Below are 66,084 nucleotides of genomic sequence, written 5' to 3'. Positions count from 1 at the left end.
ACAAGTTTTGGTGTATACATTGTTTCCACCTATTGCTTTTCTTTCAATGCAATCATTATTTCAAGTTCTTAACAAGCATTCAACAATCTATATTTTTTTTTATTTTTAAGTTTGTAATTATTTCTTTTAGATCATGTTTTGGGTCTTGTCTTTAGCTTACCAAGTGACAATTGGTTAAATGAGATCTAAGCCTACATTGCTTTTTCAATATTTTGTTTATTTAGATTTGCAATGAAACCTAAGTTTTTATCTATTTAGATATAGGATTGTAAGATCTTGCCATTGGTACTTGAATAACAACCCAACATTTACAACCTATAATCCATTGAGAGATGATACTAAAATACTTCCATTATTATTTACTTGATCTGTACACTTGTAGGCTATATGAAAAGCAATAATCAAGTTTTTTGCACCGTTGCTGGGGAATTATTGGTGTTCTCAACATCAATAAGGATTTCTTAAACTCTTATAATCTAAACCTTTTTTCTTTATTTACTTTTATGTTTCTATTTTTATTTGTATGCGAATATCCAAAAGTGTTGACTTATCTTCAATTGATCTAGAAATTGAAAGAACCATAGAAGAAGAATAAAAGAGTAATCAACACCACTTGTACCAACACCAATGGCTAATGTAAATAATGAGGGGCAAAAAACCTTAAGAGACTATGTAATTCCTAATTTAGATGGTTTTCAACCATTCATTAAAGGCCAGCTATTCAAACAATTAACTTTGAGATCAAGCTTTCAATAATACAAATGGTCCAAACTTTTGTGCAGTTTGGAAGGCTACCAAGCAATAATCCTAATCTTTAACTTTCTAATTTTCTTGAATTATATGATACTTTTTGCTATAATGGTGTTTTTGACAAAGCTATTAGACTAAGACTTTTTTTTTCTCTTAGGGATAAGACAAAAAGTTGGTTAACATCATTACCACTTGACTCAATCACAACATGGGATGATTTGGTGCAAAAGTTTTTGGCAAAGTTTTTCCCACTAGCTAAAACAACAAAGCTAAGGAATGAGATCACCACATTTCTCTAAGCAGATGGTGAAACACTATATGATGCATGGGGAAGATTCAAAGATTTATTAAGGAAGTACCCATATCATGAATTACCTTAAAGATTGCAAATGCAAATTTTTTATAATGGTTTCAGACCACCCATGAGAACCACTTTAGACTCATCTATTAGAGGGGTAATTATGAGCAAAACTTCTGAGGAAGCAAATGATCTAATCGAAGAGATGGATGCCAATAACTACCAGTGGGGCATGGAGAAAAAAGTAAGTAAAAAGTCTATTGGTTTATTTAAGATAGATGTTATCACCTCCATTAATTCCCAGTTAACCACCCTAACCAAAAAGATGCAGCTTTAGGAGCCCAACCCCAAACCAACCGTGTGAATGCAATCCAAAACCCTTTTGTGTCATGTGATATATGTGAAGGACCCCATTTTAATGGAAAATGTTAGCTTGAGAAAGCAACTATTCAATTTGTTCAACATCATAAGTTACCCATCCTTGAGACCCTAGTGCACCAACAATCTACCTTACAAGATCAAGGCAAATCCATTAAAAACATTGAATTTCAAGTTACCACACTGGCTAAAGATCTCTTCAAGCAACAAGATAAGGTAATAGCTATAACTTTGAGGAGTGGAAAAACTCTACCCGATGAAGCACCTACTCAAAAAGTGACCCCCAAGTTGCCAAAAGTAAGTGTAAAAAGTATCAAACATTTTTCAAAAGCTCCCTCAAGGTTGAAGGATTCAAAAATTCCATTTCTTCAAAGATTCCAGTGGCAAAAAAAGGAAAGACAATTTTTAAGTTTTGCTAAACTCTTTAAAAACTTGCAAGTCACCATTCATTTTACTGAAGCCATAGAATACATGCCTAAATATGCAAGTTCTTAAAGGCAATTTTGTCCGAGAAACGAAGATGGGATGATCATGAAATAGTGGCAATTGCTCAAGAATGCAATACCATCATACAATAGAGGATACCACCGAAACTAAAAGATCCAAGGAATATTACTATTTCTAATATTATTGGTATTCAGTATTTTGATAAAGAATTATGTGACATTGATGCAAGTATTAATGTAATGCCTTTACTATTTTTAGTACACTGAGAAAAAGAAAACTCAAACCAACAATTACAATAATATAGTTGGCTGACAAATCTATCAAACATCCTGAAGGTGTGGTTGAGAACTTAATGGTATGAATCAAGGCTGATGCTCCCAATAGATTTTATGGTCCTAAAAATTGACAAAGAGGTCAAAGTTTCAGTCACATTAGTGAAACCTTTCTTAAGAATGGGAAAAGCCATAATTGATATGCAAAATAGGGAACTAACAATGAGCATGCATAATGAAAAAGGAGATCTTTCACATTAAGGTATATAAAATGTTCGAACAAATTAAGAGGCAGTTGGAGTCATAATAACAAGTGCAGAAACAGAACGTAAGGTGAAAACAACAATCAAACTATCTATTAGAAGCCACTAGTTGTGGAATTAAAGCCCTTTCCATCTAACTTAAGGTATGCATTCCTTGGTGAAGCATCCACTTTCACAATTGTTATCTCTTCAACTTTGAGCCAACAGCAATAGGTAAAGGTGCTAGAAGTACTAAAAAAGCATAAAAAGCTATTTGCTTGATCAGTAGCAAACATCAAAGGTATAAGCTTGACTATATGCTTGCATAAGATCCTGCCAAAAAATGAGCACAAGGCAACAATTAAACAGCAAAGGCATTTAAATTTTGCCATGAAAGAGGTGGTCAAGAAAAAAGTCATTAAATCACTGAAAGCTGGAATTATTTATCCTATTTCAAATAGTTCATTGTAAGCCTAGTTTAGTGTGTACCAAAGAAAGAAGGCATGATAATGGTGACCAATTAGAATAATGACCTGATCCTTACATGAACTATAACTAGATAGAGGGTTTGTATGGATTATAAAAAATTAAATAAAGCCACTTGCAAGGATCATTTTCCCTTTCCATTTGTAGACTAGATGCTTTATAGATTGGTAGGACATGAGTATTACTGCTTACTCGATGGGCATTCTAGTTATAATCAAGTACCTATAGCCTCTTCAAATCAAAATAAAACCACTTTCACTTGTCTATATGGCACTTTCACTTTCAGAAGAATGCCTTCTGGGTTGTGCAATGCTCCTGCAACATTCTAACAATGTATGATGGCAATCTTCTCAAACATGGTAGAAGAAATCCTGAGGTATTTATGGATGATTTTTCAATTTTTGATGATAACTTTGAACTATGTTTGGCTAATTTGTCTATGGTACTCAAAAGATATGAAGAAACCAACCTAGTACTAAACTAGGAGAAATGTCATTTAATGGTGCAAGAAAGGATTATACTTAGGCATAAAGTATCTGTAAAAAATAATAGCAAATGATTGACCAAAAATAGATGTGATTGAAAGATTACCTTCATCAATATCAGTTACAGAGATTTGAAGTTTCTTAGGACATGTTCGTTTATATAGGAGATTCATTCATGATTTCTCTAAGATCTCTAAACCGTTATGCCAACTATTGGAAAAAGATGCCAAGTTTAAGTTCATTTTGTGTAAAAGTGTTTCAAACTTTAAAAGATAAGTTGATTACTACACCTATTCTCTCATGACCTAATTGGAAACAACCTTTTGAATTAATATGCGATGTAAGTGATTTCACAATAGGGGTTGTGTTAGGCAATGAAAAGACAAGGTCTTTCACCTTATCCACTATGCAAGTAAGACTCTCAATGATGCCCAGCTCAATTATGCTACTATAAAAAAAGAATTACTTGTCATGCTCTTCATTTTTGAAAAGTTCAAACCCTATTTGATGGGAACAAAAGTGGTTGTATAAATAGATCATGTAGCTATATAGTACTTGATTACAAAAAAAGATACAAAACCATGTTTGATAGATAGGTGTTATTATTACAAGAGTTTGATCTAGAAATGAAAGAGGAAAAAGTTACAAAAACCATGTAACGGATCACTTGTCAAAGATCAAAAGAGAAGGCAATGATGAGGAGTCTATTCAAGAGTTATTTCTTGATGAACAACTCTTAGCCATTCAAAGACCACTATGGTATGTTGACTTGGTAAATTATCTTGCAAGTAATGTTCTCCCACCTAATTTAACTTATTAACAAAAGAAAAAATTCTTACATTATGTTAAGTATTGCATTTAGGATGACTCATTCCTATTTAAGTAATGTAAAGACTAGGTATTACAAAGGTGTGTTTTTTAGGATGAGGTAAAAAACATTTTGCAACAATGCCATGCTTCAAAATATATAGGGCACTATAGAGGGGAAAGAATAGCAGCTAAGGTATTACAATGAGGTTTTCATTGGCCTACCTTGTTTAAAGATTCATATAGATTTACTACTTAGTGTAATAGATGTCAAAAGGTTGGAAACTTGACCAAATGTCCCTCAATAGTATCCTAGAAGTTGAAATCTTTAACATTTAAGGGATAAACTTCATGGGGCCATTCGTGTCATCTTAAGGAAATTTGTATATCCTACTAGTTATGGATTATGTCTCAAATGGGTTAAAGTAATTGCTTCACCTTCCAATGATGCTAAGGTAGTACTTTGATTTTTGAAGAAGAACATTTTTTCAAGGTTTGGTACACCTAGGGCCATTATAAATGAAAAAGGTACTCATTTTTGCAATAAGATCTTTGAGAAACTACTAGCTAGATATGGAGTGACCCATAAGATTGCCACTGCATACCATCTTCAAACAAATGGGTAAGTTGAGGTCTCTAATAGAGAGATAAAAAGGATTTTTAAAAAGATAGTCAATCTTTCTAGGAAAGATTGGGCAACCAAATTGAATGATTCATTGTGGGCTTACAAGATGGCATACAAGACCCCTTCAACAATGTTTTCTTATCAATTAGTCTATAAGAAAGACTGTCATCTACCTATAGAGTTGAAGCATAAAGCTTATTAGGCCATCCAAAATTTAAACCTTGATCAAACTTTAGTTGGTGAAAGAAAGCTACTAAAATTGAATGAATTGGATGAATTTTGATTGCAAGCCTATGAATATACCAAGCTATACAAAGAAAAAATGAAATAAAGACATGACAAAAAGGTAATGGAAAAAGAATTTCGAGTTTGGACAAAACGTGTTGCACTTCAACTCAAGGTTAAAACTATTCCTTAGAAAACTAAAGTCGAGATGGAGTGGACCCTTTATTATGACCCAAGTTTTTCCTTATGAAGTAGTAAAAATTATGGATAGAGAAGAAAAGTAACCTTTTAAGGTTAATGGGCATCAACTAAAAGTATATCAAGGAGGGACCATAAGATAAGTGGAGGAAGTTGTGTGTTTAACTGAGACATAGATTTAAGGATGTCAAGCTTAACCAAAACTGACATTGTTTTGGAGGCAACCTAAATCTTGTTTTTATGGTTCATGTTTTCATTATTTTTGGGATAGGTATGTTTTTAACATTTTTGTTTAAGTTGTTTTTCTTTTATTTGTAGGGATGAAATGAAGCAAGGATAATGCCTCATACAAATGGAAATTTGACCTTAAGTAAATTTGGGGAGTATTTCTTTTTCCCTTGTTTTCTACATTGTTAAATTTAAGTGTAGAGGAAAATAAAGCTTTTTGAACTTAAATGTTTTAAAAATTATGATCCCATGTTTGCTTTCAAACCAAATTGACATACTGGATCTCATTATTATGCACACTTAATTGATTTTGCATATATTTTCCAAGATTGACAAAAGTACGATATGAAGTTTAATTATGGTTATAGTGGAACTTGAAAGGAATTCTTAAACTTGTTTCTCTTTGGACATGATTTTTATATATATGTTTCTATTCTTTTTTAATGAAATGCTATGATTTTTGTGAAAGTTCGTAAGATGTGAATTTGCATGAAATTTGAGAATATGAAATAGTGCTCTAGAATTCACCTACTCAACCCTTAAGGTAAAATCTTCAACTATATTTAACTCAAGAGATGATCTAGGCAGTTTTTTAGACTATTTAAGCCTTTTCAAGCCCAGTTTTAATGATGCATCCCTAGTACCTTTATTTTGAGCCTATTATATTATTCCCTTTTCTTTGTTTATTTAGCCACATAATAAGCCAATAAGCTTTTTCTTTGATTATTATTATTTTTTGTTTATCGAACCCAATTGTTCTTACTTGTATTATGGACATGATTATAATTTTGAGAGGAAGGGAGGTGCAAGGAATGAAAGCAAGAAAATGTCAAAAACAAAGGCAAAGCCTGATAAAGCCAAAACTGGTTATTATTTTCCCAAAAAAGGAAAAGAAAAAAAAAAGATATCTTGAAGTATAAATTATGCCTCAAAAGTTAAAGTTTCAAAAAGAGCTCTCAACTTTTCAAAGTCCAAGAAATTTCAAAGAAAGTAAGCTTAGGGTTTTGAGCCAAAATTTTCATTTTCCTACCTTGACCCAAGTCTTATATTACAAGCCTAAAAGACTTTTTCATCTTAAGTCAAGTATGTGAGTCTAAAATTAATAGAGAAGGAAGGAGAAAGTAAACATATGAAATCTATTCTATCTTTGAATTGAATTATGTTGAATTGTTTTGCATTCTTTTTACTTGAGTTATATGTATGAAATAAAGTAATAGCGCCAAAATATATGGAGTTTTTAATGTCAAAATAGTGCTGAAATTTAAATTTTTAAATGATTTTTAGTGCTTTTCATGTTATTTTCATGGCTTTAGGTTTTTTAAGCTCAAGATTTCATTTTCTTGCAAGCATGTAGGAAGCGTATTCAACCTAATAATGGAACCTCAATGTTGATCATCTTGATCCATATTCATGCAATTTCAAGCTCACTTAGATTCCACCATATTCAATCAAGATATTAGAATTTTGAGACAAGCATGCTTTCTTTGTTTAGTCATGAAGAGAATGAATTGCACAAGGACTCTATCATATTTGGCCATGCAAGGGAGAATAAGAAGTTGCAAGACCATGGACTCTACAAGCTCAATCCATTCAACCAAAGAAAATTTTATCCAATAATGACTTTTATACTTAGCATTGAAGAATTTCAAGACACCAAGAACTCTTTTTTATTTGGCCAAGAGTGGTTGTGCTCATGATGGACTCTTTGCTGATCTAATGAAGAATTTTGGTAAAATAAGAAGTCTGTAAAGTAATTATCAAGATAATTGATGAAAAATCAAATTATTCTTGAAATCTCAAGCCTTAGCCAAATCCAATAGTGGATATTTGATCAGGATTGCTTCAAGACATGATGAAAGACCAAGACTACACCATCAAGACCCCATTCGACCAAGCATGCTTAAGCTTGAAGAAGTCTTATTTGGCTATGACTCTTGAGAAAATGAAGATAAGCTTATCACCTAAAGTATGAATTTGAAAATACAACTTGTAATTCCCACCCTTTTGGTTGAATCCCACCTTATAGATAAGAGGCCATTCACCTCATTCCATCAAGCCACTCTTCACTTCTCTTCTCTCTTTTAGTTCTTAGTTCTTAGTTATTTTATTTCTTTAGATAAGTTATTAGCTTAGGAGATAGATTTACCAAAAATAAATCTTTGCTCTTTAAATTCTTTTTTAATTAAGAAGTATTTCATTCATGATCTTTCTTTTCTTATTTTTAATATTCAAATCCTGCTCTTGTTTATTTTAAATTCAGCAAAAGCAATTTTTATTTTTCAAGAGACAAGTTCTTTTATTTTCCTTGCAAGATTTGGACATCACTCTTTTCTTTATTGTTCTTTAAGTTGTTTTCATGCAATCCCCAATTTTTTTAAAAGCATTTGGCTATTACTTTATTTTCTTGTTTTGTAATCTTTTAATTATTATTTTATTAAATTTAGTTTTTAGCATTACTCTTTTACTATCCTAGTGACAATAGGTGAAGTTAAGAACCCTACTACCACATTGCCTTTTATCTTGATCCCTATAACCTTAAAACCTTAATTTTTCATCTATTTAGATATAAGCTATTAGACTTTCACTTTTGGTAATTGTGAGCAACCCAACATTCTATTCCATAATCCCTGAGGAGATGATATTGGAATACTCCACTTTATTACTTGATCTATGCACTTGCAGGCTCTCTACGAAAGAAGCAATCAAGTTTTTGGCATCATTGCCAGGGATTATAGCAATGTTCACAATATCAAGAAGAATTCCTAAGCTCTTATAATCTAAACTTTTTTTTGTTTATTTATTTTTATTTTTCTTTTGTTTGATCTTTTTTTGTTTGCATGCATAGATCCAAATGTATTAACTTAGCTTTAGTTGATTAAGAAATTGAAAGAACCTTTAAAAGAAGAAGAAAATAGCAATCAACACCACTACACCTACTTTAATGGTGAATGCAAATAACGAAGGGCAAAGAACTTTGAGGGACTATGTAGTTCTTAATACAGATGGTTTTTAACCATCTATTAAAAGGCTAGCTATTCAAGCCAACAACTTTGAGATAAAGCTTGTAATTATACAAATGGTCCAAACTTCCATACAATTTGGAGGATTATCAAGCGATGATCTAAATCTCCACCTTTCTAATTTTCTTGAATTATGTGACACTTTTCACTATAATGGTGTTTCTAATGAAGCAATAAGACTAAGATTGTTTCTTTTTTCTCTTAAAGACAAGGCAAAAAGTTAGTTATCTTCTTTACCACCTGGTTCAATTACAACTTGGGATGATTTGGTCCAAAAGTTCTTAGCAAAATTTTTTCCACCAATAAAGATTGCAAAGCTAAGGGATGGGATTACCACTTTTCTGTAAGTTGATGATGAAACTCTATATCATGGATGGGAAAGATTTAAAGAATTGCTAAGAAAATGCCCACATCATAGACTACCCTAATGGTTCAAGATTTAGATCTTTTACAATGGTCTCACACCACCTATGAGGACCACCTTAGGTTTAGCTATTGGATTGAAGAAGTAAATAAGCTTATAGAAGAAATGGCTACTAATAATTACCAGTGGGGCAAGGAAAGAAAGGTTAGTAAAAAAGTCTACTAGTTTACTTAAGGTTGCTATTACTTCTATTAACTTCCATTTAGCTGCTTCACCTAGAAAATTGAAGGCCTAGGAAACAATCCTAAGCCAACCCTATAAATGCTATATAAAACCCTTTTGTATCCTATGACATGTGTGAAGCAACCTATTCTTTAGAAAGATGCCAATTTAGGGTAGAACCAGTCCAATACATCCAACAAGCCAAACCAAATTGCAATCCCTATAGTAATACCTACAATCTTGGATGGCAAAATCACTCAAACTTCTCTTGAAACTAACCAAACCACCAAACCACTACCAACCAAAATAACAACTATCACCTTAATCTGCCAAACTATCACCCACCCCAAGAAAAAAAACCTACATTTGAGGATATGTTGACTCAATTAAGGCAAGCCAACAATGCCAACATATAAAGTCAAACTACATCAATCAAAAACCTAGAAAACCAAATTGGTCAACTTAACTAAGCCACAGCTAATTGCCTAGTAGGTACCTTACCTAGTAACACTAAAACTAAACTAAAAAGGTAAGGCAAGGAGGGATGTAATGCAATCTATTATTTAGGAGGTGTTAGTTGGATAATTCTGATGAAGAAGATGGTAAACCTATAATAGTAAACATAACTAGCTTTGTAAGACAACCTGAAGTAAATTTCATTGGAAAAAGAGGATTTTTTAAAAGATGATGAGATTTTAAGACTAGGTTGAGAAATTTTAGAAGGTTTTGACCCCATGGAATTGAAGGCCCTTGAAGACATAGAAACTTATAAGGAAAACCTTATGGAAGCAAATGTTGAGATGGATTATAAAGAGGATCTAGAAGAGAATATTGAAGGGACTCCTAAAGAAGGACAAATGCTACTACAAGTAGGGAAAGCACTACTATAAAGTATTTAGCTTGAATCTAAAAGCATAGTCCAAGGTAAGCCTATTTAAAATGACTAAGAAGAAAAGGTAACACAAGAAAAGATCATGAAAAAGAAAAAAAAAAGGTCTAAAAGGAAGTTTAACCAGGCCCTAGGATTACTATTAGAATGCATCGATAGTATTTCAACATAGAAACACTTACCCCAAGGCCTATTCGAAAAAAGATACTCAAGGATTTAAAAGAAGCCACATTCATAGAAGATTGCAACCCTAAACTTTAACAACTCCTACCTAAAAAGCATAAAGATATAAGGAGTTTTACTATACCTTGTAAAATTGGAAAATTAAAATTCTTTGATGCTTTTTATGATCTTGGTTCAAGTATAAATCTAATATGCCTATGAATGTTTTCATACAGCTAAGTTATGGAGAGCAAAAGCCTTCCTAGTTCAATAGTAAATTTGCTAATCAATCTGTTAAGTTACCACAAGGAATGTTGAATAATGTTTTAGTGAAAGTTAGAAAATATGTATTCCTTGTGGATTTTGCAGTATTAAACATAGAGGATGATGAGGCTTTATTACTTTTAGGAAGACCTTTCCTATTTACTACCAAAGCCCTAATAGATGTTTATAATGCTAGCCTTACCTTTAGATTTAGAAATAATTTGTAACTATAGGGTATAGTGTATTAAGAGATGAAGAAAGTGTTAGTGCAATCAAAGTCAAAGAAACCCTGAAAAAGTCTAACCTATTAGATAAGCCCTTGACCCTTTAAAACACTTAGCAGACCTTAGCTCCAATCATGTCAAACTTTTTAAAAATTCAAGCTTAGTTTATGTGATCCCTACTAGGAGAGTTAATCCACCTCTTTAAATAAAGTCTATTTATGTTATACCACAAAGAAGAAGGCAACAAGTAAGCTCCCTCCAAAGGGGTAAGATGATTTTGTATAGATTTAGGGGTGGCCAAGCTTGACCAAAACTAGGCAACCTAAGTTTTACTTTAATGATTATGATTTTTTATTTCTTTTATCTTTTGTTTTAGTGTTTTTGTTTTTAAGGATAAAAAGAAGTAAGAATGATGCCTCATGATGTTAGGCTTTAAGAAATTTAGAGAGTATTTCTTTTTCCTTTGAGCTTTTTGATACATGATTCTATTTAAGTATGGGGGTAAAAGAAAACTTTTTTATTTTTTGGAAATTGTAACTCATCTTTGCTTTTAAACCAAATGGACATGCTAAATCTCACTATGATGTTCACTTAGTTGAAAGTTGCACATATTCTTTTAAAATGACTAAAGTATGATATACAATTTAAGTGTAGATATAGTAGAACTTGAAAAGAATTCTTAAGCATGTTTTTTTTTAGATATGACTTTTAAGCATGCATCTTTATTCTCTTTATATAAAATGCTATGATTTTTGTGAAAGATTGTAAGATATGGATTTGCATGAGATTTAAAATATGAGTAAGTGCTCTAGCATTCACCTGCTCAACCCTTAAGGAAAAATCCTAGACTATATTTGAATCAAGAGATGATTTAGGCAGTTCTTTGGACTATTTGAACCTTTTTCAAGCCTACCTTGTGATAGTGCATCCTTAGTACCTATACTTTGAGCCTAATACATTATCCCTTTTCTTTGTTTATTTTAGCCACATTACAGCCTAATAAGCTTTTTCTTTGATTATTGTTATCCTTCCTTTTGTTGACTTAACCTATTATGCTTACTTGTGTATTATGGACATATTCTTGTATTTGGAAAGAAAAGAAGTGCAAAGAGAGAGTGAAAGAAAGAAAATGGCAAAAGTATGAAAAGCAAAGCCTAATAAAGCCAAAAATAGCTAAGTTCAAAAAAAAAAAGAGAAAAATGCCAAAAATACAAAAAAGAATAAAGTGATGCCTCACAAGTCAAGTTTCAAAAAGAGCTCTATTTGTTCAAAGTCTAAGAAGTTCAAAAACAAAATAAGCTTAGGGATTTTAAGCCTAAAAATTCCCTTTTCCCTACCTTTACCCAAGCCTTACATTACAAGCCTAAATGACCTTTTAATTTTGAATTGAATATGTAGGTTTAACATTAGTGGAGAGGGATAAGGAAAGTAAACATATGAAGTCTATTATATCTTTAATTGAAATGTGATGAAGTGTTTTAGATTCTATTTACTTGAGTTATATGCATGAATTAAAGATGGAGTATATTTCTATGTATAAATAGCATAGGATATTGAAAGCTTGCTTTTGAAGAAAATTCTTATGACTCTATGTTTATTCTTAACTTTGCATTATGCAATAGTAAATGATAAGAGTTTTGTATAATTTTTTTACTTTAAGGATGTTTATAGTGTTCTTCAATTTTGTTTATTTATGGTTGTGCTTGAGGACAAGCAAAAATTCAAGTGTGGGGTTGTGATAGCACCAAAATATATAAAGTTTTTATGGGTCAAAATGGTGCTAAAATTTAAGTTTTTGGATGATTTTTAGAGCCTTTTATGTTGTTTTCATGGCTTTAGGTTTTTAAGTTCAAGACTTCATTTCAATGCAAGCCATGTATGCAAGCATGCAAGGAACATATTCAACCTAATAATGGAAGCTCCATGCCACCATCTTGATCTATATTCATGCAATTTCAAGCTCACTTGGACTCCAGCACATTTAGCCAAGACAAAATTTTAAGACAAGCATGCTTTCTTTGCTTAGCCATGAAGAGAATGAATTGCACAAAGACTCTATCACATTTGGCCAAGCAAGGGAGAAAGAGAAGCTACATGACCATGGACTCTACAAGCTCAATCTATTTAGCCAAAAAAGATTATATCAAAGAAGGATTTTTTTACTTAGCATTAAAAAACTCTATGACACCAAGAACTCTCATCTGTTTGGCCAAGAGTGGTTTTGCTCATGATAGACTCTTTCACTCATCCAATGAAGAATTTTGATGAAACAATAGATGTGTTACATAATTAACAAGATAACTAATGAAAAATCAAATTATTCTTGGAATCCCCTTAGCCAAATCCAAGAGTGGAAATTTGATCAAGATTGCTTCAAGACAAAATAAAGGGCCAAGATTGTACCATCAAGACCCCATTCAGCCAAGCTTGCTCAAGCTTGAAAAAGTCCTATTCGGCTATGACTATTGAGAAGATGAAGATAAGTTTATCACCTAGAGTTTGAATTTGAAAATACAACTTGTAATTCCTACCCCTTAGGTCGAATCCCACTATATAAATAAGAAGGCCATTCATCTTATTCCATCAACCACTCACACTTCTCTTCTCTCTTTGAGTTCTTAGTTCATAGTTTTTTTATTTCTTTAATTGAGCTATTGGCTTAGGTGATAGATTTGCCAATAAGGTTCTTTAAATTCTTTTTCAAACAAGAAGTATTTCATTCAAGATCTTTTTTTTTCTTGCTTTTAAGATTCAAATCTTGTTCTTGTTTTCTTTAAATTCCATAAAAGCAATTTTTATTTTTTAAGATCCATGTTCTTTTATTTTCTTTACAAGATTTGGTCATCACTATTTTCTTTATTATTTATTAAGTTGTTTACATACAATCTCCATTTTTTTTATAAGCATTCAGCTATTAACTCTATTTTCTTATTTTACAATCTTTTAATTATTGTTTTATTAAATTTAGTTTTTGGCATTAGTCTTTTACTTCCCTAGTAATAGTAGGTGGAGTTAAGAACCCTGCTTACACATCATTTTTAATCTTTTCTTGATCCCTATAACCTTAAAACCCTAATTTTTCATCTATTTAGATATAAGCTATTAAGCTTTAACCTTTGGTACTTATGAACAACCCAACATTCTATTCTGTAATCCCTTAAAAGATGATACTAGAATACTCCACTTTATTATTTGATTTGTACACTTGCAAGCTCTATATGAAAAGTAGCAATAATAAGGTTTGAGTAGATGTGTATGTGTAAAGAGCATAAGATATTGGGAGGTTGTTTCTTAAAGAAGTTTTCTAACTCTATGTTTATAGTTAGCTTTGTATTATGCACTAGTGCATGATAAGAATTTTATATAAATTTAGACTTTATGAGTATGTAGAATGATTTTTAGTTTTGTTGATTTAAGGCTTTCACTTGAAGACAAGCAAAGATTTAAGTGCGGGTGTATATTATTGCACCTTAAAATATAGTGTTCTTACATGCTAAAAGTGGTGCTAAATTTTAAATTTTGGTTGATTTTTGGTGTTTTTCATGTTGCTTTATGATTTAAGGGTTTCAAGCTCATGAACTCTATTTTTATACAATCCATGTATGCAAGCATTAGGTGTGTCTAGCTCCATCAACATGACTTTTTCTTTTCTCCTTTTCATTTTAGGTGGCTTTAAGTTCATCTCCTTTTTTACTGATTTCTCCTTTTTAGCATCCATCATCTTCTTTTTCCTCTTAGTTGGACTTAAATAAATTAGCTCATTCTTAGCATTCCTTCCATTTACATATTTCTTCAAAACATCCATAAAAAACTTATTCTTTTTAAGGGTGCTAAAGGTGCTAAACTTAAATACAATCTCCTTATCTTGGAACCTCATAATAAGCATCCCTTTGTGAACATCAATTAACGACCAAGATATAGCTAGGAATGGCCTTACTAAGGTAATAAAGATTTTCTTTCATAAGCTATATTCATCACAATAAAATCCACTAGGAATGCATACTTATTAATTTTCAGAGGAACATTTTCCATCATTCCTAAAGGATGTTTAATAGTTCTATTAGCCAAATGCACAAAAGTTCTTGTAGGCTTTAAGTCTCCAATCCATAATTTTTGAAAAATTTACAAATGCATTAAATTAAGACTTAAACTAACATCACATAAAGCTTTTTCAAAGAAAATAGAACCAATAGAACAAAGAATCGAAACACTCCTTAGATCATTAAACTTTTATGGCATATTCCTTTGAAGCATGATGTTACACTTATCTGTAAGTGTAACATTCTCTAATTCAGCTATAAGCTTATCCAAATTAGACTTTTTAACTTTTTCTACAAGAATGAATTACTGCTTACATTAGGTCCTTGGAGTAAGCCTTTTTTTATCTTCATCTTTGCTTGTTTTGCTTGAATTTTAACTTTTTCCTTACCTTTCTCTTCCACAACTTCAATAGTTGCCTTGGCTTTCACCAATGGTCCTTCTTTAATTGATTTCTCAACCGTATCATTATGAATTATTCCATCATCCAATAGCCTCTTCTTTGTTGATTTCTTTTCTATAGCCATGACTTCTACCTCAAGCTCATCTTCATTTGGATCTTCTTCAATTTCATCTTCACATGGATCTTCCTCAATTTTCTCCATTTTCTCTTCCACAACTTTCACAAAACTAGGCATATTCACCATAATAGGTTTTTCCATCTCAAACTCATCATTAGAATCAACTTCACCCTTACCTTTATTCAACCACTTATTTTTTTTATGATGATGGAATTGCATTGCTCCTTACCATGCCTTTTTGAGTTTTGGTCAGTGGTACTAGGCAAGGTTCCTTGGAGGCAGTTTATGAGAGCACTAGCAAGTTTACCCATTTGAACCTGAAGGTTTTTTATGGAAATTACTTGGTTTTGTAGTATCTGGGTGATAATCTCTTCCCTATAAGGTTTTTTTTCTTGCAATAAGGGAGATGATGGTGTTAAAGTTGTTGTGCTTAATGGAAACTAGGTGGTTGAATGGGTCTAAAATGATAAGGGGATGTTTGCCCTTGGTTATTACCCTAAGAAATGTTTGAGTGGTGTTTCCAACCTTGATTATAAATGTTTGAGTATAGGTTAAATTTTTGCTTGGGTTAAGCAACAAGTTAGACAGATTTGACTCTAATAAGACATCTATCTTGAGAATGGTTCCCCCAACAAATATCACACAAGGCAAAGGGACTTTCTATGGTTTAAACATGGTTAGGTGTAGAGTTGGTTCCTAAAGAATCAAATTTTTTAGCTAAAATAGCAACTTAGGAAGCAAGGGTGATCAAGGCACAAGTTCATACACCCTAACTAGTTTATTTGGAGCTACCCTTTTATTAGACCATTCATAATTGTTTATAGCCATCTCTTTTATCAAGTCACATGTTTCATCAATTGACTTGCTCATCAAAGCTCCACAAGCAACAGCATCTATGGTTGTTCTAGCTTGTACCATTAGCCCATTATAAAATATTTAGACTTGTAACCATTGGGCAAAACATGATGTGGGCATCTCTTCAATAACTCTTTGTATCTCTCCCATGCATTAAACATGGATTCAGCCTTAAATTTTTAAAATGCAATGATTCATTTCTCATCTTAGTGATTTTTGCGAATGGGAAACATCTTGCTAGAAACTTTTGAACAAGACCATCCCATGTAATGATCAGCTAGCTTTTTGCCTTGTCTCTTAGAGGAAAAGAGAAAAAGCCTTAGTCTAATGGCATAATTAATAATAACATTATGCCTAACGGTATTACAAATTTCTAGAAAATTAAGTGTAAATTGGGGCCATCACTAGGTAACCCACTAAATTGGACTAAATTTCAAATGATGTTAATGATAAAATGGTTTCAGTTTAAAATTATTGGCCTAAATGGTTAGCCCCCCATTTAATTATGGGATAGCATAGTCCCTCAGTGTTCTTTGATTCTCTTTTTGTTTAGCCATTAGGTGTTCAAGAGTTACTTGCTTTTTACCCTTTTATCTTTTTAAGAGTTTTCTCAATTTATTTATCTAAGGGTACTAAACTAAAACTCTCAGCTTAATGCATGCAACACAAGAAGAATCTAACAAATTAAGAAAAAAACTCTAAACTATGAGAAAGATGGTTAGTATCAATATTGAATCAACTACACCATTTTTCAACAATAGTGCCAAAAACTTGGTTGAGAATCTACAAATGCACGAAATCAAAACAAGTAATATATAGTAAGTAGAGTATTGTTCCTAGGAGGATTGTAAATAGAGTGAATCAAGTAGTAAAGTTGTCTCACCTTTATTTATATTTGGAGATTTTAGAATAAAGATGAATTGTTATGCAAACTAATAAAAAGCAAAACTTAAATAATGCAATTAAACTTAAAAACATGTAAAAATAATAAATTAAGATGAAATTAAATATAAAATAATGTAAACAAGTAACTAAGTGTATTAAGATGCAACCAACTTAAATTAATCTAACCAAAACATAAATTATGCAAGAACCTAAAATTAAACCCAAAGTATGCAAAATTACATACATTGAATACAAGCAACACTATTGATAATTCAATTTTTTATAGGATTATCATGTGGTTAATTGTTTAATTTTATGTCTTATTTGATCAATTTTTGTTTAATTACCCACTTAATTTTTATATTTTTGCATGTGTAGGTGAATTGGAATTATGCTCACACCTAGTGCCCTTGTGCTAGTAATGGCTGAACCTATTAAGGGAAATTAGCCAAGGCATTGCAAAGGAAGCTTAGGAGGTGAGATAAGCTAAAATTAATGAAGAAAAGAACCCATGAAGATGAGACACAAGTTACCAAGCCATGTCCAAGGAGTGCCCAAGCCATGAGCTAGCAACTAGTCTTGTGTAAGCCTCATGACTTGCATTAGCTAGCTTGCATTGTATAGAGCTAAATTTGGGAAGATGAAAACTGGTTTTAGGGAACCTAAAGAGGAGGAAAGCCAAGCTGAAAAGCCATAAATCAAGCTGAATCTTAAACCTAAAGTATCAATAAAAAGAGATCATAAAAGAGAGGGCACCAATTTCACTACAAGACAAATTGGCACCACAATGAAAGTGACTCTTTTTGTGTTCTTTTCATACAAGTTGATTCGCACTATTTGGAGGGGATTTATGGCTAAAACATATAAAGAATGCCTATGATGAGGTGGCTTTTTGGTGGAAATTGATTGGCGAAACACATGGGCATATCTAAGTTGGCATAAATGATGGGAGCCAAGTCAGCACCAAGCTGCCAGTCTAGACTAGATTCAACTTGTTGCCTTATTCCAGTTTCCAATTAGAGGTTTTAAGTGGGGAAAAGGATGCTTACATGTGCCTAAAGTGGAGGTATGAAGGTAGATCATTGGGCCAGCTCAACATGCAATAAAATGGGGAGAAATTGACCTCACAAGTCATGGTTTTGGAGTTGTCTACCAGCAACATTTTTTCTACATCCCAACTAGTTTTTTCAAGGCCAAGATGAATTAACAAGGACCATTGGATGGCTAGGAAAAGACCTAGGATAGCTCTTTAAGTAGGAAAGCTTAGGATAGAATAGGTAAGCCACACCTTTCAATTCAAAACACTTTCCATTTTCTGTTTTCATGGTTTAAATGATGCCACTGGTAAGTAGTTTTCTAGCTAACCTTGTCAAAGCTTCTTTAGCTCCCTTGAAGTTGTTTTTTTCTCTTTTATTTAGTTCATTTTTAATGTCATTTTTATTCTACTTTCCCAGCACTTGCATATTATTCTTCATTTAATTTTATTTACTTACATTTTCTTGAATGCAATTTTTGTTTCCACCCAAAAATTTCCAACCCATTTTAAAGATTTTTCTAGCTAATTTCGACCTTATTTTGACCTTGATCTTGTGGAAAAGGAAGGCTTTTAATGGCTAGATGAACTCTTATTAATCAATAGCCATCAAAAGGCTTGATTCTTATGTGTTTGATTTTTCTTCCCTCATTTAATTTCTTGCTTGTACTTTTCTACCCAGCTTTGTATTTTTTGCCGATTTCCAGATATTGTCTCTTTTATTTTTCCAAAAAGTTTGCATGATGGTGGAGTTATTTAAAGCTTGAAAGGGATGGCCTTGGATGCTAGATTGATGGATACATCATAGGGCTTAAGGGCTTGACTTTTTACCTATTTATTTACTTGCACTTTATATTTGTTGCCCTTTAATTTTTTTGCCCTGTTTTTACATTTTGCTTTTGAATTTTTGTTTTTGTTTGCATATTGGTTTTATGCTTCTATTATGTTATTAAATCATGTTTAAGTGTTTATTGCATGTTTGATTAAATGCCTTAGACATAGGACTTTCATTTTATGCATTTTTCTTCCATTTTCTTGCTTTTTTAAATAGTTTTTCTTAAATTTGTATGCAGTTTTTAGTCGAGTATCCTGAATATATTTTGGTGCATTTTTAATTTTATTTTGATGCTATTTCATGGTTTTCACATTGCACGTAGGAATCTTCAATTTTGTTAGCATTTACCCTATTAGGTCATTATCTTCGATTTGAGTTCTTACCAAACTTGTCAACAATTTTGTGTAAAATCTAGAAGTTTTTAGAAAATGCTCACCTACACCTTTTTCATTTGTTTTCAAGTCTATTTAAGGTAATAAATGCATTTTTTAAAGTTTCCTTAGATTAGATCATGTTTGCATAGTATTTTAGTTCATAGGTCCTAGTTTCCATGCATGTTAGTATTCCAGTTTTATCTTAATTTTCTTATTTTTTTTGTCATTTTAAAACAATTTTCATGCATCATTTTAGTTCATTTTTAGGTTTATTTTAAGTTAGTTCATTTAAATTTAATAATGCCACTTCATCTTAGGTCATTTTCTTAGTATTTAAGCTCATAGGTTTAATTTCATGGCATTTAGTAGTTTGATTTGCATTATATTTTTTTGCCCAATTTGGTTTGATTTTGTGATGACTATTAAATATAGTGTTTACTAGCCCATTTTAGTTTCAAAATTTGAAAATTTACTTGAATTTATTAATTTTTATGTTTGAATTCTTTATTTTTAGGGTTTGATACCTTTAGACATGAATGCCATGCAATCCATGTAGGATTCTGCCAAGCACAAGATCAAGCAATATTCAATCATGCATGGGAGAGCTATTGCCAAATCCAATTAGCTCAAGGATGTCTTATGTACATTCAGCTATTGAAGGAATTATTATCACATAAGGACTCTTTTTATTCAATTTATAAGAGTATTTAAATGCAAGTTGGACATTTTAAAAGAAAGTAAAGGCTAAAGTTTTAATTCAAGGAGGATTATTTGATTTTCTTCTTAAGAAGTTTGAAATCAAGTCAACCAAATCAATAAGAGTTTTGTCTTGTGTATGCCTCAGCCGAATATGTATTTGATTTCAAGATAAACAGCTTAAAAATGAGTCTTGGATTTTAATCCTAGCCAAAACTCCCTTCAAAAATTCAAGATGATGTGACATGGCAAGATAAGGGTGCATTAAAGACTAATCCAAGAAGACCAATCAGCCAACACATGTTTCTTTGAAGATCCCACATTCGATCAAACACTTCCAAGATCAAGATAACTTGAAATCTTGTAGGAATTCAAATTAGAATAGGACTTTGTAATCCTATCCCCATTTGGCTGAACCTATGCCTATAAATAAGTGAGGCATCCTTCACTTGTAACACATCTCACATCCCACAACACATCCCTTCTTCCTCTTTCTCTTTTCTCTAGTTTCAATTTTTCTTTAAAGTTCTTATTATAATTCTTTTTACTTTTGGTTAGCGTGACATACTAACCATAGCATAGTTTTGTTTTATCAAAGCATTCTTTTATACAAGTTTTCTTATATTTCCATTCAAGATCTCTTTTCCTTTTCTTTCACAAGCAATCTTTCAATTATTTTAAGTTTCAGTTTTCAATCTTGATATCAATTTTGCTCTTCTAAGTTTTTTTTTTTTTTTTTGCAATTAGCCAACCCACATTCTTTACAAAACGTTTGGTATTTTTTAGTTTACAAGTATATTCACCCATCCCTTGAAACTACCAAGTGATAGTTGGTTATTTTGGCTTTTAGTATATACACAATGTCAATTAACACTTTTCATTATTTTTTTCATTTGCTTTTCAATACAAACAGTCACTTTTTTATTTGTTTAAATTTAAAACTAGTAAAACATCACCTCTGGTACTTCATTTTATAACTAACACATAATCCTTGTGGGAATAATACTCTACTTCATCACTTTATTACTTGATAACAATCTATGCATTTGTAGCTTGAAAAGTAAAAGGAAGAGAAGCAATTCTCTAAATTTCTTGAGGTGTTAAGAAGCTACACACTAATATCCCATTTACGGATACACTTGAGTAGATGCCAACCTATGCAAAATTTATGAAGGACATTATCTCTAATAAAAAGAGATTAGAGGATTATGAGATAGTTGCATTCACCAGTGAGTGCATATTTATGATTCAAAAAGGACTACCTAGAAAGCTTAAAGATTTTGGTAGCTTTACCATTCCTTATACTATAGGTAGTATCTACTTTGATAGAGTCTTGTGTGACCTAAGTGCTAGCATTAACCTATACCTTAGTCCATTTTTTAGAGATTAGGCATAGGAAAGGCTAAACCCTCCCTAGTTACTCTATAGTTAGCCGACAAGTCACTGAAACACCCTAGAGGGATTGTAGAGGATGCTTTGGTTAAGGTAGAGAAATTCATTTTACTTGCTAACTTTGTGGATCATGAGATCCTGATTATTTTAGGAAGACCTTTTTTAGCCATTGTGAAGACTTTAATTGATGCACAAAAAAAGGAATTGTCTATGCGAGTTTACGATCAAAAGGTCATTTTTCATATTTTTAAGGCTTTACCATTCTCTGATGATTTTGATAAGTGCTCGAAGGTATAGGTATTTAGTGATGTGATTCATGATGTTTTATACCTAAAGCACCCTATTTCACATTTTAAGGACTCCTCTATAGTTGAAGAGGTAAAGGACATGGATTTGAGTGAGGATGATGGTGAGATAGAGATAGCCTTTACTTTTCAATTTGCACCACCTTTTAGTGGTGAGCTTTTAGTTGATCCTGACACTTTCACTATAGTGATTAGACCTTCAAATTTAGATTCAATAGATTATGAGATATTCCATTTTGATGATACTTATTAAAGTTCTGAGGGTCATGGTTAAGTTGTTATTGATAGGATCTCATTTTTAGTTGATTTATCAATCTTTGAGTAGTTTCAATTTAGTCATACTTATCATAGTCCTTCTAGGAGGGAAATTGCAGCTATGAAGCATGAATGATATGATATGGTTCATGTTGATGATAGATAGGTTGACTGGATGCCAAAACCAAAACCCATTTGCCTTAGACCTTATAAGTGTGAGGTTAAGGGTTTTCTTGAGAAGTTAATTGCTACTCCTAGTTACCTACATGATCCATCATTAGACTATAGTTTTGATAAAATGGTAATATGAGAGATCTTGAAATGGCTAGATTCAGGAATTAAGTGTAAAGTGTTTATTATGAACTTATAGGGTTGAGCTTGTTCTGATAGTCTAGTTTTTTACTTTAAATAAAAGCGTTTCTTAAGAGTCAATCCAAGTTTTACTTTTCATATTATTTCTTTTTGTGCATGCTTATGTACATATGTGTTTGCATGATTGTTTCTTTTTAGACATTTGATTTTTCTCATTTGTACATAGTTGTCATCTTTGTTCATTCAATTAGGTTGTATATACTTGTTCATGTGTTCATTCTTTTCTTTTGGTTATACTTTTGATTGTACTTATTGATGCAGTTTCTTTGTATAGTTGTTTTCTTATTTTGTAGGATGAATATGATCTTAAAGCTAGAAGCACTAGTTTAGGCGAAAGCTTTGATGGGAGATTCGGTTACCACTCCTCAATGTTGATAGGGGAGTTTTCTTGTTCCTTTCTCTTTTGCGGTTTATTGCTTGATGCTTACATATTGAGGACAATGTGTTGTTTAAGTTTGGGAGAATGGGAAAATTGCTCAAAATTTGAAAAATTTTTCAAATTTTCCTTAACTTTTACCTTAAAATTGAGCATAACATGTAGTAGCTTGAATCATTACTATACTTTCTTTGATTAGTTCTTCATGAAGCCAATGATAGGTAGAGATTGAGAATGAATATAACTTTATGAAAAGATTGAATGTGGGTGAATTATGAGATGATAATTAGGTTTAGTAAATTCTTGAATATGGCATTCATTTGTGAGTGATGTCTTGAACATTGAATTGTATTTTTTATCTAGTATTGATTATGTGAGCATGAGATTTTTTTTTTTTTTTGCATTAGTCTTTAAAGTTGTGTTTTGTGATTCTAAAATTTGTTTTGATCATTTCTCAAGGTGAAATGCTAGAGGACACATGATTAGGGAAATGATATAAGCCATCTTTGGATCGTTCGAGCCTTTTCATGCCAACCTTGATACAATATTTCCATAGTCACCCCATTTGAGCCTTATGATACTTTGTTTTAATACCACATTATAAGCTTATAACCTTATTTTGTATATTTCCTATCTTTTTCATCCCTTACCTTATATGCATTAGGATAATCATGTATGTTTGTGAGCTATGCATTATTAGGGAAAAAGGGTGGAGTTATTTACATTTCAAAACTTGCTTCTTTATTTTTCTTGTTATAATCAGCCAACCCCTTTTTTACCGAGTGTCCATCATGTCTAGCTTGGCATTCGACCTTTACATTGTTTTTAATTTTAAACAAGCTCCATCATTTTTTTTTATATGTCTAAATATAAAGTGTGAAATAATCCATTTTGGTACCTGGTCTCACACCTATAACATAATCCTTGAGGGAATGATAACTCTATTTTACCACTTTATTACTTGGATGTGACCTGTGCACTTGCAGGTTAAAAAGTAGTAATCAAGTTTTTGGTACCATTGTCGAGGATTATATTAGTGCTAGAAGACCAATATTGATAACACTTCCTTCAACTTTGTAATTTAGATTTTTTTTTACTTTTACTTGCCTTTATTCTATTTTGATCTTTTCTTATTTGCATGCACAAATTGAGAAGCATTAATTTAGCTTTACTTCACAAAGAGATTGAAAAAAAATTTTAGCAACTTAGAAGAGAGCAAGCACCCAACCTAATCACCATTGCCAATATAGCAACTAAAGGTCATAGAACACTTAGGGACTATGCTATTCTCAATCTTGAAGGTATTCAACCATCCATTCGAAGGGCAGCGACTAATCCAACAACTTCAAAATCAAGCCTTCCATAATCCAAATGGTCCAAACTTCTCTGCAATTTAGAGGTCTACCAAATGATGATCCTAATCTCCATATCTTAATTTTTCTTGAATTATAAGATACCTTATGATACAATGGAGTTTTTAATGATGTAATTCGACTAAGGTTATTTATTTTTTCTCTTAAGGACAAGGTGAAAAGTTGGCTATCTTCATTCCCAATTGGTTTGATCACAACATAGGATGACCTAATACAAAAGTTCTTTGCCAAGTTCTTTCCACTAGCCAATACGGCAAAGATGAGGACCAAAATCACTATCTTCTAGTAATATGATAGAGAAACGCTACATGATGCATGGGAAAGGTACAAAGATATGCTTTAAAAGTGCCTGCACCATGGACTCCCATAATGGCTCCAAGTATAAATTTTCTACAATGGGTTGACACTATCATAAGAACCACTATAAACTCAACCGTTGAAGGTGCCATTATGAGCAAATCAGTTAGAGAGGCCTATGACCTAATTGAAGAGATGGTAGCCAATGACTTCCAATAGGGCATCGGGTTCATAAGAAACCTTTTGGGTTATCCAAACTTGATACATGATAGCACCTAAATTTATAGTGATTTCACAAGTTAAAATGGGTGGAAATTTTAAAATTTGGTCTAATTTGGTGCTATTAATGCTATTTTCTTTATTTTTAAAGTTTAAGACCATGGAATGTGATTTATATGCAATCAATGCTTGCAAGCATGCAAGATAGTAATCGGCCATGTAATAAGGATAACTAGTTGAGCCTTATTAGCCTTCTATTTGGCCAAGAGATGAATTTTACATGCATAAGGACTCTGTATCCATTTGGCTGGATCACTTCCAAAAAGATGTGATGTACATTTGAAGAATTTCACTAGCATTGGGACATATACATTCGGTTAAATCAACTTCCAAAAGGATTGCAAACATACTTAAAGAAGTTTAAGCATATAAGCACATTAAAAGCATTCGATTAAAGTTTGAATTTAACCATGAGTCTTTGATAACCCATTTGAAGAGTTAAGATAGAAGAAGAACTTAGCAAAATAAATCTCAAAATTAATTGAAGAAAAATCAAATAAATTGTTTTAGATCCCAAACCTTAGTTGTACCTTTCATCAAACAAGATCAAGATGTGCACTCCATGATGAATAGCCAAGATGAATCCCAAAGACCCATATTTGGCTAAAACATTTAAAGGCCAAGAGTCCCATTTAGCCATGCTTCCTTTAAGATGAAGATGAGCTTTATCCTTTAGAATTTGAATAGGAATTGATCTTGTAATCCCTATCCCCTTTTAGCTGACCCTCCACCTATAAATAGAGAGGCTAGTTCACATCTCAAGCATCCCATCTCATTCTTCATATTCTTTTTTTCATTCTTCTTTAGTTTTTTTTTAGTCTTTAGTCTTTTAGCTTTCTTTATAATTGGCTTAGGTGACAAATTTACCAATACAAGTGTTTTCTAAATTTTGTTTTTTAATCAATGTATTCTTTCACACAAATTCTAGTTTTTTTTTAAACTTTCATACACTTTTTTTGGTTTTACAACATTGTTTACAAGTTCTTATATTTTTAGCAATCATTCTTTCTCATCCTATTCTTTTTAGTTTTTAATCAAGCAATCATATTTCTTTCATTTAAGTTTTAGTTCATGTAATCTTGTTTTATGTTTCTACAACTTTCAACCTCTTTTGAACTTATTGTTCTCAAAGTGTAATTCTTATTTTCTTTAAATCTTATTCATTTGACCACAATCCTATTACATATGAAGTGATAGTTGGTTAAGTAAGATCTAGACCTAAATTGCTTTCAATATTTCATTCTTTAATTTGCAAATCAACCTAAGTTTTCTTAATTTAGATATAAAAGTTTAGTCTATCACCATTGGTACTTGAATCCACCCAACAATCAATTGTATAATTCTTGTGGGATGATACTCTGATACTTATCACTTTATTACTTGATTCAATTTGTGCACTTGCAGACATTGCAAAAATAAGTAATCAAGTTTTTAGGGATTGTAACGATGTTCGATTCAATATTAATAAAGATTCTCTACTCTTTTGTAATCTAAATATTTACTTTTATTTACTCTTTTCTGTTTTGATCTTTTCTTGTTTGTGTACACAAATCTAAAAGTGTTGACCTAGCTCTTATTGATCAAGAGATTGAAAGAACTTTTAGATGACAAAGAAAAAAACAATCAATACTACCTGCACCAATGACAATGGCGAATGCAAATAATGAAGGACGAAGAACGTTAAGGGATTATACAATCCCTAATGTTGATGGTTTCCAAACATCCATATGAAGGCCAACCATTTAAGCAAACAACTTCAAAAGCAAGCCTTCAATAATCCAAATGGTCCAAACTTCTATATAGATTGACAATCTACCAAACGATGATCTTAATCTTCACTTATCTAATTTTTTTAGAATTATGTGATACATTAAAATACAATGGTGTTTTAAATGATGTAATGTGACTAAAACTTTTTCCTTTTTCTCTTAGGGACAAGGTGAAAAGTTGCCTATCTTCATTACCATCTGGCTCTATCACAAGTTGGGAGGAACTGGTGCAAAAGTTTCTTATGAAGTTCTTTCCACTTGCAAAGACTACCAAGTTGAGGAATGAAATCAATACTTTTATGCAAGTGGATGGTGAAAACCTTTATGACACATGGGAAAGATTTAAAGAGTTGTTGATAAATTGTCTGCACTATGGTCTTTTCCATTGGTTGCAAATTCATATTTTTTATAATGGTCTCACTCCATCTATGAGAACCACTTTGCATTTAGTTACTAGAGAAGCCATTATGAGCAAAACTACCGATGAGGCCTATGAATTGATCGAGGAGATGGCAGCCAACAATTATCAATGGGTATGGAAAGAAAGAGAAATAGGTAAAAGAGATCTTGAACAAACCATGATGACTATCTAACTAGTTGATTGGTCCCTTAGACATCTTGAAGGCATAGCAAAAGTTTAATGGTATAAGTGGGCAAATTGATATTCGCAACTGATTTCATGATTTTAGACGTGAACAAAAATGTCTAAGTGCCAGTTATATTAGGAAGACCCTTTTTAAGAACTAGAAAGGCCATGATTGACTGCAAAAGGGGAAAGTAATAATAAAGGTGTATGATCAAGAAGATACACTCAACATGAAATCCTCCAAAAAGGTGAAAGCTCGAGAAATTTTTAAAAAAGCTGGACCTATAACAATGTGCTCTAAACCAAGAAAAGATTTCAAGGTGGAATTATTACCTATTTAAAGTCTTAAACCCTTCATTGAGGAACCCCTAACATTGGAGTTAAAGCCTTTACCATCTCAACTTAGGTATGTATTCCTTGGTGAAGCATCAATTTTTCTGGTTGTCTTTTTTGCAGCCCTAAGTAGAAAGCAAAAGGATAAGTTGTTAGTGGTATTAAAGAAACATAAAAAGGCATTTTCTTGGTTGATAGTAAACATCAAAGGTATTAACCCCACTATATGCATGCATAAGATTTTGCTAGAAGATGACCATAAGGCAATGATTGAACAACAAATGCATCTAAAAGCTACCATGAAAAAGGTAGTAAAAAAAAAATTATCAAGTGGTTAAATGCTAGATCATCTATCCCATATTGGACAGTTCATAGGTGAGTCTAGATCAATATATACTAAAAAAGAGAGGAATGATAGCAGTCACTAACAAGCATAATGAGTTGATTCCAATAGGGGAATGTTACTCTTACTTGATTGATTATCCAATAAGGGGTAGCTTGATGTTATTTTTATAGGGGAAGCATTTAGCCATATTAGGTTTAATGCTTGGAATACAAATTTCCACAATTATGCTAGTTGAATGAACTAAACAAGTGAAACTCTTTCTCTTGTTTTTATTTCCTCTATTTTTGGTCATGCCAAAATCAAATTAAGTCTAACTTAATTTGTCCTAATTTTAATTTTTCACAATTGTCCTATCGTGTGTGACCCATTAGGTTCTTTAGCATGTTGGCAATAAACACAAGCATTGTAAGCCTTAGTATTTGGCAATGGATGAAACAAACTTTTTGTTTTCATCACCAATTAGCCAATCTTATATTTATAGATCATGATCAATGCTAACTTCATTGCCATGACCCCCAATTGCTAAAAAAAAGTCAATATTGCTTGACAAACTATCTATGAATGATCTTAGTGTATAATTAATATCCTTTCATTACAAAGTATCTCAGTTTGAACATTGAGTATGGTTTAGTTTGTACTTAATCTTGTTCAACTATGTTAAGTCTTGTCCTTGACATTAACTACTAAATAAGTTTTAAAATAATTCTAAAATCTTATTTCACTTTGGCCAAAGATTTCTCAAGTTAATGCAATCAAGACTAGTTGAAATACTCTCTTAATCACACAAGGTGATAAGTACCATCTCAATTACTTCATGCATTTTTATATGCCTCATGTTATACCGAATAATACTTGATTGGAGCATTCTTGGTTAGAACTATAAGTAAAGTAAAATAAAAGTATAACATTCATCATATAAGACCATAAGTAATCTCAAGTCAAAGGATCACTGATACAACCATCACATAATAATGTCGCTATAGACAATATGTGAACTACCATATAACATTCTCATATTAGGTCATGTTTAATGAACTTGTTCTTATAACAAGCACCAATATGTTAGCTCAAGTTTACCAAACTTCAACCTATAAGATCAGTTGCTTACTTCATAAGTAAGAGCATAACTATGTGCTAGTCTTAACGACTTTTGTCAATTTCCTCTCATTGATAAATCATTGACTAGGAACAATTTTGGAGCGTATACTTTTATGTAATGATGATCTCATAATTACAATCTCATTGTAATTCCCTTGCAAAGCTTTATTTATATTTTGAGGACTTTATCATATAAGCATCAACATTGAAATATATGTATACATGCTCATTGATAAACAAACAAGGGCTTTATAAGATATCAAATATCAAAGTAATACAAATATGACAATATCTTAGCCAAAATATGATTTAGCTTAAAGGGTAAATACCAACAGGATCACCATTAGAAGCTGCACATTTAGGTAACTTTGTGGCTTAGGAAACAACTTGGAAGATCACTACTTTGAAGTAAAATAGTTTTGGCAAAAGAGGTATATATTCTTGGCTGAAACTCATATTTATATACATATATTATTTGTTTATATGATCTTGTTGATTGATCTTAGCTTTAGGGAATTAAAAATTTTAAAATTTTGCTGTTTTAACTCTATATGATTTTGCATAATTCCCTTCATTTAGAACCCTAATTTGGAAGGAACTTAGCCTTGGTTGATTCTTATAGATTATTTCAAGTTTTTGATCTTCCTTTAGTGATATCCATGTTAATGATGATTTTAGCAAATTCTTGTTTTGTTTGATAAAAGCAAATGCTTGAGTTTGGGGGTGTGATAATTCTCTATTCTTATAGAATTATCATATTTTCTAGGACATTTTATAGTGAATTAGTGCTTGATCCTTGAGATAATTAAGCAAGAATACTCTTAAATGCACAATTATTCTATGTGTAGGTAAAAATCATGGGAAAAAAGGAAAAACCATGAATTGAAGTCATTTTTGGATGCATTTTGGTGGAATAGTCACTCAAAGGCCAACCTAGTGCCTTAACCTTATTGCTTTGCCATTTAAAAAAAAAAAATTCCTACTTTTTCATCCTTACTTTCTTACGCATGATTAAGCATATGGAACTTCATTTCAAGCTTAACTTTTTATATTTTTCATGATTTTTAATCCCTTTTAGCTTATGGAAGTAATGGCTACATTTATAGTAAGTTTAATTAAGCTATTATAAAAAGCTCTTGTTTTCTAAATTCTTTCTTTACTTTAATACAAGCATTCTTAATTTCAAGTTCTCTTCTATTTTCAGTGTACAAGTTGATTTAAGCAATCTTTTTTTCTTTACAAACATTTGGCCATTTATAGCACCTATAAATATAGTGATTTTTATATTAAAATTAGAGCTAAATTTTAAATTTTGGTTGATTTTAGTGCCTTAATGCTTATTTCATGGTTTTTGGGTTTCAAGCTTATGGAGTTCATTTTCATACAAACCATGCATTATGCATGCAAGGAGCACATTTGGCCCTATCTTAGAAGCTTATAGCCGAATCTTAATGCTTCTCATCATTCATCCATGCAGTGAAGCAAAACAAATTAAGGTATTTTAATTACATTGGAACTTGGCTTGTGCCTAAAAGAAGTTGTGTCCTTAAAGGACTCCAACATATTTGGCCATATCCCTTTCCAAAAAGACTTCATGCAATTTCAAGTACACAAAGACTATACACCATGTGGCCAAAAAAAAGTTTTATCCAAGAATGACTCTCTTATTTAACCATGAAGAAATTGCAATGAACAAGGACTCTTATCTTGCATTCAGCTAAGATAAAAATCCAAGAGAATTTCAAGCACTTTTAGGCTCACTTAGACACTACCCTATTCGACCAAAGAAGGTTTTATGCAAGTAGGACTTTTGTTACTTAGCTTCGAAGAATTTCAAATGAAAAAGGATTTTATTTCTTTGAAATTTAAGAGTTTGGATAAAAACAATTTATTTTGTCTTGAATCCCACCTTAGCCAAACCTACCTAGAAGAATGATTCAAGATGGAAGCTACAAAGATCAAATGGCCAAGATTAAATCCCAAGATACCATTTGGCCAAGACCACTCCAGCATAAAGAGTCCCATTTGGCTATGATGCTTTAGAGATCAAGATTGAGCTAAATCATGTAGCATTTGAATTTAAATACAACTGTTGTAATCCTATCCCTCTATGGTTGAACCCTTCACTATAAATAGGAAGGCCATTCACCTCATTTCATTATCCCTCATCCCATTTTTCTCATTTGTTCTCTTTTTTATTAGTTTTTTTCTTTAGTTTTTATAAGTTTAGTTATTGGCTTAGGTCACAGATTTGGCAATAACCAAAGCTTTGTTCTTTAAATTCTTTTCTCGAATTCAAGAATATTTATTTTTCAAAGATCTCTTTCCTTCCAAGCATTCTTTCTTATTAAAGTTTAAATTACAATTTCTTTTATTTTTTACAAGTTTTAACAATTATATATTTTTTTACAAGTTTAATTCAAGCATTCCTACTCTAAAGCTAAGTTTCGACCACTTTAATCTTTTACATTCAAGTTCTTTAGTTTTATGTTTGGCAATCTCAAGTTTTTTTGTTTTTAAGGTTTTCATTCTTGTTATTTTTAGATCTGGTTTTAGTTATTGTCTCTAGTTTACCAAGTGACAATTAGATAAGTGAGATCTAAGCCTACATTACTCTTTGTTTTCTTATTTTGTAATCAACCCTGAAATTCTAATTGTTTAGATATAAGATTTTAGGATTTCAACTTTGGTAATTGAAAGCAACCCAACATTTACAATCTATAATCCCTTAGGAGACGATACTTGAATACTTTCATTTTATTACTTGATCTGTGCACTTTCAAGCTATATAAAAAACAACAATCAGCCATTATTCTTTTTCCATACAAGCTTTTGGTTTTTGATGACTTTTGTTTATTCCTTTCTTTCAAGCTTTTACAAGCTCAATTATTTGGCCTTCATAGTTCTTTCTTATTTCTAGTTGCAATCTTTGATTCTTAGATCTAGTTAGATTCGCCCTAACCCAAGATTTTCAAAGTGACAGTTGGGTATGAAGATCTTGGCCTACATTGTTCTTTATATGTTTTTATTTATTTGTATTTGCAATCAAATCAAGTTTTCATTTGTTTATGTATAAAGAGTTAGTTTATCAACTTTAGTAATTGAAATCCACCCAACAATTCAATTCCATAATTCTTGTGGGATACTCTACTTTCATCATTACTATTGCTTATTATGATCTATGCATTTACAGGCATTACCAAAAATAGCAATAAAGTTTTTGGCACTATTGCTAAGGATTATAGTGATGTTTAATTCAACATGAACAAGGATTTTTAACTCACTTCTAATCTAAACATTTATTTTTGTTGCTTTATTGTGTTTTGATAATTTCTTGTTAGTATGCATAGATTTAAAAGTTTTAACCTAGCTCCACTTGATAAAAAAATCAAAAGAACTCTAAGGCATTTAAGAAGAGAGCAAACAACACCACCTACACCAATACCAATGGCAAATGCAAACAATGAAGGACAAAGAACTTTAAGGGATTATGCTATTTCTAATGCTAATGGTTTTAACCATATATCCAAAAGCTGACCATACAAGCAAACAATTTTGAGATCAAGCCTTCGATTATTCAAATGGTTCAAACTTTTGTATAGTTTGGTGGTTTACCAAGCAATGATCCTAACTTTCACTTGTCCAATTTTCTTAAATTATGTGATATTTTAAAGTATAATGGTGTTTTAGATAATGCAATAAGACTAAGATTTTTTCCTTTCTCTTATGGACAAAGCAAAGAGTTCATTAACTTTATTACCATCTAGACGAATCACAACTTGGGAGGATTTGGTGCAAAATTTTCTCACAAAATTCTTTCCACCTTGTATGACTACCAAGTTGAGAAACGAAATAACCACCTTTATGCAAGTTGATGGCGAGAATCTTTATGATGCTTAAGAAAGATTCAAAGAGCTATTGAGAAAGTGTCCACATCATGGTCTTCCCCAATGGCTTTAGATTCAGTTATTCTACAATGGTCTCAGTATTTCAAGAGAATTATCTTAAATTTAGCTATTGGAAGAGCCATTATAAGCAAGATTGCTAAAGAAGCACATGATCTAATAAATGAGATGGTAACCAATAATTATCAAAGAGGTATAGAAAGAAAGGCATATAGAAAAACTACTAGTGTATAAGAACTTGATGCCTTTACTTCCATTAAATCATAATTAGTAAACTTGACCAAAAGATTGAAGCTTTAAGAACCCTATCCCAAATTGCCCTTGTCAATGCCATACAAAACGCTTTTGTGTCTTGTGAAATCTGTAAGAACCTTATACTAGTGAAAGATGCCAATTTAAAGTAGAAACAATCCAGTATGCCCAACAATCCAAGCCTACATACTTCTTATATAGTAATTCCTATAACCAAGGCTAGCAAAACCACCCTAACTTTTATTGTAACCAACCTAACCACTAACCAAAATAACAATTTTTGCCCAAACCCACAACCTTATAACTCATCCCAAGAAAAGAAAACTAGTTTTGAAATGATGTTGACCAAACTGATGCAAGCCAAGAATACAACTATCCAAAGCCAAGCTACATCAATCAAAAGCCTCAAAAACCAAATAGGTCAACTTGCTTAAGTTATAGCCAATTGACCCTTACGAACCTTACCTAGTAACACTAAGTCAAACCCTAAGAAACAAGGTAAAAAAATATGAAATGTCATATACTCTTACAGTAAAGATGGTATGTATGATTTTGATGATGATATTATGGATGAGCCTATGGAGGTTAACCTGTCTAGCTTTATTAAATAGCTTAAGGTAGATTTTATTAGGAAAGATGATGTGATGAATGATAAAGAGCTACTAAGATTTGGTAGGGAAGTTTTGGATAGCTTTAAGCCAATGGCTTTATAAGCCCCTAAGAGTATTGACCCCTATGAGGAGATGGAAGACAATTTTGAAATTGACAAAGACCCTGAGTATATTCTAAATAAGGACCATAAAGAGTTTATTGAAGGTTTAGCTAAAAAAGAAAAGATGTTGTTACAAATGGGAAATGTACTTCTTGAAAGTATTCAACCAAAGGTGGGGGAAATTTAAGTGTAAGAAAAAGAAAACCTCAAAGTTAATGAGAATGACTCCAAGAATGTCCACTTGAACACAAACCTTTGAAGTAACACCTCTAACACCTAGGCCTATACCAAAATTGCTACTCAAAAAGTTAAAGAATGCCACTTTTATGGAAGAATGCAGTCTTACACTTAGACAACTTCTTCCAAAAAAGCAAAAAGATCTAGGGAGTTTTACTATATCTTGTAAAATTAGTCATTTAAAATTTGATGAAGCTCTTTGTATCTTAGATCTAGTATAAACTTGATACCTATGAATGTTTTCATGTAGCTAAAATGCAATGTACAAAAACCTACAACATTCACTATTAAGTTTGTTAATAGATCTGCTAGAAAAACCATAAGGAATGTTGGAGAATATTTTGGTAAAAGTTAGAAAGTATGCTTTTCCTGTGGATTTTGTGGTATTACATATTGAGGATAATGAAGCCTCTTTACTATTAGGTAGACCTTTCTTATTGACATCAAAAGCCTTAATTGATGTGTGCCCCATTCATTATTTGGCCTTGAAGCCAACTTTGGGAAGTATTTCTTTTTCCTAGTGCTTAAATATTTTATTTTTTAATATTGCTTGATGTAAGTGTGAGGGGAAAAGAATGCTTTTTGAACTAAAATAGTTTTCAAAATCTTTACCCTAATTGCTTTGTTTTAAACCAAATTGGCAAGCTAAAATCTTTATTTTGAAAACCTAGTTAATTTTTCATGAATTGTTCAAGAATGACTTATGTATAATATGAAGAGAGGTATAAATGTAATGAAGCATGAGATAAGTTCTTGAGTATGTTTTGGTTAAGTAAGAATATTGTGTGTATGTTTTTAGTTTTGATCTATGAGATGCATTAATTTTTGTGAAAAGTTTATGGATATTAAATTACATAGAGATTTAAGATAGTGAATGTATTAGAGCATTTAGAATAATTTTTTACAAAAATTTTTTGTCTATTTTTTAATAAATAGAATAAGAAGTGAAGTTTTTTTAATATTATCAGAATTAAATTTTAGTTATCATATTTTATTACATGCATTTTGAAGATAAATATGAACCACTGATGATGGAATTTTTAAAAATTTCGAGTAGTGATTCCTAAGAAATCCTTAGCTAAAAAAACTCCTTTTGATATTGTCAAAGTATTGGGATATCTTTTAGAATTTTCAATAGCCAAGGTTGTTATTTATTTTTCCAACCAAGATTAAAAAAATAAAGATAAAAATTTGCTTTTTTTTACTACATTAAAGAAAATTAAGAAAACTAAATTTAATTACCAAAATTAAGACCTTTTTAGTCGAAATTAAAATGATAACACATAATTAATTGGTACCATTTTTTTACAGGCGCTTTGGGAATGCTAATCTTCCCCATGAGTAACTAACTCCCAAACCCAAGCTATTTTGCAGACCTAAAAATTATCTTTTTAATAAAATTTTAATTAATTTTAAAATTATTATTAAAAAGGTAAGTTTTAATAGGTGACCAATCATGTTTAGCCAAAAAGATTGGTGGTGACTCTTTTTTGTTTTCAAATTTATTGAGCGGTCCCCAAAACTGTTACAACAACTTGGCGAGTCCTCTGGGGATATCACCTTTTTAGAGAGTTAGGCCAAAAATTAATTAAGTGTTATCCTTAATTTTGATTTAATGGTCTTAATTGGAATTTAACATTAATTTTCTTGATTTTGATTTTATTTTTAAATAAAAATAGTAACAAAAAATTTTACATACATTTGATCTTAATTATATCATTTGTTAATTATTTATTTTATGTATATATATTAAATTGTGGGGCATGTAGGGTAGAGATTACAATGTTATTTTTTTTCACACACATGATGACACATTTCATATCATGCCGTGAGGTGATAACCTTTGCAATGGCAAGCAAAATACTCCCACTCAAATTGAACCTTTTCCACTCATAGCCTATAATTGGTGAGGATTGAAGTGCCTAACTAGTCCTATGTGAATGCCAGTAAGGAACAATTTAGGAATTTGTTGACATATAAATCCTCATTCAACATGTAGTGGCCTTAAGGGACTGGCTTTAGGTAGAGTCATGCCAATCCTTTTTGTAGAAAATTACGTGAATTAGGGCATGAGAGAAATATTTCAATACAATATATATTTGGTATTGAATAGTGTAAAAAAAAAGAAAAAAAGGAAAATAAAAGAAAAATATTCTTTTAATAAATTGACTTATAATTCAATTCAACTAATGCTTATTCAAAATTTGCATCTTCGAAAAATATTTTTCAAAAAAAATAAAAGAAAAGACTTTTTCATTAGTATTTTCCAACAAACAAAATAAAAAAACAAATTTTTTGAAAAAAAAGGTTTTTTATTTTTTTGACCAAATAAAAAGCAAAAGCATAAAAAAAAAGAAAAATTTCTTGAAGTATTAGTAATCTTATGTGCTTGTTTTTCTATAAGAAAATGTTTTCTTGAGTTATTATTGTTATTTTCTTCTAAAAAAAGCAAAAAAAAAAAAGGCAAAAAAAAAGGAAACAAATAGAAAAAGGTTTTTTTAATTTCTTTGTATGACTAATAAAAAACAAAAACATGAAGAAAAGAGAGATTTTACCCCTTTTATTTCAACCAAAATTTTCTTTTGAATTTAGAATCAAGTTGTTTTGTATTTATTTTGTGTTCCTAGATTTTGTTTTTTTTTTTTAAAAAAAGAGAAGTTTTGAAACTAATCAAATTGGCTTATAGGCCTTGCAAAAAAATGAAAAGAAAAAAGGCATTAATTTACTCTTTCGCATTTCATTTAAAAGTCTTCCTTTACTAATTTTTCTAAGTTTTTCATGTTTTCTCAGGATTGTTACATGCTTCATTTTTTATATAAGGCATTAAAAATGTTTATTTTGGATAGTCTGAAAGTGAGATTTTTAAGGAATTTCAAGAGTTACGAATAGGACCCTTTGTTAGCGAGTTATCTTGGAAAGTCAAGGAATGGTCCAAAAATAAGTAGCAGGTAGGAGAAGAATAAAATGAAAAGAATGAAAATGAGAAAAGATGGAAAAAAGAAATAAAAAGACACATCTAATAAATTTTCTTTAGGGCATATTATTTGATTGGTTTAGTGTTTGCTCAAGATTTGCATTTTTAGGAATTTACAAAAAAGAGAGTTGTGATTTTGAATTTTATCTTGGGTAGTTCATTTAACCCTTTTTATGGTTATCTCATCATGTTTTGCATTTGAAAATAAAAACATAGTACATGCACTCCATCTCATACCCAAATGTTAATGCCAATTTCATTAGATTTGCATTGTGCATGCATTATATCCCATGCATAAAATATGCTAGTGCATCTCATACAAGTATGTTTCATCAATTATATATATTCCTCTCCTTACTCATTTAGTATGTCATTGTATTTCATACATGTAGATTCATGAATGATATGATTCTATAAAATGTGAATTGTACAAATACCATTTCATACTAGCACATCATCTCTTGTAAAATAGGATATTGCATTCCATGCATGTACATTCACATGATTTCTATTGTGCATATAATGCATTTCATATAAATGTGTTTCATCACTCATGTACTGGGTCATTACATTATGTGCCTATACTCATAAAATGATATGATTCCCATTGTACTCACATTATAGATCCACTTTATTTCATGTAAATATGTTCTATTGCTTGGTGAACATACGTGGAGAAAAGTATGATTCTTATCAAATTTTAATGGTGTATACATTACATTTTAGTGAGGTATACCTCTTACATTCACAAATTCATCATGGAAACATCATGCCATTCATGTATTCTCATAACATCCCATCATTCAATGAATAAAAAGCACTCCCTCTAGGTGAAAAAAAGGGGTCCTAAGTTTTTGCAAGAAAAAAATCATGACAGAAGAAAGTTTGATGGAGTCTAGTTTTTTCAAATTACTCTTCTTTTCATCTAAGTTTGGCAAAAGCGTCAAAGGGTTGAATATAGAAGAGAATTGGGCATCTCAAAGTGAATAAGCTCAAGATGAAAGATAACATTGTGGACATGGAAAACATGGTTGATGATCATAGAAAATATTTGACCTTTCTAGCTTTGTGCCAACTCTTGAAAGTAAATTGTTGTTTCTAAAAAAAAAAAGCTTTCAATTTTTTTTATTTTTGTAAATAATAACATATTGATTAATCAAATTTGATTTGTAAATGTTGTTTTTTATATTTTCTTATGCTTGTGTGATATAAATTCAAAAAAATTAATTTGCAATTGTTTGAGAATAAAGTCTCATATAAACAGTTTGCAAGATCCTTAAAATTTTTTTTTTGGAAAAAAATAAGCCTTTTCAAAGGGAAATATATGTTTTTGCAAACGGTGAGAATCTTGAAGTAACTGGTGATTATTTTTAAAAAGTAAACTCATCCAACACCTTTACACCTTTCTTTGACCACTCATATGTTTCAGTCCTTTTGAATAATCTCATTCACCAGTCATAATGCTTAAATGGGCATGAACTTCAACTTCAAAACTTATCATCATTTGATATATTGAGATAATAATCTTTTCTTGGGCAATGAACAAAGGAAGCCAATTTTGAAAAATTCATTTTGAATTTCAAAAACCAAGCAAGATACTCTTTCAAATTTTTAATTGATAATTCAATGCGTGTCAAATTTTGCCAATATGATTGAACCATCCAAATTCTTTCAATGACCATAAACACAAAAAAAAATGCCTAAACCTTTTCTTTTAAATAGCCCTTATTTCACATCTTAAGGCACTTGACTAAAGGAAGCAAAATTCCTTCTTACCTAAGATAATTTGTTTCATGCATTAATACATTTCCCTCTCATTTTACCACAAATGCCAAACTATTTGAACTAAAATGAGCCTTTTTATGAACTGTGCAATCAAATTTGGGATATTCTACAACTTGATTTTCACTATCATAAGAACCTTGAGTAGAAAAACAAGATGGGTAATCAATCACGCAAATATGATTAATGGTTATAACATAAAAATAAAGAAAAAAAGAAAAAGAAAAAGAAACCTTTTGTCACTTTCTTGAAATAATTTGCTCTTCTAACTAAGTGATTGTGTTTGAAATGATGAATGATGAATGACGATCTTTCTCTATCCTTCACATATAGAAAAATTACCACTCGCTACCCATTTAAGCCTATTAAATATCTTGTTCCAAAATGAATCCTAACTAAGGATCGTCTTTTACATTAGAAGGCAAAATAAGGATATTTTCAATAGCCCAACTTTAAAGAAAGTGCTAACGTTGAGAGCATCTAACATGCACCTTAGAGATAAGATTCGGGGGCATAAACTGAATGAAACTTCAATTAGAATCCCAAGAATTCAAAAAAGTAGATTATTAAACATGAAGTCAAATATTTTAAAAGAAAAAACAAAGAAAGAAAGACATGCATCTTAAAGATGAGTGTTCAGGGTAATAAGTGAATAAAGCTTTAGTTAGAATTCCTAGTGAAAAGGAAGATAGAATTCAATTAAATGGAATGCTAAAGTTGAAATCAAATGTTTCAAAAAAAAAACATGCATCTAAAACATGAGAGTCCAGAGTACAAAGTGAATAAAGTTTCTATTAGAATTTAAAGTAAAAACTAAGATAGAATTCAAGAAAGTAGATTGTTAAAGGTGAAGTCAAATGTTTAAAAAAAAAAAACAAAGAAAGAAAGACATGCATCTAAGAGATAAAAGTCTAGGGCCAAAAGTGAATAAAACTTCTATTAGAATTCCAAGTAAAAAAGAAGATAGAATTCAAGAAAGTAGAATCCTAAAGTTGAGGTCAGATGTTTCCAAAAAAGCAAGAGCAAAGAAAAAAAGATATACACCTTAGAGATGAAAATTCAAGGCAAAAAGTGAACAAAAGCTTCAGTTAGAATTCTAAGTAAAAAAAGAAGATAAAATTCAAGAAAGTAGAATGCAAAAATTAAGGCCAAATGTTTCCAAAAAAAAATAATAAATAAAGAAAGAAAGACAATGACTTTTTGTCTAGAGAATGCTTCATAAGATCCTCGGCCTAATTACCTTGAATAATATTTTTTGAGCCTATTTATCCATTCTTTCAGAACCCTAAATCTTGGCCTATATTATATACCATGAAAAGTCCATTTTGATCAAATGTGGACACTTAAATTGAAGAGCTATGTCCTTGAAATTTTGTATATACCTGTTATTTGGCAAGATTTTACCAAATTCTTCATTGTTAGAAAATATAACTCCAAGGTAAAAATCCAAAAAAAGCAAATTAGAGGTAGAGCCAGTCTTGAAACCCCAAATGAATTTTAGAGTTTTAAGGTTTTATCTAGAATAGAAAGTGTGATATAGAACCTTTTAAAGACTTTGCATTTCACCAAAAAGTGGAAATAAAAAAACCAATCTCTTCCCAAATCTTTTTTGAAAAATAATGATTAGTTTTGACACATATTGAAATATCATGTTTTCAATAAAAGAAAAGTATTTTAGAAAAATCAACTCTTTTGTGAGCCCCCAAATCTTTTCAACCCTCATCAAGCCTTCCTTGAAATATGCCCACCAATAAAAAAATTAAATTATCAATCACCCTATCCATAAGCATTCCAAATAGTAATCATCAATTTGCAAGAGATTCAAAAGTTATATGTTTTTAATTTTTCTCATTGATTATGGAAACACTTTATGTAGGGCAATTTTGTGGTTACTTTAGAAAAGTTTGGAGATTAGTTAAGCATTTTGTATAGAATACTGATATCATTTTTAGTAAAATGTAAACATTGAAAATTTGAATAGAGATCTTTCAAAGAAAAAAATAAAAAAAGGGCATTTGCATCACTTGTGTATGCATCGTGAGAAACATTTTTGATCAAAAGTAAAAAAAAAAAAAAGTTTATTTGCATCACTCACATGTGCATAATGAGAAAGACATTCATATTCGCATCTACATCATAAGAATGACATTTGATCTACATGTTGTAAAAACAAAAAAAGATATTTGCATTTTTATCGTTACATCTGCATCATGGAAAAAGTATTTGAAAAGGCATTTACATGAAAGGAACATTGGAATTTACATTGTGAAAAAAAGTCACATGTATTTCCATCAAGCATTCTCATTTTTTATTATGCAAAGAATAACACTAGTTTGATCTAAATAGTTATTCAAGTTATTAGAAAAAAAATAACAACTCCTACTGGCACACTAAGCCCAATCTAGTTGGCACTCAAATTAAACCAAGCCCAATCTAGCTAGCACTTAAATCAAACTAAGCCCAGTCAAGCTGGCACCCAGATCGAACTAAGTCCAGTCAAGCTAGCACCCAAGGTAATCTCTAAAAACTCTAGGCAAAACATTTAAATTTTCAAAGTTTCAATGCATTTAATTATGAAGAGTATTCAAAGATGTTAAGATTTGTAAGACCTCTGAGCATAATCTCCAAAACCTTTAGGCAAAACATTTTAAATTTTCAATGTTTCAATGCCTTTGATTGGGAGGAGCATTCAAAGATGTTGAGATTTGTAAAACCTGTGTGCATAATCTCTAAAACCTCCAGGAGAAACATTTTAAAATTTCAAAGTTTCAATGCCTTTGATTAGAGGAGCATACAAAAATCTCAAGATTTGTAAGCATTTGTTTTATTTTTCAAAAGTTGTTAAGCATTTTTTTTCAAATAGTCAAATTCATAAAAAAAAAAAAAAACAAAACAACAAGACAAAAAAATAAAAATAAAAAACAAAAAAAAAACAAAAATGAAAAACAAAACAAGAAACAAATTGAAAAACAAAAAAAAAAAAAGAAAGAGTTATCTTTCTTTTTTCTTAAAAGTATTATCCATACAAAATTATTGTCTATGTCTTTGTATTATTTTTGTTTCTCAAAAATATGGAAAGAGGGGGAGCTATAGACATCTAATTTTGTCCGAAATGGTCTAATATCATTAAACTAGGCTCGTTTTACAAAATACCACAACGGAGATCAAAATTGATAATTTTAAAATGACTTATGTTTTTTAGCCCAATTAAACCCAAGATAATCATCGAATAAGGCTTAGAATTGATAAAAAAAAAAAGAAAAAGAAAAGTCAATTAAGAGCCCATTTACAACCTGAAAAAAGACCCTATTGCAAGTTTAATAAATGGCCCATTTTAAAGCTTAAAGTGTGGTTTATAATGCAGCCTTTTTCCTTTTACGAAGCCCAAAATGAAACCCAAATGGAGTCCATAGTGTGGCCCTTTATTTGGCTAATAAATGAAAAAAAGAAGAATAACTTGAATGAAAAATGAAAACCCACATGAAAGGGTGCTTAAAAACATATGATGGTTAGACTAGGGTACAATCAGCTAAAAATAAGTTGATTTCCTGTAAAGAGGAAGGAAAGACATCATCTGTAGAATACAAAACAAAAAAAAAAAAACAATGTTAGTGGCCTACCAGATTAGTGGCATAGTTGTGGAGAATAGAAGAAAATGACAAAAAGTAAGGGTTGGTAAAGGGTCTGGTAGAAGTTTAAAAAAAATAGGCTTTTAAAGAAAATGGAGGTTTTTATAGAGGCTTATGGTGGAGATTTTTTTGGACAAAAAGGGAGAAGTTGTAGAAGAAAAATGAGAGAATGAAAAGGCTATAAAAAAAGAGAAAAATAGAGTTTTTTTTCGAAAAAAAAAAGATAAAAAAGGGAAAAGAAAAAAAAACCAAAGGAATAAAAGGAGGAAAAAGGGGAAGGATGTTAAAAGTTTTCTTTGGTAGAGAAGCAAGCCAAAACTCTACTAAGGTTTGAAAAAGGTTTGTTTTCGGCAAACCTACAGTTTTATTTTCCTTATGTTTTATGTTTGCATAAGTTCTTTTCTTTTTCAGTTATGATGTTGGTGTTTGCCTATTTAGACATTAAAAGATGATTTTTAAAATAAAAAAAAATCATTTATAAACAAGTAAAAGAAAGGCTTTAGGTTTTACTTCCATTTAAAACAAGACAAACAAAAATAAGAAGAAAAGAGAAGTCACCGGTTCACAAAGAAAATATAGAAATAGTAAGATAGAGGAAATAGGGGACTGGAGTCTTCCCATTTTCGTTATTTGCTTGATCAATAACTTACAACTTTAGTTTGTCCATTGATTATAGTTTTCTTTTTTTTTTCTTATTTTATCATTTGCTTGTGGAAATTCTGGATCATTCTACCTGGGGTTTGGCTACTAGTTTTAAGTTTAATGTCATTTTTATTTTTATTTAATTTTTTTATGGGCTGTCTATGCACCTTGAAACTTAAAATGATAAAAGGGTGATCTTCTTCCTTTTTGGAATCGAAAGGCTTTCCAAAATGTGAAACAAGGAATGGTTTTAAAAGTTTTTCTTTTTTATGTCCAAAAAGAAAACAACGATGAAAAAAAATTGCTCTTCATAAGGTTGGCCATGTTTTCTTGATGCTTATAAAGGTCTGAAATTTCATGGTTTGTAAGTCATGTTTTCTAGTCTATCATTCCTTGTTTTGATAAAAAAAAACTTCATGAAAGCATAAAGAAACCATTGACATTTGAAGATGCAACCAAAAAAGGTTTCCAAATCAAGTTCCCATGCCCCTTGAAAGTCCACCTTTCAAGTTTCTCACCTAGGTTTGAGCTTGTAGATAAAATTTCTTTTAAATAAATTGTTGGTTGCCGCATGAGCTTAAGGCCTCATTGTTTTAGTTTCTGTAAATATTTTTTACATTGATTAAGTACACAAGAGCATAAAGCTCCATCACCTTCATGTTAGGTGTCTTGCCTATTTACTTTCCTTTTATAGCATCCAGTTGCTTTATCTATATATTGGTTGATTGCTCAAGGGGAGGAAAGTTCAAAACTATCACATTTGTTGTCTAGTCCTTCATCTGCAGGGTGGGAATGTAAAAAATTAATTATTTAAAATTAAATCATCACTTTAAAACCTTATCTCCTATATGTCTTATCCTATGCTTCAAATAGGTTAATCAATGATTTAGTACACTTGACTTTCATTTATGTTCATCTTTTTCATTTTTTATTAAGTTCAATTCAAGCTTTTAAAAAAAAAGTTCCACCGTGAATACCCATTAAAGCTTTCATGCCTATTTCATGTTTTTCTTTTATTTGGTCGCTTGTTCATTGGAAAAAGTTAGGACTTTCCATGCTTATCTATGGTGGCTATTTATAAAAATATTAAGCTAGGTTACTATTATTGCAAAGCCTCCACTATGAATTCTTTGGAAAAGTTTAAAGCTTCAATATCTTTTTCTTATCCTACCTGCCATATGCCTATTCCATGCCTATTATTACTATAAGTTCTAAGTGATCATTTAAGGGGGAAAGAAAGCCTAAAGGCTAAGCCTTTATACCATGGCCCCACCATACATTTGTTTTGGCTTTAAGTTTAATAAAAGTTGTTAATAGATAATAAGCCTAATATATGTTATTATACTTGTCTCTCATTCTATGTACATTTGTTTCATATTATTTAAGTTTGATTGAAGTTTAAATCTCATGCACTATAATCTTTTTCTTTTAAAATTTTTATGCTTAATTTATTTCATGCAAATTGATCTTTCATGGCATAAGTTATTATGATGATGATTATTATTATTATTATTGTTATTATTTTATATGCAATATATTTTATTTGCACTCTAGTTTCGTGTCAAAAAAGAAATAATAATAATAATAATAATAATAATAATCTCTAAGGATAAGATTTTTAAAAAGTTCTACTAGCGATTCTCTAAAATCTCTAGGTGAGGATATTTTTCTAATAAAAAATTACCAAAGTAATGGAGTTTTTAAGAAAATATCCAATACACAAAATCTTCATTCATTTATCTTCCTAAAAATATATTTTTCATTAAGTGATTTTATAAAAAAAAAAAAGATAATAATAACAACAACAATAATAATAATAATAATAATAATAATAATAAATATTTTTAGAAATTATGCCATGATACTTGAAAATTATGATTAACTATTTTTGCTTTTCAATAAAAATAATAATAAAGAATAAAATTAGGATTAGAATAAAAATTTGTAAGAAAAGAAAACGTTAATGAAATCTCCAAGAATGGGATTTTAAGGAAGTTCGGGTAAAGATTCTTAAAAAATCTCTAGGTAAGAAAGTTATTTTAAAATACTACCAAATTATCAGAGTATCTAGAAAAACTTTTCAATAAAAGATTTTATTTTCTTTGTTCCTTTAAAAAACATTTTAATAATAATTATGAAATAATTAACAAATTAAAATAAAATTAAAATGGGTAACAAAAAATATAGTAGAAAGAAAATAAGTAATATATTATTTGTACATATTCTACTTTATTGTTTGCATTACATAATCTTGAACATATCGTGAGTTTACAATTATGGGATTCCAGGAAGTTTGAGTAGTGATTCTCAAGAATTCTCTAGGTGAGAGAATTCTTCTAAAAATATTGCCAAAGAATTGGAATAGTTAGAATGATTCTCAATATAAAAAATTATCGTTTACTTTTCACTTTGAAAAACGAATTTTCATATAATGCAATAGCATCCCAAATTAATTCATATGCATTATATTTCACATATATCAATTATAAGTGTAAATGAAACTTCCAATGATGGGACTCTGAGAATTCTGAACGGTGATTCCCAAGAATTCCCTAGGTGTGAAAAGATTTTTAAAAATTATCAAAGTATTGGAATATTTAAAAACTCTTTTGAATACAAAGATTTTATTTCTTTATTTTTTTCTTTAATTCAAATAATTTTCTTAAATAGAGATAAAAATATAAAATATTTATAAAAGTATGTATTTTTTTAGGAAATAAACTAATAAATGATTATATTATTGCATAACTTTAAAATATTAATAATTATTAAGAAAATGATGAAGAAAAATGAAAATGAAAAAAATGAAATCTTCAAGGATGAGATCTTAAAGAAGTTTGAGTAGTGATTCTTTAGGAATCTCTAGATTAGAAAATTTATCTCAAGCCAATGTATTGGAGCATTTAGAATAATTTACAACAAAGATTTATTGTCTATTTTTTTATAAATAGAACAATAAATGAAGTTTTTTTGGTATTATCAAAATTAAATTTTAGTTATCAATTATCATTTCATGCATTTTGAAGATAAATATGAACTGCTGATGATGAGATTTTTAAGAAATCCTTAGATGAGAAAGTTCATTTTGATATTGCCAAAGTATTGAGAAATTTTTGGGAATTTTTTAATGAATAAGGTTCTTATTTATTTTTCCAACCAAGATAAAAAATAAAAATAAAAATATTTTTTTACTATGTTAAAGAAAATTAAGAAAATTAATTTTAAATACTAAAATTAATATCTTTTTAGTCAAAATTAAATGATAACGCATATTTAATTCGTACCCTATTTTTACAAGCGTTGTGAGGGTGGTAGTCTTTCCTATGGGTAAGCAACCCCCAAACCCAAACTATATCGCACTCCTAAAAATTATGTTTTTTGATAAAGTTTTAATTAATCTTAAAATTATTATTAAAAAGGTAAGTTTTAATAGGTGATCAATTACACCTAGCCAAAAAAGATTGGTGGCAACTCCTTTTTGTGTTCAAATTTATTGAGTGGTCCCCAAAACTATTATAACAAATAAGATAGAATGTATGTACCATCTATTAACATGTGCATAAAATGGAATGTCTGTCCTATCTATTGATGTGGATGAGATGAATGCATGCATTATCCTATTATGATGTGCATGAGATAGGTTAAATATATTGTCTTATTATTTGCAATCATAATAAAAATGTATGAAAAAATGAAATGCAAAACATGAAACAACATTCAAACTCAAAGCTTTTTACTTTTTAGAAGGAGGAAAAATCCAAAAAAAAAAAAAACATGAAATGCAATAACACAAAATGACTAGGATTCAATTTTTTTTTCTTTTTCCACTTTTGTTGTTTTTGTTTCTTTTGATTTTTTTGGTTTCTTTTTAACAATCACACAAAATTGACTAAGATTTAAAGATTTTTTTTGCATTTTTGACTTTTATTATTAAGGCAATAAACAAATAACTTAAGAAAAACCTTTCATTTTTTTTGTTCTTATTGCCAAATTTAGACATAAATCAAATGAATCGTACTCATGAGAGAAAAAAAATTTATTGGAAGTATTTTTTTCTTTTTTCAACTTTTTTTTTTAAACCCAAGGATTGTCTTTTCTTAATGATTCTTTTCTTTTCCTTTTTGTTAAAAGAAATAATACAAAACTATCAAATTCATAGAAAACAAACCAAAAAAGTGAGGGTTGTTCCTTCGTGTGAGTTATTTAGGGTAATTACTATGGAAAGGGTGTGGCCTTGCTCTACTTAGGGCTAGCTCCTTAAAGTTCATTATAAGCTAAGTTGGGAATTGACACATCTATGGTTCCTAAATTGCTCTTTACATCATCATTCATTATAGACTAGCGTAGCACCCTGATCTCAGCCATTACAGACTACAAATGGAAAGGGTTTAATTTGAGTAAAAGTGTTTCATTAGCCATTGCATGAGGTTTAATTACACCTCACAAGGGCGTAACTACTTTACTTCCACCTAATTGGGGTTAAAACCTAAGTATAATGCTTATGCATAAAACGCAAATGTGAGCGTGTGAGAAGGAACAAACAAACTTTTCACACTTTCCTAAACTACCCATATCCTAAATGCCCACAAATATTGAAAACAAAATAAAGAATAGTAATAAATAATAAATGACATAATTAAAATATACATGAAATGACATAAATAAAATATGCAAGAAATGTAAAATACACACTTTTTTATTTTTTTAAATAGAGAAATTAAAAACAAAACGCTATTTTTTTCATTTTTTAAAATTTTTTTTGAAAACAAGGAAATTAAAATCAAGAAATATTTTTTTCTTCTTTTTTCATTTTTTTTCAAAGTTTCCACTTTTTAAGAAAAAAAGAAAATCAAAATCAAAGAAGTAAGTTTAAACACTAATTAGGACCACTAAACTAAGATTCAAGATAACATGCAATCAATATTTAGCATGACTTTCTAAATGTGTCACCAGTGGAGTCACCAAGCTGACATGATGTGTCAGGACCTGAGGTCGGGCTAACCCAAAAGTCAGACAAATGGGAAAATTTAGAAAGAGTGAGGAGATTAAAAATATTTTTAATAAAAATGAAACAAGAAGTTGCCACCAATCTTTTTTAAGGTGTGATTAGCCACCCAAAAATTTTTATCCATTTAATAAAACATTTTTAAATGGATTTAAAAGTTTTAGAAAAAGAAAAATTTTGTGGTCTATGAAATTAGAGTTGAATTTGAGAGTCAGTTAAGTGAAGAAGGATTAGCACCCACACAACACCCATTGTCATAATGTTTAGATCTATGGACCTATCATTAGACATGGATTAAAAAAGTCACCACTAATTTTTTTTTTTGGTTTAGGTGTGATAGGTCACCTGATAGAATCCATTCCAATTAAAGAGGAGTCCTAAGATTGACTTAGGTATCTTTAAATAGTAGATTCTAATCGATGAAATTAGATTTTAGGTTCGGGAGTATAGTTACACGTGAGGAATATTATAGCACCCTTACAGCACACATCCAAAGGATAATACAAGTTTGGTTTCAAATTATCCAAGCCTTAAAAAATATTTTTTTAATTTTACCAAATCATTTAATTATTGGAAATGAATCCTAAATTTGCTCCAATAGTTTGGTAGCAATTTAAGATAATTTCCTTATGTTAGGAATATTCATAGAGACTAATGTTCTACTCTAAAGAGACTCCATCATCAGGTTCATTAATATATTTTTATTTAAGAAAATAATTAATAAAATCTTCCAATAGTTTGGTAAGATTTACTTTGATGCATATCTCCCAATAGTTTAGTCAGATTTTCTTGTAAATTTATTTTTAGAAAATGTATTAAATCTTCCAATAGTTTCATATGATTTAATTTAAGATTTAAATTCTCTAATAGTTTAGTAGGATTGAAAAAAAATATATATTTTTGTTTTTTTAACTCTTTTCTTAATTATAATGCAAAAATTATCATACAAATAAATATAATATATAAATTATCATACAATTAATATAAAATAACATGCAAATATATTAAACTTATGCCAAAACAAGAACTGAAAATAAATTAATAAAAATATCATGCAAAAATAAATATATATTTTTTATAATGTTAACACAATCAAAATAATAAATATTAAAATAAAAAAATAGAAATATAATAAAAAATAGAAAATAAAATGAAAAAAGAAAAGGAAAAACTTGTGTTATGTGTCGAGTCAGAGCACAGGTCTTCATACGAGTTCACACGGGTCAGTTGGATCCTGACTATTCCAAAATGGTGTCATTCTAATGTGGGTATAAAAACCAAAGTTTTGTTTTTTCCTTCAAACTTGCCTTCCCCCTCTTTCTAAGAACATTTCCTCTGACCTTTCTCTAAGTCCCCCCATCAAAAACTTCAAAGTTTCCTAGACTTCAAACAAAAACCTTGTGTCTGGCTCTAGGAAACTCAACTAACTGCCAAAAACTTCAAATGTTTCCAAAAAAATTGATAAACAAAGAACACCACCAAAAAACCACCATTCTAGCCACCATGACTTTGCCGGATTTTCAAGCTCCATTGAAAAGTTCTTAAAAACCCAAAAAACTTAGTAATCCTAGAAATTCAAATTAAACCTTAGACATTCATACCAAATATACTTGAAATCTTCCCAAAATAAAAAAAAAATCTAAAAAAAAAATTTGAAAAACCAAAATCTAGGGAGAAAATCCCAAACCTAACCCAAAAAACTCCAAATCCTAGAATTTCCCAACCCTAACTAGAAGTCAAAGCCCTAATTTGCAAAAAACTTTGATAAGTTCCAACAATCCAAATTTTGAAATCCCAAAAATTTCAAAATAAAAAAAAGCCCTAAAACCTACTTAGAAAACTCCCCAAAGATTCCCAAAAATAAAAAAACCACAAAAAAAAGAAAAAACTCCTTTCCTTTTCCAGGAATCACTAAAAATCCCCCTGCTCACCATTTATGGTTTTTGTCCATTTATAGGGATTAAATCCCTTTAATTATAGAAATCAAAATGACTATGATCTGGGATGTGATTTGATTATATGATTTTATTGTGAATTTAACTCTAGAATTAAATCTTAAAAATTTCTCTTAATCATTTTCACTAAATTTCATTGAAACTTTCTTTTCCCTTTTTTTTGACTTTTTGAGAAAAAAATAAAAAAAGTAAATAAAAATAAAAATTTTTCAATTGGGCCTAAAGCGTTCCAATGGAGCCCAATTTATAGCCAAAGCTTGTTCTCCAACCTTGGGAAAATACCAAACAAAATAAGGTGTCTATAGTTGCCCTTCTTTGCACAGTTTCTATGACACAGGAATTGTACAAAGACAAAAAAAAAACATCCATTTTGTTTGAGTCTAGAAAAACTAAAAACTTTTAATGTGAAATCCAAAGGTTCACAATTTGGAAATTCAAGGTTTGTTACAAATTTGCAAAGATTTGCAAAGCTCTATAACAAAAACTGAAAAAGTTTAAAATTTCAAGATTCACAAAAAATTTGTAATGATTTCAAAATTTGCTAGGATTCAAGATTTGCAAAGGTTTCTAGATTCGTAAAGATTTTCCAAATCATAATAGACTCAAGATTCTCAAAGGTTTCAAAGATTCAAGATTCGCTAGATTCCAAGTTTCACAGACATTCTAGATTTGCAAGATTCCAAGTTTACAAGGATTTCAAAATTTGTAGAATAAAAGACTTGTAATAATTTACATTCATAAGAATTCTTAAAAGTTTTAGATTCTCAAGAATTGAGATCTGCGAGAATTCTTAAGAGTTTCAGATTACAAGAAATGGAAGATTCACAAAACTTTTAAATTCACAAGAATTTCAGGTTCATAAAAATTGGAAAATTCACAAAAACTCAAAAAATTCACAAGAAATTCAAAGATTCATAAGAGTTTTAGTTTTGCAAGAAATTGAGGTTCGCAAGAGCAAAAAAATCAAAGATTCACAATAGCTTCAGCTTCACAAGAAATTCAGGTTCATAAGAAATTTAGGTTTGCAAGAATTTTCATCGTTGTAAAGATTTGCAAACTGTAATTCACAAACAATATTCAAAGATTCGCATTCAAAGGATAAAAAATTCATAGATTCACATCAAAGATTTCAAAGCTCACTTCCAAAATTCAAATATTCTCATTCAAAAATTTAAAGATTTACACCCAAAAATTAAAAATTTTCATTCGAGAATTTTAAGGATTCATATCCAAAATTTAAAAGATTCTCATTTGAAAAATTTTGGGATTCACATCCAAAATTTTTAAAAGATTCTTATTTGAAAATTTTAGGATTTATATCCAAAATTTCAAAGATTATCATTCGAAAATTTTGGGATTCACATCTGAAATTTCAAAGGTTCTTCTTTAAAAATTTTATGGCTTTACACCTAAAGATTCTCATTAAAAAAAAAATTAGGGCTTCACACCCAAAACTTCAAAGATTCTTATTTGAAAAGCTCCTTTAAATAAAGGCTCTATAACTTTAAAATTTTGAAAAGTTTTTCTTGTAAAAAAAAAAAATCTCATTATAGAAGGTCATCCTCATTCGAGGATTCAAAAATCAAATCAAAATCAAATTCTTCTATGCAATAAATGTTAATGCAAATGTCTTCTATATGTTGCAAATGTAACAATCCAAATTCTTACTAAATGATGCAAATGCTAGTGTTCTACTATAATTCAAATGTTCTCTACATAATGCACCTCCATGCCCTAATAATGATGCAAATGCAATTATCAAGGATTTAAATACAATGTAAACACAATGTATGTAATGCATATGTCACTAAATCAATGTCATGAAATTTTAATTGTGGTACAAGATTTTCAAAACTCTACCATCCCTTCTTAGCTTCTCAGCATTAATGATTTTAAAACAACTTTCATCACTCAATCCATGTTGTTTCCCCATCTAGTGACAACTCATAGGTTATATTGACCAATCCATCATTGTATTCATAACTGAGTCATCTCATTTACCCTTTTCAAATCATCTTCTATAGCTTATTTCATTTTTATCATCTTAGATTTCTTTCAAAAGATTGAAAAAATTTTTTACGAACATTGTCATTCATTTATTTATCATCATTGCAATTTATGACACACATGATATATTTTTTGAATTCATTTAGGGGATGCAAACACAAAAAAAAAAAGTATTCATTATCAAAATGAAGTCTGGCTAATAGCAAATTAAAGGTGAACAAAAGCAAAATATTACGAAAATGAGATATTAACATTTAGAATAATGACTGTTCAGACAATCTTCAACTCTAACTAAGAATTCTTTCTAAAAAATACACTTTATTGATATTCTCAATCTTCAAACCAATCATCACCCATATTATTGGAATCCTTCGATGAAGCTATTTTCTCAAGTCTTTATTTTACTTAAACCACCCTTTCGAGTTTTTAGTTAAAGTTTTCCTTTTTTCTCTATTTTTTCTTTTTTTTTACTTTTTGTTTGTTTTATTTTTTTTCATTTTTTCATTTATTTGCATAACCCTTTCTCATCTTTTCTTTTTATATCTTTTTCCTCTTTGATCTATCAATGATACTTTGATCAAAACTTTAAGCAATACAATGGCAAATCTACCTTAATTCAATTTATGATTTTTTAATTTGAGTATTCATATTTGATCAAAATGAACTTTTAAAGGATGTAACATAGGCTAGGGTGAAGAGTTATGAAAGAAATGGACAAAACAGGCCCAAATTGTATTTGAAGAGTTATCAAACCAAGGATCATTTCTTTTCATATAGAGCACCTTGACATTTTGCCCTATCAATTTCTCTTTTATTTCTTTTTTTTTTGTCAAGAAAAATTTGAGCACAAAAGGGCTTTGCCTCTAACATCGGAGTGTCAACACATCTTACAACTCAGGCAAAGACTAAGTAAGATTTATCCAAAAATAAGATGGCCATATCGTTGGTCCAAATCCACTAAATAAATGCAAAAATAAGATGGGTTGGATTTAGGAGCTTATGTTCAGACTAGCTAAAAAAGAAGAGTATGAAGATGGATGAGATTATGGTTAGATTCATTATTATGTAATTTGCAAAAGTAAATGGGTATATAATTACATTCACATTATGGATTATTGTGTTCACATGCAAATCTCATAATTTTAGGCACGATTTTGGCAATTCAATTTGTAAAGTTCCCATGCTTAGAGAGATGTTCCTAGCCTATTTATTTTATATTATTCTTTGATAGTAGGCAGAATAGAATTTTTTTATCCTTAAGCAATCTTTTAGATTGTTTTTCAAGTTTTGTATCTTTTAGGTAAATTTTTTAGAATGGTGAACTTTTATTGTTCTGTATCATTGATTAGAATTCTTAGGGTGGTGTTTCTGTATCCTTTAATGTCTAGTCTTGGTGGTGAACTTCTATCTTTTTTAATCCAGTAATCATATTCTACCATTATTTAAATTCTTATAAGTTGTCTTTTTTGTGAGTTTTTTTGTTTATTATTAATCTCCAACATCTCAACCATTAATTCTTTGCATCAAATTGGTATCAGAGATATAGCAAATTGTCATTGTCAACCACTAGCAAAAGATGTTAAAGCTAACACTGATGTTGTAGTGATTACAAACATTGACCTAAGGGATACCTTCATAGAAGAGATGTGGCAACAAATCTTTCAACTCCAACAATAGTTGCATATGCAAAAAGAGAGAGGGGAGATAAGGTGGCAAGAAAAGAGGAATCAAAAAGATAAATGAGAGGCCAATCCATACCATAAAAATAATAACGATTGTGATGAAAGCACCTTACCTCACCCACGACAAGTAAGAGACTACCTATGCAGAAACCAACTTCAACATAACATATTCAAACTAAAGATAGAGATTCTTAAGTTTGAAGAGAAAATACAACCTGAAGAGTTCTTAAATTGGCTACACATAGTGGAGCACATTTTTGAATACCATGATGCTCTTGAACATCACAAGGTGAAGCTAGTAACCATCAAACTTAGAAAGCATGCAACCTTTTAGTGGGAAAATTTGAAGAAGCAAAGGGACGAGAGGGCATAAGAAAAATTACAACTTGGGAGATGATGAAAAAAGAGTTGAAAAGAAAGTATCTCCTAGATAAATTTTGGCAAGACGTCTTCCTTAGGCTCTATAACTTGAAGGAAAAATATCTCTCAGTGAAAGAGTATATAGCTGAGTTTGACCATCTCATGTTGAGATACGAATTAGTGGAATAAGAGGAACAGATTATTGCATGGTACCTTGGAAGATTGAAGATCAAGATAGCTAATGTGGTATAGTTACAATCCTATTGGACTTTCAATGAAGTATGCAAGCTTCCCCTTAAGGTGGAAAGACAATAAAAAGAGGCCCGAGGTAGCAACTTGAGATTTAGGTCCAGAAAAGGCTTTATAAATAAAGGTAGCTTATCCAAAATCATTGTTCCTTCTAAGCCCATTCCAAAGCAACCCTAAAAGAAAGATGGAACTTTAACAAGTAAGCCGCAGTCTAATACATAAACCATAAGGTGTTTTAAGTGTCAAGGGCTTGGACACATTACCTCAGAATGTGACTCTAGTAGAGGAAAACTTGAAGGAAAATGAAAAAGAGTTGGTTGAAGAGAATCAAAACCTTAAAAGAAGATTTAGTCTTACAATGCAGCTTAAGTACCGCACTTACTAAGAAAGAAGATTGGTTACATAAAATGTGTTCTACACTCAGTGTATTGCCCACGGGAAGGTATGTGATGTTATAATTGATAATAAAAGTTTTGAAAATGTTGTTTCTACTTTTATGGTGTAGAAATTAAGCCTCAAAATAATGGATCACCCTCAACTATATAAGTTGTCTTGGCTACAAAAAGAGAATGAAATCAAGGTTAGCAAGAGGTGTTTGGTTTTTTTTTCCATAAGAAAGTAATACAAGGATGAAATGTGGTGTGATTTAGCACCAATTGATGCTTGCCATTTATTGCTAAAAAAACCTTGGCATTATGACAGGAGGGTTATTTATGATTGTTACTGCAACATTTACACATTTGTGAATGGTGGATGCAAAATCATCCTAACCCCTACCATGCCCATAGTGATGTCAAAACCAACCAAAAGGGAAGGAAGTAGCTTGTTTACTAAGGCCAATTACAAAAATAAGATTAAGATGGATGGTATTATGTATGCACTAATGCTGATCGATGAGAATAAAGATAGTGATGAGCCTCTCGCAATAATACAACCATTGCTAGTAGAATTTCAAGATGTTGTTTAACAAGAGTTACTAGTTGGTTTACCACCAATAAGGGACATTCAACACTACATAGACCTTATCCCAAGAGCTATTCTACCTAACAAGGTAGCCTATAGAATGAGCCTTAAAGAGTATGAGACGTTGCAACTCCAAGTTGATGAATTGATGAGAAAAGGAATGGTGCTTGAAAGCATAAGCCCTTATGTAGTGCCAACCTTTTTGGTACCCAAGAAGAATGGATCATGGAGCATGTGTGTGGATAGTAGAGCGGTCAACAAAATCATAGTTGACTATCGCTTTCATATTTTGCACTTAGATGACTTTTTAAACCAACTGTATAGAGTAACTATTTTCTCCAAAATAAACCTACGTAGTGGCTATCATCAAATCAGAATGAGGCTTGGAGATGAGTGGAAAATAGCCTTCAAGATAAGAGATGGTCTTTATGAATGGATAGTGATACATTTTGGTTTATCCAATGCTCCTAGTATTTTCATGAGATTTATGAATCATATCTTTAAACCCTGTATTGGTAGATATGTAGTAGTATATTTTGATGATATTCTGGTGTACAGCAAAGATGTGGACCAACACTTGAATCATCTACACCAACTATTTTGCATATTGAAGGAATAAAAACTTTATGCTAACCTTAAAAAGTGTAATTTTTTTACTTTCAGCCTTGTGTTTCTAGGATTTGTAGTGTCAAAGAAAGGAATAAAGATAGATCCTAGCAAGGTTGAGGTAATTTTAAATTGGAAAACACAAGTATCTTTATGTAACATTCAAAGCTTCGATGGCCTTGCATCTTTTTATAAGCATTTTATTAGGGGTTTTAGCTCTATTGTGGCTCTCATCACTAAATGTTTGAAGAATAAAGCTTTTAAATGGACTAAAAAAGCCTAACACAGCTTTGAGCTCATCAAGAAAAAGATCACCAAAGCTCTTATCCTATCCCTACCAAATTTTGATTAAGTGCTCAAAGTGGAATGTGATGCATCAAATTCTAAAATAGGTGCTATTTCAAGCTAAGGAGGAAAGCCTATAGCATTTTTTAATGAAAAGCTTAATGAAGCTAAGAATAAGTATTCAACCTATGACAAAGAGTTCTATGCCATATATAAAACCTTATTCCATTGAAGTCAATATCTACTTGCCAAGCCATTTGTCCTATGTTTAGACCATGATGCCTTGAAGTTCATCAATAGCCAGTATAAGCTCAACCGAAGGCATGTAGCTTGGATAGAGTTCTTTCAAGCCTACAACTTCACTATCAAGCACAAATCGAGAATTCAAAATGTTATGGCATATGCTTTGAGTTGAAAGCACTCTTTATTAAAGATTATGGCTGTTAAAGTTATTAGATTTGATGCGATTAAAAGGCTCTATGAGGTAGACCCTTACTTTGGTTAAATTTAGGAAGAATGCAAGCAAGGACCACATAACTAGTTTTTATTACATGATGGATATCTTTTCAAGGCTAATAGCCTTTGCATTTCTTCATGTTTTTTGAGACAAGCCTTAATCAATAAGATTCATGATGATGCATTAAAGGGACACTTTGGTAGGGATAAAACACTTGCTTTTTTGCAAGATAGGTTTTAGTGGCCTAGAATAGAAAGGGATGTGATGAAACACCTTGAATGATGTAGAGTGTGCCACATTGCCAAGAGTCATGGTCAAAACATTGGATTGTATACTAATCAACAATTTAGTGAAGATGCAAAAGAAATGGCTGAGGGTATCAAACAATTGCATGAAAAAGTCACAACTAGGATTTTACAGTAAAATAAGAAATATTAAAGGGCATCAAACAAGCATTAAAGACATGTAGAGTTCAAATAAAGTGATATTAACTTATGGAAAGAGAGATTTTCTTTCAAGAAAGTTTGGTAAATTACAACCTAAGGTAGATGGTCCATTTAGAATTCTCCAACACATTGGAGATAATGCCTACAAGATAAAGCTTTCCTATACTTATGGAGTATCTTCCACTTTCAATTTTGTTGATTTGTCATCCTACCATGGCAAGAAGACTAATTCAGACTTGAGGACAAGTCTTTTCCAACCAAAAAAGATTGATACCGAAGTGTCAACACATCTTACAACTTAGGCTAAGACTAAGAAAGACTTATCCAAAAATAAAATAGGTCTATCTTTAGTCCAAATCCACTAAACAAATGCAAAAATAAGGTAAGCTGAAATATGAAGATTATTTTCTCACTAGTTAGAAAAGAAAAGCATAAAGATGGATGAGATTGTGGTTAGATTCATTATCATGTAATTTGTAAGAGTAAATGAGCAAACAATTGCATTCACATTACAGATTATTGTGTTCACATGCAAATCCCATGATTTTAGGCATGATTCTAGCAATTCAATTTGTGAAGTTCTTATGCTTGGAGGGATGTTCCTAGCCTGTTTATTTTCTATTATTCTTTGGTAGAAGGCATAATAGAATTTTTTTTGTCCTTAAGCAATCTTTTAGATAGTTCTTCAAGTTTTGTATCTCTTAGGTGGATTTTCTAGAGTGATGAATTTCTATTATTCTGATCCCTGATTAGAATTCTTAGGGTAGTGTTTCTGTATCCTTTAGTGTCTAGTCTTAGTGGTGAACTTCTATCACTTTTAATCCAACAATCATATTTTGCCATTATTTAAATTCCTGTGAGTTGTCTTCTTTGTGAGTTTTTTTGTTTGCTATTAATCTCTAATATCTCAACCATTAATTCTCGGCATCAGCCCCTAACATCATTAAGGATCTCAGCATTTCAACCTTTCTCAAACTATGCCCCAATGTAGGGGTAATCCTTAGTTAAGGTTTCATGAAAGAAAATTTTAACAAGCTTAAATGGGGTAGCAAGGGATAATTTTATTCTTTTTGTAAATGATAGAAGAAAGATGACCATGTCTCATTTTAAATATGAATACTCTTAATGAAGAACATTCATTGACTAAAAAATAAAGATTGTATTATGCATCAACTTTATCTTTCAGTGAGCCAAATTTATCTTTTTTTATTTAGCAATCTTAATGAATCAACTATCTTAATTTATTAATCATATCATCACGAATGATATTGTCAAAATCGAATCTTGAATTATTGTCATGACTATCTGAACATTCATTATTTGGAATCAAATAATGGATATGGGGAAAAATGTGATAAAGTAAAAGTATATAATGATGATTTATACAAAAAAAGAGGTATCATAAAAATGTATCATATCTGCCACTTTTATTAAAATGATAATAAATAAGATAAAATTCAAGTACATAAAAGAAATCATTATTTCAAAAAAAATCTTAAGATGATAAGTAGTTTCAATTAGCCTTCCCAAAATTATACCCCTAGACGATCAAGTAAAGGGCCTTTGTGGACATTCAACTCCCCTAATTTGTTAAAGCTCATTGAGCCTACTCAAATCAAACTTTGCACCTTATGCTTGAAAGTAGGGCAGATTTCTATGGAGTGACCCACATTCCAATTATGGTAATCACATATGGCATTAACATTGTAACATTTGGGATAAGGTATTTTCGATGGTTCCAAAAGGATTGGGGATACCAAGTCATTTTTAACCAATTCTGAAAATAGCTTCACATAGGTTATAAGGATAGGATCAATGTGAGCTCTCTCTTAGTTGCCTTTGGTTCTTCCTAAAGCACTCACTTGACTATTAGGCCTCAAAACTAGTGTAATAATTGGATTAGACTACTTGAAAGGTTGATTAGCAAAGGCTTGGGTAGATATTGCTTATGGTTGGGTAATAAGGTTGGTAAGGAACTGGTGCAATATTATTGATTGTAAGGTAATAAGCAAGATGAACAAAATATGGATATGGAGCATAACCTTTGAATTGTTACCCTTCAAAACTCACCACTTGGGCTTCAGCTTCTTTCTTTATAGACATCCCACCTTTCTTGGCACAGCTGGCCTCTCATTCCTCAAGCTTGTAACTCTTGATGGCATTTTCAATAATCTCTCCTAAGATCACCATATCAACAAAGTTCTTTGTTGCATTCCTTATCACCTTCTCATAATAAGATGCTTTAAGGGTGCTTATGAATAAAACTGTTGTTTTTTTCTTAGTCAAAAGGGTTGAATTTGAGTAGCCATATCCCTTCATCATTGGTCATATTATTTGAATGACTCTATTGCCTTTTTCTCCATGCTCTATAAAAAAAGGCGATCAAGAGCCATGTCTATAATATGATATTATTGATTGATGAAGAAATGAGTCAAATCCTTATATGATCAAATATGAGTCTTGTACAATTAAACTTACCACCTGGTAGCAGAACTAGTTAAACTATCTTGGAATACATGCATGAATAGTTTCTCATACTAGCGTAGACTACCATCTTTCGACAATACATGGTGACATAAGTTATCGGATACTTAGTACCATTACACTTTTCAAACTTTGAAACTTTGAATTTCAAAGGAATCATAACATCTTGGACTAAACAAAGGTTGGCAGCATCCATAGAGCCATAAAAATCTATCCCTTCAATAGACTTCAACCTTTCTTTAAGCATGTTCATCTTATAATCAACTTTTGAGTCTTCCAAAACCTCAACAATTTTCAATTTCTCTTTTGAGATGTCCAAATTAGGAACTTGGACAAGTTCAACTGCCTTTTTAGCAAGGGCAAGATTATTGTAGCTTTGGACATTCCATTTGTTGGGTGTAGGTGGCATTTTTGAGTAAGTATAGCTGTAAAAAATGCAAACTATTATGATGAAAAACTTAGAGTGGATTAGACCTAATATGGACCATAACCCAGAGGATATAGAAGATCACCAATGTCATGTGAAACATCTTCTTCTATCACTTTTCCTTTATTCAACTTGCCCAATCCTCAAGGATTTTACTTAGCTCTCCTTTAATCTCTCCTTAGGCCTTTTTTAATTTCTCAACACAGTTTGTATTATCTTCTTCTATTCTTCTAGCTTAAGCTTGAGTTTTGTACTTGTTGTGAGTTAGTCGAACTATTTTTGAACCTTAATTATTCACAATTAGGGTGCAGATTTAGAGTAATGTTTATATAACCATTAGATTATGCATAAATTGAATGCAGAAATGCACAAATACAACATGGAGGATTTAATGATGTAAATGCATGCATACACAATAAAAGAAAAGGGCTAGTAAAAAAAATGATATGTACAAAGAATAATATATACAAAAAACTACATAAAGGGTTAGTATACAAATGTAAAAAAAAAAAGTTACAAAAATAAATGTCCCATCATATGTTTTATTTAGGATTTTCTAACACAAGGGAATGCATGACTTTAACCTAGGTTCAAACCCTTAGGGTTTACATGCTAGGTTTAAAGGTTTGACAATCTATGGGTTGTCAAATTGTTTCTTATATCATATCCATTATAAACTAACAAGGCATTCCAATCATCACCCATTATAGGCTACAAATGGAAAGGGTTCAATTTAAGTAAAAGTTTTTCGCTAGCCCATGTAGGGACATGAAATCTCATGAAGGCACAAATACTTTACTCTCTCTTATGGGACAAAACCTAAGTGTAGAGCTCATGTTATGCATATGCAAATGAATGATAGATATATAAAATGAATACATAAACAAATAAATGAAATACAATTAAGAAAAAAATCTTAAATTTATTAGGTTAGTCTTGGATAACAAGAAATCATTTACTGAATTGACACTCGATGTCCCCAGTGAAGTCACCAAATTATCATAACTTATAAATCCATGGACCTACCATTAAACATGGATTAAATGAGTCGCCACCATTCTTTTTTTTGTTTAGGTGTGATTGGCCACTTGACAGAATCTGTCTCTTTTAAAGAGGAGTCTCAAGATTGACTTAGGTATCTTTAAATATTAGATTCTAGTCCATGAAATCAGATTTTAGGTTCAAAAATGCAGTTACATGTGAGGAAGGTTATAGCACCCTCACAGCGCCCATCCAAAGGATGGTACCAATTTCATTTCAAATTATCCAAGCTTTAAAATATTCTTGTAATTTTACCAAATTATTTAATTATTGGAAGCTAATCCTAAATTTACTCCAATAGTTTGGTAGCAATTTAAGAAAATTTCTTCACCTCAAGAGTATTCATGAAGACTAGTGTTCCACTCTGAAAAGGCTCTATCATCGGGTTCATTAATATATTTTTATTCAAGAAAATAATTAGTAAAATCTTTCAATAGTTTGGTAAGATTTACTTTGATGTAGATCTCCCAATAGTTTGGTGAGATTTCTTTGTAAATTTAGTTTTAGAAAATGTATTAAATCTTTCAATAGTTTGGTAAATTTTAATTTAAGATTTAAATCTTCCAATAGTTTGGTAGGATTGAAAAACATTTTTGCTTTTTTTTAACTTTTTTTTTTAAATTATAATGCAAAAATTATCATGCAGACAAATATAATGTATAAAATATTATGTAATTAATATAAAATATCATGCAAATATATTAAACTTATGCCAAAATAAGAATTGAAAATAAATTAATAAAAATATCATGCAAAAATAAATATATATTTTTATATCATTAACACAATGAAAATAATAAATAAAAAAATAGAAAAAAATCACAAACAAAAAATAAATGAAAAAAGAAAAAGACAAACCTATGATACAGGTCTAGTCGAAGCGCAAGTCTTGACGCGAGTTCACACAATTAGCCAGATCCTGATTATTCCAAAACAACATCATTTTGATGTGGGTATGAAAACCAAAGTTTTGTTTTTTCCTTTAAACCTACATTTCCTTCTTTCTCTCTTTCTAAAAACATTTCCTTTGACCTCTCTCTAAGTCTCTCTATTGAAAATTTCAAAGTTTCCTAAACCCAAGCCAAAAACCCAATGTCTAGTGCCGAAAAATTCAAACGACCGTCGAAAACTTCAAATGTTTCGAGAAAAAATGATAAACAAGAACACCACCTAGAAACCACCGTTTTGGCCACAGTGACTTCGTTGGAATCTTCAAGCTCCATTGAAAAGTTCTTAAAAACCTAAAAAAACCCAATAATTCCTAAAATTTCAAATTAAACCCAGACATTCATACAAAAAATACTCAAAATCTTCCCAAAATAAAAAAAAATCTAAAAAACAAATCTGAAAAACCAAAATCCAAGGAGAAAATCCCAAACCTAACCCAAAAGATTCCAAATCCCAGAATTTCCCAACCCAAACTAAAAGTCAAAGCCTTAATTTCTAGAAAACTTTGATAAGTTCTAGTAATCGTAATTTCCAAATCCTAGAAATTTTAGAATAAAAAAAAAAACCTAAATCCTACCTAGAAAACTCCCTAAAGATTCTTAGAAATAGAAAAACCTCAAAAAAAAAAAAAACTCCTCTCTTTTTCTAGGAATCACTAAAAACCCCCAACTCACCGTTTGTGGTTTTTGTTGTTTATAGGGCAAAGAATAACATTAGCACCTTCATTAAATATTATTACCTTTAGTAAAAGCTCCTTCGTTTAAAGTTCCCTCACTAAGAATCTATAATAAATGCTTTATTGAATGTTACTTCACTTGAAAGAAGAAGTGAAAATAACGTAAAATATGATAGGGTTCTTAGGTTAATTCCACTATTGGAATGTTTCTGAAAGTTTGCCTTGGTTGATTATATATGGAAATAGTGATAGCACTTAATTATATAGTGTTTCTAAATGTTAAAAATAGAGCTAAATTTTAAATTTTGGATGATTTTTTATGCTTTTCATGTTGTTTTCATGATTTTAGAGTTTCCAACTCAGCCTTCATTTTCATGTAATGAGCAATTTTGGCCTAATCTTAGAAGCTTATAGCTAAACCACCTAGATCCACTTTCATAGACTTTCACTTGCACAAGACTCTCCCATGATGCATTCAGCCACCTTTATACCAAGAAAGATTGTATACAAATCTAAACTCAGATGCACTCTATCATGTTTAGCCAAAGAAAAGTTTGATCCAAGCATGACTCATTTGCTTAGCCATGAAAAAATTCTGTTTGATTAAGGACTCTATATTTAGCTATATCATTTTTAAAGGGGAATGAATTACACATGTGATATGTAAAGAGTTTCAAGCTACTATGGACCTTAGCATGATTAGCCAAAGGAGTTTTATCTCAAAAAGAACTTTATCCATTCGGCTATGCAAAAGAGAAGCTTAATTTGCAAAATCTTGGATTCTCTAAGCATTATCTTATTCGACCAAGACTTCATCCAAGAAAGCCTTCATGTAATTTTCACCACAACAAAAGCTAAATACATTTGGCCAAGAAGAATTAGAAGTCCATCACAAATTTATTTGCATAACCTTGAAGGTTTTTGCTTGGAGTAGGATTTTATCCTTTTGAATTTTAAGAATTGGATAAAAAGTAAATTATTTCTTCTTGAATTTCATTTTACTCAAACCTAAGGAGGGGATCTGATCAATATTTATTAAGACATGATGAATTGCCTAGATTGCATTTTCAAAGTACCATTCGGCCAAGCACACCCAAAAAAGAGAAGTCCCATTTGGTCATGCATCTTTAGAAGATAAAGATCAAGCTTATCACCTAAAGTTTGAATTTGAAAACAATTCTTGTAAATCCTACCCTTTGGTCAAGCCCTCTACTATAAATAGCGAGCCTATTTACCCTATTCTATCATCCCATTCCTCACTTTTTTTTTCTTAGTTTTAGTTTTTTTTATTTCTTTAGTTGAGTTATTGGCTTGGGTAACAGATTTGCCAATAACAAAGCTCTTGTTCTTTAAATTAATTTTTAATCAAAGAAGTATTTTTTTAGAGATCTCTTTTGCATTTTATATCTTGTTTTCTTTTCTTAATTTTGGCAAAGCATTCTTTTCTTTTGCATGTTCAATTCAAGCATTCTTTATTTCTTTACAAGATTTAGCTACCACTTTTTTTTTATGCTTTTCATGCAGTCTTTATTTCAAATATCTACAAGTAATTTGACAATCACTCTTTCTTTTTTTTCAATTCAAATCTTGTTCTTTTAGATTTTTTTTTGTGGCTACATTCTTCTACTCACCAAGTGATAATTGGTTAAGTGAAATCTAAGCCTACACATTACTTTTAATGTTTACTTTCCTTTATTTTGCAAACAACCCCCAAATTTTTAATTGCTTAGATATAAGATCTTAGGATTTCATTATTGGTACTTGAAGAGCAACCCAACATTTCAATCTATAAGAATACTATATGGTAGTTCGCATTGTGTCTATAGGTACATTCTTATGTGATGATTGTATAAATAATCCTCTGCTTTAAGATTACTTATGATCTTATATGATGATTGATATACCTTAACTTTTCCTATGGTTATAATCATGAATGCTCTAGTCGATATAGTTGGGTACAATATGAAACATATGAAGATGCATGAAATAATCAAGATGGAATTCATCACTTTATGTGATCAAGAGATTATCTCAATTAGTCTTGATTGAATTAACTCTAGAAATTTTTAACCAAAGTGAAATAAGAGTTTAAAATTATTCTAGAGCTTTTTTCACTTAATGCTAGTGACAAGACTTAACATGGTTGAACAAGATTTAGTAGACATTAAACCATACTCAATGCTTAAGCTAAGATGTTTAGTGATGAAAGGATATTAATTATACATAAAGACCATGCACAGATAGGTTGTCAAGCCACATTGACTTTTTTTAGCAATTGCGGGTCATGATATTGTGGCTAGCATTAATCATGATCTATAAATATGAAAAAGGCTAATTACAAAATTAGTGATAAAGTCAAAAAGTATGATTCATCTAAGTTTGAACAAAAGGATTACAATGTTGACCCTAATGGGTCACACATAATAAGACAATTATTAAAGATTAAAATTGTTACAAATTAAGTTGGACTTAATTTGGATTAGGTTAGACCCAAAAGGTAGAGAAATAAACAAGAGACACAATATCTACTTGTTATAGTAATCGACAGGCATAAAGGATAATTAGCAATTAAGTTGCTTGTACATAACCTTAAAGTAGCCAAACCCTCCTCTATATAAGGAATATTAGTTGCCCCTCTCTTAAAACATTCTAAGAAGAATAGAGTACACACTTCATTTTATGTGTTGAGAACAAACTTGAGACAAAAGAAAATAGAAGGTTTTACAATATTCACCATCTAGAGTATCCATTTTATTCCTCCTATCCTTGAATAAAGTTCTTTTATAGTTGTTCGTATCGATCACCATTAGAGGTTGCACGTTTGGACAACTATTGGCTTGCTAAAACCAATTCGGTGAACTCTCACTTAGTGCAAAGTGAAATTGACATAAGTGGTAATATACTCCTAGCTAAAACTAATTGTTGTGCTTATATGATCTTCTTGATTGAACTTGGCTTTATGGAGTTGAAAATTTTTAAAATTTCTATTACTCTATATATTGATACACAATTCCCTTAATGGCACATCTACATTTTTCTTTTATTTTTAACACCATGAAGTCTGAGAAGACAAGTTTTCCTACTTAGACTAACAGATCTTCCACCATTCCTTCTAGGCGTCTGAAGGACCAATCAATTAGTTGAATTGTCACTATTGTTAGTTTCAGCTTTCCTACATCGATCATTCTAAAAATGGATAAAGGCATGACATTAATACTAATGTCAATGTCATATAAAGCTTTATAAAAAATATTGACTACCAATGGTACAAAGTATAGTGAAACTCCCTGGGTCCTTGAGCTTTAGCGGCAACCCTTGTTGTAGGATGGTGTTGCATTATCTTGCCACTACTTGTTTCAAAACCTTTTAATTGCCTTTTCTTAGAAAGGATTTCTTTCATAAATTTGGCATACTTTGGTATATTTTTTATGGCTTTAGAAAAAAGAATGTGGGTTGAAGGTTCTTGAAGATTTTTGCAAATTTTCAATTTGTTTATCTTCCCTTTGATGCTAAAATTTTTATGAAAACATGATAGGTGGACAAAATGGTTGTGATTTTGTCAATCCTTAAGTGTGAGCTTTGTTTGCTATAAACTTCTCATCTTCTTTGACATGCCTTTCTTTTTCATTATCTAATATGACTTCCTCCAATAGTTCTTTGAAGGTCACTTTAAGGGTGCTTGATGTAAATTTTTCTTGCAAGATTTTTCCATTTCTAAAGGTTAGGGTAGTTGACTCTTCATAGGGTGTACTTTCA

At 30.6% G+C, this 66,084-nt stretch overlaps 6 non-coding genes across 6 annotated transcripts; 1 reads left to right on the top strand and 5 right to left on the bottom strand.

The window, feature by feature from the left end:
* Nucleotides 1-1,016: 1,016 nt before the first annotated feature.
* On the bottom strand, nt 1,017-1,123 carry LOC149518462 (small nucleolar RNA R71). The gene has a single exon (XR_016343402.1). It is a non-coding gene; the product is annotated as a small nucleolar RNA R71 (small nucleolar RNA).
* Nucleotides 1,124-8,775: 7,652 nt separating this feature from the next.
* LOC149518461 (small nucleolar RNA R71) lies at nt 8,776-8,882 on the bottom strand. Its single transcript, XR_016343393.1, has one exon. It is a non-coding gene; the product is annotated as a small nucleolar RNA R71 (small nucleolar RNA).
* Nucleotides 8,883-16,102: 7,220 nt separating this feature from the next.
* Nucleotides 16,103-16,208, top strand: LOC149518460 (small nucleolar RNA R71). The gene has a single exon (XR_016343404.1). It is a non-coding gene; the product is annotated as a small nucleolar RNA R71 (small nucleolar RNA).
* A 7,944-nt stretch (nt 16,209-24,152) lies between these two features.
* LOC149518459 (small nucleolar RNA R71) lies at nt 24,153-24,259 on the bottom strand. The gene has a single exon (XR_016343417.1). It is a non-coding gene; the product is annotated as a small nucleolar RNA R71 (small nucleolar RNA).
* Nucleotides 24,260-26,513: 2,254 nt separating this feature from the next.
* Nucleotides 26,514-26,620, bottom strand: LOC149518458 (small nucleolar RNA R71). The gene has a single exon (XR_016343403.1). It is a non-coding gene; the product is annotated as a small nucleolar RNA R71 (small nucleolar RNA).
* A 5,821-nt stretch (nt 26,621-32,441) lies between these two features.
* LOC149518457 (small nucleolar RNA R71) lies at nt 32,442-32,548 on the bottom strand. Its single transcript, XR_016343408.1, has one exon. It is a non-coding gene; the product is annotated as a small nucleolar RNA R71 (small nucleolar RNA).
* Between the last annotated feature and the right edge of the window lie 33,536 nt (nt 32,549-66,084).

Source organism: Durio zibethinus, chromosome 6, assembly GCF_047325235.1.
Source record: "Durio zibethinus cultivar Kanyao isolate XHJ-2024 chromosome 6, ASM4732523v1, whole genome shotgun sequence".
In the NCBI taxonomy this organism is placed as follows: Eukaryota; Viridiplantae; Streptophyta; class Magnoliopsida; order Malvales; family Malvaceae; genus Durio; species Durio zibethinus.
Note: the sequence above shows the minus strand (reverse complement) of the source record. Positions and strands in the feature narration are given on the sequence as shown.